The 71929-nt window shown below is 42.5% G+C and overlaps 2 protein-coding genes and 1 pseudogene across 2 annotated transcripts; 2 read left to right on the top strand and 1 right to left on the bottom strand.

The window, feature by feature from the left end:
* Nucleotides 1-25985: 25985 nt before the first annotated feature.
* Nucleotides 25986-27572, top strand: LOC122673879 (secretagogin-like). Its single transcript, XM_043871796.1, has 2 exons — nt 25986-26073; nt 27070-27572. Exons 1-2 carry the CDS (start codon nt 25986-25988, stop codon nt 27570-27572), a joined length of 591 nt encoding a protein of 196 aa, XP_043727731.1.
* Nucleotides 27573-32085: 4513 nt separating this feature from the next.
* On the top strand, nt 32086-71240 carry SLC35B4 (solute carrier family 35 member B4). The gene is made up of 10 exons (XM_043872557.1): nt 32086-32464; nt 49589-49702; nt 53688-53790; nt 55186-55235; nt 58153-58234; nt 58454-58514; nt 60113-60222; nt 61805-61880; nt 64884-64959; nt 65997-71240. Exons 1-10 carry the CDS (start codon nt 32388-32390, stop codon nt 66241-66243), a joined length of 996 nt encoding a protein of 331 aa, XP_043728492.1. The 5' UTR covers nt 32086-32387; the 3' UTR covers nt 66244-71240.
* LOC122674328 lies at nt 41688-43059 on the bottom strand (annotated as a pseudogene).
* Nucleotides 71241-71929: the final 689 nt, after the last annotated feature.

Raw genomic sequence — 71929 nt, 5'->3', positions numbered from 1 at the left:
TAGGCTGGTCATAACTTTCCTTCCGCCAAGTAAGCATCTTTCAATTTCATGGCTGCAATCACCATCTGCAGTGATTTTGGAGCCCCCCAAAAATAAAGTCTGACCTGCTACCACTGTTTCCCCATCTATTTGCCATGAAGTAATGGGACCAGATGCCATGATCTTAGTTTTCTGAATGTTGAGCTTTAAGCCAACTTTTTCACTCTCCTCTTTCACTTTCATCAAGAGGCTTTTTAGTTCCTCTTCACGTTTTGCCATAAGGGTGGTGTCATCTGCATATCTGAGGTTATTGATATTTCTCCCTACAATCTTGATTCCAGGTTGTGCTTCATCCAGCCCAGCGTTTCTCATGATGTACTCTGCATAGAAGTTAAATAAGCAGGGTGACAATATACAGCCTTGACGTACTCCTTTTCCTACTTGGTATTAGTCTGTTGGTCCACGTCCAGTTCTTAGGTAGAGGAAAATCAGCTAGGAGGTCTGAGGGGCAATGGCCAAAGAGGAATGAGGAAAAACCAGGCAAACAGGGTGTCACAGAGCAAGAAAGGGCGGGAATTGAAATCTGGAATAATGGCTGCTGATACAGTCACCTAGGTCAACAGCAATTCAAGGACGGTGCATGGGGATGGTGCAGCCAGTGCTCCAGAAGCTGTCTGTCATCCATGACTAGTGACGTGTGCGCATGCTAAGTTGCTTCAGTCGGGCCCAATTCTGTGCGACCCTATGGACTATAGCCTGCCAGGCTCCTGTCCATGGGATTCCCCAGACAAAGTTACTGAAATGGGTTGCCATTTTCTCCTCCAGAGGATCTTCCCAATCCAGGGATCAAACCCGCATTTCTTACATCTCTTGCATTTGCAGGCGGGTTCTTTACCACTAGTGCCACCTGGGAAGCCCCATAACCAGTGATGCTAATCCCTGTTTTCCTCCCAGCCCCGTTCTTTTTACAGCTATTCTGGGTAAACTTTTAACTGTAAACATCCAGTCATCTATGTGCCTACCTACCCGTCCATCCACCTATTCATCTACTCATCCATCCATCCATCCACCTATCCATCCATCCATCCATCTATCCATTCATCCATCTACCTACCCAGCCAACTATCCATCCATCCACCCACCCACCTATCTGTCCATCCACCCACCCATCCATCCACTTTTCCCTCCATCCTCCTATTCATCCATTTATTTATCCACCTAACCCTCCATCCATCCATTCATCCACTTATCCACCCATCTATCCCTCAGCCCCTCGTTCCATCCAAGTCCTAGACTTCCCACTAAGGTGCAGGGCACACAAGGGCCCCTCAGTCCTCTTCCTTTTATTTATTTATGTATTTGTTTGTTTGTATATTTTTACTAGTTTTTGTTTTCTACCTCTGAAGGCATTGTGCAAGATTTGCCTCACATACACACCATGATACCCATTCTGATGTTTGGTCTTGATAAAGCACCTCGGATCCCAGCTTAATTTCTGTGTTGAGTCCACAGTAGTAACCAGAGCAATAAGAGGAACACCATAATTGAACAATCTTCCTCTTAATGAAGAGATGGAGCATTTCTAGCTTCCGCATTACGCACACTGTGTTTTCACACAGCTGAGATTGCTTCTAGCCCATTTAAGCCTCCTCACCCTCAGTTCACTCAGTTTCTCTCAACATTTGCATTTTCTTTCAGCCTGTCAGCATGAAAAGCTCTTCTGTAGCGATGCCTTAAAGGTCAGCACAGTACCTTCACAGAGGCCGTTGAGACTCCTTCCTGTTGTGCTTCACTTGATAGCGAGCCTCATTCTCGCCTTGCACAGTCCTGGCTTAGCCAGCATCCTTGCCCACAGCCAACATCTCCCCCAACTGCTACCTCCAGAACCACAGCTTCTCCTTCCCTCCTGCTACCACCTGGACTTCCCTTTTTATAGGTCACTTACCCATCCAGCTTTGGAACGATGGCAGGACTCATCTGAACTCCCCCACATGTTCCTTGGTAAAGAATGTGTCTCCAACACAGGAGACTCAAGAAATTTGAGTTCGAACCCTGGGTCGGGAAGATCCTCTGAAGGAGGAAATGGCAACCCACTCCAGTATTCCTGCCTGGAGAGTCCCATGGACAGAGGAGCCTGGTGGGCTACAGTCCATGGGGTTGCAAAGAGTCAGACACGACTGAGCAGACACAGAGCATAGCACATGTTCCTTAAGGATCCTCTGTGACACAGGGTATAAACTGAGACATAGGATTTGAGGATCACCTCCTCTAATCTTCTACTGTGTCCAAATTTACCTGTTGCCACTGTCTTCTTTCCCTAGAGAGTTTCAAAGCAACTTACACACAGCTTTTTCACGCTGCACCCGCTGTAGCCCTGGGACTCTCTCTGCCCCTCAGTCCATTCCAGTTATGCTATGTCCAGCCCAGATGCTCACACACCGAGGCCATCCTTTGTCCTTCTTTAGGGCAACACAGCATGTAGCCCTCAGCTTCTTTATATTCTCTTTTTCCCTAAGCTCTGAGCCAACTCCATCAGCGGGTTGCCTCACACACCTTTTGGAAGCGGTAGGATTGTAAATCCTTAGAAAAATAGATAGACTTCATAAGCTTGTGTTTGCTGTGACAGGTGATGAATTAGAGGGATTCAATTTCCAGCAAGCGAGAGTTGTTAACACTGCAATGGCTCTACCAAAAAAAAAAAAAGTTTTCTGGGGGTCTTTCAAAATAAAACTACCTCCAGTGATTTAGGGGAGACGGATTAGATAACTTTTCAAAATGCCTTCCAGTTCTGAGTTGCTACTATTCATTTCTCCCCAACTCTCCCCTCTGATTTCAGAGGTTATGCCCTGATGAACTTACCTATCCCTCCATCGGTGTTATCTGTTGCCCCAATTTTATAGATGGAATGAGTTGTACACCCCATCAAAAGCATATCAAGCATACTCTGGGGTCCACATTACACCTGGGAACCCTATACCCTTTTATTTCTGTCTCTGAATAACAATTAAGCATCTGGGAACATACTTGACCGTGTCTTGGATCTGCCGATTTTGCTGATTTTCTCTGCCTGTTCATCATTCCAAATTTCAAGTGAATGGGCACTTCTGTGAGGCACCGAAAGTCTCATGAGAAATAATTAAGCCATGAAATGTTTTGCTTGAGAGGGTAACTGTGAACTCAGAAGTGTACTCCTAGGAAGCCTTCTGAGTTTAAAAGCTGAAGAGGACTGACTCACGCCATCTTGCTCAGCACAGGTGTGTTGTGTGGATTAACTGAGTTCGTGCTACTCCAGGATTCGCTTGTGTGATGTCCAGAAATATAGCCCAGTGTTGGTGATTCAGTGGTGAGCACAGATGCCTTCCCAAGACATAGCATCTTCTGTAACAGGAAGAAAGTGCAGGGGGCAGGGAGAGCTTGTGGGCTCTGGAGTCAGACACACCTGGGCTTCTAACCCAACCCTGCCTTTGCCACATCACAACTTCACAGTGTCTTTCCTGAATCTGCTGGCCCCTTACTTTCAGACTTCCCAGCCTCCAGGATGGTGAGAAATAAATACATGTTGTAGAATTTTTTTTAACTTAAAACCTGCTGAGCCTTGGTTTTGCCCTCTGTGAAACGGGGATAAATGTAAAGATTGCTGTAAAGGTTAGGTGTGCAAATGAATGTGAAGTGTTCAGCCGGTGTCACCAGCATCCTTTGTGCATTAAACATGTCACGACAACTCCTGGCCCCTGAATTAATCCAGGCATGTCTCACTGCAGGGTTGCATTCAAAACAAACACAAATTCCATCACAGAAAGTGGTGGAAGGTAATATGTGCCTTTTCTGAAAGTGTCTCAAGGAGGCAGGGAGAGAGCCAGGCCCCACAGCCAGTCTAGTTCTATCTCTTTGCCCCCAAATCTCGATTCTCACCCAGAGACCCTAACTCTCTATACCTGCCCCAGCCGCCTGGTTCTCACATTTCCTTTTTTACTCCCAAAGCACCTCCAGCTCATTCCAGCCCACTTCCCTGCAACCTCGTCTAGGGGTGTCCTTAAAACCTAACATGGTTCTAAGCCATGCTAGACACATAGTGAAAGTGTTAATCACTCGGTCATGTCCAGCTCTTTATGACCCCATGGACTGTAGCCTCACAAAGGAGAAGGGGGTGACAGAAGATGAGATGGTTAGATAGCATCACCAACTCAATAGACATGGATTTGAGCAAACTCTGGGAGATAGTGGAAGACAGGGGAGCCTTGTGTGCTATAGTCCATGGGGTCTCAAAGAGTAGGACACAACTTAGCGACTGAACAAGACATGTGGCAGCATTTCTAAAGATTTCGGAGGCTATTAACTTGAGGGAAGTTATTTTTTCCCATTTGTACTGAACAAGACTTGATTATAAGGAGAAAATTTATAGGAGACTCTGAAAGGATAGAGGAAAAAGCAGGACAGAGTGGAAGGCAAGGTTCTTCTCTGCTTCACAAGACAGAATGGCATCTGTCCTGCCAAAGCAGGGAGGGTATAACTGCCCAGGATTTTCCCCCAGGAGGAAGGAAGTGTCACTGATCACAGCAAGATGGAGTGGCTTTCGTTCCAATCCTCTGCAGAGCCTGTGATTACTGCCTACCATCACTTGCAAGAGCAGGGCTTCCTGCCAGAGTTCTGAGAATGCCCTGGAATGCCCCTCACCTCTCTTCTCTCAGACCCAAGGTGGAGTGCACATGCTGACTAGGCAGCAAACTCAATATATGTTTGGTCACTTCACTGCTCTTCCAGGCTCCTCACTCCCAGGTCAGGCTGACTCCTCCAACGTCATATTGCATCTCCGAAAAGGACTGAAGCATTCAAGGATCTGGACCCTAAACAAAGTTGGTATGCAGTAAGCAGCTGCCCAGAGCCCTCTGGGGCCCCAAAGCCTCCTGAGGCTGTGGGTTTGATCTGGCCACCGTGAGAACCGGTATCTGAAAGCACATTCAGCAACAGCTCTTGTATGCAGAACACAGAGCCTCCTCTGGTGACCTTGGCTGTGCATTTCATCTGCTGCATCTTAAGGTGGACAGAGGGTGGAAAGAGATTAAAGTTAATTGAGTGCATCCTGTGTGCTGGGAGCTTTACATATGTAATATCACTGAATTCTTGGGCTTATAATAGATAGATGTTATTATTCCCTTTCACAGACGAAGAAGTGGAAGCTGCAGGTTTTTAAACAACTTGCTCATAACACCTAGTAAGAAACAGAGTTTGGGTTTGAAGCCAGTATCTGATTCTAATGTGTATTTACTTTTCCCATAACTCCGCACTGTTTCTCTGAAACTGGTGTTTTACGTTAAAATCAGAGCCTGTTAACTCTTACAGGCCAACTTTACATTCCTAAATTAAAGCTTGATAGAGAAACCCTCAAAAACTCATTTGCACAGAAAAAAACAAAAACCACACACACCGAACTCAAAATCAACACTTTACCCAATGCTCAAACGTTGCCCATATCCTGCCACTTTCATCTCCAGATTTATTTACCTAGAGCTGACTCATTAGAAAAGACCCTGATGCTGGGAAAGATTGAGGGCAGGGAGAGAAGGGGATGACAGAGGACGATGGTTGGATGGCATCACCGACTCAACGGACATGAGTTTGAGCAAGCTCCGGGAGATAGTGAAGAACAGGGAGGTCTGCTGTGCTGCAGTCCATGGGGTCTCAAAGAGTTGGACACGACTGAGCAACTGAACATGTTCAGTATGGACACATGACCGTGACGCCTGACATATGAGTCAAATAGAATTTATTTGCAAATGGAGCAGGACACCCTTTTTTTGAGAACATTATGGTCCAGGTTTCACCCTGGTGCAGGCTCACAAAGGCAGCCACAATGCCTAAATCACACTGAGCATTCCACACTGTCATTTGCCATTTCGGGAGCCAAAATCTGTGCAATATTTTTTACAAAATGTAGAACCAAATGGCAAATGGCCCTAATTCCTTCCCTTCGAAATCACATTGCCCAGTGGACTCCCTTTTGTTACCTGGTTAATGAAATTTCCACACCACCAGGTGAAGAATGGAAAAGAAATATATATCTCTGATTAAAAAGAAAGAAGGGTCCCTTCATCATTACCCACCTAGTCTGGAAGGTCTGCACAGAGTGTCTGAGATGGCTCCATTAGCGCTTTTTTATAGAAAAGGTACTTCTTAACTGACACCTGGCTATCTTGGTCTTGTACTTCTAATTTGACCTTCTCAAATGACATTGGGGTCTATAAGGCGATATGGGGGAAGGGAAGGTCTGAAAGAGAAGGAATAATTGCAGATTGAGGAAGGTCATGGGCTCCAGGATCTTTTTTCTTTTATCTCTTCCTCTGTCCCTCGTAAATGGGACCAAGAGGTCTGTCCTTACTTGCCGAGCTTTGGGCAGAGAAAAGCCTCCTGCAAAAATGAAGCAAAGCAGGCATGAAAGAAGAAAAAGTGAAGCTGAGTATCATCTCCCCGACTATCCAAGGCAGTGTTTAGGAGACAGGAAGAGAAAGTCAAGCCCAAACGTCCTCTCCTGCATGGTGTCTCACTGCATGTCCCTGGAGGTTTTGTGTGTGTGGCTGCTCCACCCGTAATTAAACAAAGTGGTTTCAGAGGCTCCCCGCATGGTGAGTAACATGTGGTGGCCTCACCTCCCAAGACAAGTCACTTGCTGTGAGGTCAACTCTCCTGTGAGGTCCCAGCCAAGGACAGGGTCCACTTTCTCCAGGCCCCCACATTGCTACCTGGTGTACCATTGACTCTGCATTAATGACAAAAGTAAAAAGGATGCTGACACCTGCCAATAAAGGAACCAGAGAAACTTCTGATCCTCTTGACCCATCAGCAACTTACAATTTGAAGACAATCACTGAAAACTTAGGTTGGAAAAGACATTACCAGTTGAGTGAAAGTGAAGTCGCTCAGTCATGTCTGACTCTTTGCAACCCCAGTCCTCTGTCCATGGGATTTTCCAGGCAAGAATACTTTAGTGGGTTGCCATTTCCTTCTCCAGGGGATCTTCCCAACCCAGGGATCGAACTCAGGTCTCCGTCATTGCAGGCAGACATTTTACTGTCTGAGGCACCAGGGAAGCCCTACGTGGCCATTAAGATTCTTAACCAGATGGAAGGCAGGAGAAGCACAATACCAAAGTGCCTCTTCTGCTCTCCCAGCTACTTGGAGCAGCGAGGCCTTACAGCCAGCTGAAGTAGACACTGTGCAAACAGCCTGTGCCAGAGACCTCAGGTACCTGTGATCAGCAGCAGGGGAGAGTTGGTTTGGATTTATAGATTCTCTAGCATGAGATCATTATATACATATCCAATTCTGCAGAAAGAGTTTCCTTATAATCCCCTGACAACTTTCTACAAGTTTATGCAAAGTGGGAGGCAAGGAGCTTATTGACATAAAACTTGGACTCCAGTAGGAGATGCCCATGGGTCCCAAGAAAGTTCTAAAATTTGAGGAGCTCTGGCTATAAACCTGGTTCCTGTAATGTGAAATCCCCTCGCATTGTAATTTTGTGCCTCAGTGTTCCTATCTGTAAATTGGAAAGAAGATCACTAGTGCATCCCAGAGGACTACCAAAATGATAAGAATTTAAAAGGTTAAATGCATACTGCAGGTATAAATTACACATGCAGTATATAAGGTTCCTTTATTCTGAGACATCAAAAGGATATATCACTTTGCTAATATTTACTGAGCATATGCTGTGAGTGGCCAGGAGGTGATGGGATGGACCAGGAGGTGATGGGATGCTGTGAGTGGCCAGGAGGTGAGGGGATGGACCACACAAAACCTCCAGGGACATGCTATGAGATTGTGTGCCCAAGAGGACATTTGGGCTTGGCTTTTTCTCCTCATCTCCAAACACTGCCTCAGATAGTCAGTGAGTTCATGCTGTGCTTCATCTTTTTCTTTTTTTAATTTATCATTTAATTTGGCTGTGCTGGATCTTTGTTGCTGCGCAAGGTCTGGTTGTGGCAAGTGGGGGCTTCATTATGGTGTGTGGGCTTCTCATTGTGGCCTCTTCTCTTACTGTGGAGCATGGGCTCTAGGGCTCAAGGGCTCAATAGGGATCTTCTCAGACCAGGGGTCGAACCTGTGTCTCCTGTATTGCCAGGCAAATTCTTGACCACCAGACCACCAGAGAAGTCCTCTGCTTCATTTTTGCAGAAGGCTTTTCTCTGCCCAACAGCTCAGCAAGTAAGGGCAGATCTCTTCATTTCACTTAGGAGGGACAGAAGTGATAAAAGAACAGTTTCTGGATCCCATAACCTCTCTCAGTTTGCAGTTATTCCTTCTCTTTGAGACCCTTCATCCTCACATCTCTTTACAGAGCCCGATGTCATTTGGTAAGGTCAGATCACTTTGGCAAGGTCAAATGTGACATCCAATGACATCATCAGCTGCTGGTGATGCCACAGTGGACAGAACAGCAAAGTCCCTGTCCTGTAGCAACTTACATTCTCGTCATGAGAGGCAGAAAGTGTGTGATCTATGGTATATTTTGGGTGTTGATAATAACACCTTAAAAATAAAGAAGGTGAGGGAGGAGCTGGAGGGTAATGAAGTTGGGAGAATATTGCTATGGCAGATGAGTGGCCAGATACAGTCTGCCTACAATTTGGAATTTAAGCAGAGAGCTGAACACTGGAGGAGGTGAACCATGTGAATATTGGAGGAAGGAGCATTCTAAGCAGAGGGAACAGCAAAAGGCAAAGTCTCACCACTCCTTAGTAACACATTCAGAAAAGGGACGAAGATTGGCCTCCTCCAGTGGAGACTGAGAGCTGAGGTCCAGAGAGAGACAGAAACCCTGTGCAGTCGCTGAAGGGCCAGGGTCTGGAGGAGAGCAGTGTAGTGACCCGGAGGCCTGGCTGTGGTCCCCGGTCCCTGCCACTCAAGCAAGTAGCTGGCAACCTCAGAGCTGAGCTATAGTAGCCTCTGTGGTTTTCTGAGACCCATATTTCTCAGACTATGTAGGTCTTCTGTTTTTCTGTAAAACAGTTGAATCCTGTGCGCCTCTGAAAATGGCAGTGGGAAACTTGGTTAGTGGTCTTATTTATACAAAGTATAAGTACACTTATACAACCATCTCATCCACCTCTAGTCTGGCCATGAGTAGGCAGAAAGCAAAGCGCCACCAGGGCCCCACACTTCCTACTCAAAGTGCCCATTACCCTCTCGCTAAATATTATTATTTTTGCAAAAGCCTTAGCTAAATTACAAGCTGCTTTATAGTCTGAATATACCCCACTGTAGCATGTATATTACACTGAACTATAAAATGTTTTGAGGTTTCTTGGGATGGGAATAGGTGTAAAATTACAGTCCGTTATTATTATATATTTCTTTTCATTACTCTTTGTTATATTTCTTAGATCTAAGCAAAATAATTCTTATTCTGCTGACTGTTTACAACCTTCAGATATGAGTAGATGGTCCCTGAGTTTCCCCAGATCATCATTTACAAAGTTCCACCATTCAGCTCTTTTAATCGTTCTCCATAAATCCAGTTTCCCTCCTCCATCACTCTTGTATCTTTCCTCCCAACACTCATCCCATTTGTCGGTACCCGGCTGGTAACTAGATGCTCAGAGCCAAGCACAGCCTTCCAGGTGGAGTCTCAGCAGGGTCGTCTGTTACTCCAGGCATTGCTTTGCAAATTCATTTCTTTCTTTTCCCTGGGTCCCACATTTCACTCCAGACAGGGTAAGCCAAAGAGAGCACAAAGGAGAAAAGCACAGATATTACCCCGACCCACAGAATGGGTCCTGGGAGGGAGAATGACAAAGCTGGGCTGTATTCCACTTAGAGCCTAGAAACTGTCACAGGAAGATGATGTAAGGAGAGCAGGGATCCATTTTCTCCTCCATCCTCAGCGGCTGAGACATTTTCTCGTAAATGTTATGAAACTCTGCCTGGGGCTGAGCTGTCTGGGGTCTCTCTCCTTCCAGAAGTCACCAGAAGCTGCCACTACAGTGTGATAAGATGCAGAGGAGAAGGTCCCAATCACAGGCGTGCTGAGGGCACCAGCCAGCCCCTTGTCCACACCCCTCGCCTCTGCACCTGCTCCTTCCTCTCCCAAGCCACCTCCAGGGCACTTTCTGCTCACCTTAGTCTGGGATCCCTTCATTTTTCTCATCAGCAGGTTTACGGAAGGAGTGGAAACCACATCACTAGACAGCCTGGATGAGTTTCTATGAATCAGCCACACCTTCTTGGCAATTTTGTTAGCTCAGTTTTTCCTCATCTTGGGTGCCGACCCCAGCCCTGTATATAACATTTATCACAGAGTAGGGATCTGACAGACACTGGGGAGATGACCTGTAACGGTGTATCTGGATGTGTGTTTAAACCAGGCAGCTCTGGGGTTTTTATGTTATTCTCCCATCAGCCGTGTGATTCGGGGCAGGTGACTTCACCATCCAGGCCTCAGTTTCCTCACAGATAAGACAGAAACAAGCATCTCACTGGGGTTGTATGAGTCGCAAGAAGTCATAAGTAAAACCTCTGATATATAATCGGCATTTATACAATGTTTGTTTCTCTCCCCTAGAGGGAAACCCGATCATGGTGACTGGCTCTGGTAGACCTCACAATCTCTCACACTTGTAAACTTCCTGTAATCATCTCTACTTAAGGAAAGTTAGTATTTGGAGAGGGAAAAAAAATTCAAAGAACACAGTCTAATCCATTAGCAAGACAGCACAGAAGTTCATAACCTAGCTTTGATCAACAATTTGGAGGAAGGAGTTTCCAAATACTTGAGGGATCATTTCTCCCCCTTGATGTGATGTTGGAATTTAACTCCCATTAACCATTACAGGCTTAATGAGTCGCATCCTGGGGAAACATACCTTCTAGTGCTTAATGAACACAAAATAAAATATTTCCTTTTATCTTCAACATCTACCAAAGGCATTTCAATAATGATATTCATATTCATGATGCATAAGACCCTTCCATCAGCTCAGCATTGTCACCGAGGCTCCTACAGAATGCCAATAAGGACGCTGAGATCCTTTCAACGAGACTGTGATATGGAAGCTGCTCCTGCAGAGGAATCACAGGGTCCCAGGTCAACAGAAGGTAAGGAACATTCTATAGTGTCTTTCCACTCGAACCAATGGAATTTGGTGGCCTTGAAATGATTACCTTCAGATAGAGCACAAATCACCTTTACTCCAGAAGGGATGTTCTACCACCTGGTAAGATAAAAACAAGGGAGTGGCAATAGTGAAGGTCATTATTCCCCAAGCATGAGGTTCTGCAGTTTTCCCAGCCGGGACTTGAAGGGGGCAGACTAGGGGGTTTAAAAAGGACTGGGAAAGGACCAGGACAAGTGAAGACATAGAGGTGGTACAGGAAGTGGGGGTAGATGGTTCTAGAAGAGTGCTGTCCAATAGAACTTTCTGTTCCCCTCTGAGGTTCTGCTGATGGAATGTTCTCTAAATCTATCCAAAATGATAGCTGCAAGCCACACATTTCTATTGAGTACTTAGGATGTGCCTAATGTGACTAAGAACTGAGTTTTCCATTTTATTTACTTTTAAATTCTTTAAGTTTATATAGCCACACAGGAATAGCAGCTACCATGAAGATCAGCGTGGTTCTAGAAGAAAAGGTTAGGGGAAGGTTCACAATAAAGAGGGTCACACATCCGATGCCATGCTTTGAACCTTATCCTGTGGGCGAGGGGAAGCTACTGAGAAGTATTAGACTGGAAAACACTAGTGGCCAGATTTTTGAAGCACTGTGCAGGATACCCAAAGCACAGAAACTTTTTTTTAATATTTAATTTTTAGTTGTAAGATAATTACAATATTGTGATGGCTTTTGCCATACATCAACATGAATCGACCATAGATACACATATGTCCCCTCCCTCTTGCACTTCCGTCCTACCTTCTTCCCCATCCCAGCCCTCTAGATTGTCACAGAGCACCAGCTTTAGGTTTCGTGGGTCATACAGCAAACTCCCACTGGGTGTTTATTTTACGTATGGTAATGTGTATATTTCACCTCCCAGGTGAAGCTGGTGGTAAAGAAAATCTGCCTGCCAATGCAGGAGACATAAGAGACACGGATTTGATCCCTGGGTCAGGAAGATCCCCTGGAGGAGGGCATGGCAATTCACTCCAGTATTCTCATCTGGAGAATGCCCGTGGAGAGAGGAGCCTGGTGGGCTACAGTCTATGGGGTCGCAAAGAGTCAGACACAACTTAGCACATGTGCATTATGTATGTTTCAATGCTGTTTTCACAAAATATCCCACTCTCTCCTTCCCCCACTGTGTCCAAAAGCCTGTTTTTATGTCTGTGTCTCCCTTGCTGCCCTGCGCATAGAATCTTCAGCACTATCTTTCTAGATTCTGTATATATGTGTTCATATACGATATTTATCTTTCTTTTTCTGACTTACTTCGCTCCATATAATAGGCAGCACAGGACTTTTTAAGATGGAGTCCCAACTCAGGATGAGGTCAAGGGAACTACCTGAAAGAGGAGGTCGCAACTGAGCAGAACTGAAGAAATGAGCAGACATTTGTCAGGTGGCTCTAAAGGGAGGGCTTTGGAAGTGGAAATAACAGCTGCAAAGCTGCAAGGCCGGACAAAGATGGTCAGCATGCTCAGGAGGCCCAGATACTTCTCAGGACCCAGGGCCCAGAGCATGGGCTGGAGAGTGTCAGATGGAGCTGGGAAGATGGGATGAGAAGACGCTCATCATACAGCAAACTCCCACTGGGCATCTATTTTACGTATGGTAATGTGTATGTTTCACCTGCCAGGTGGAGCTGGTGGTAAAGAATCTGCCTTCCAAGGCAGGAGACATAAGATACCTGGGTTCGATCCCTGGGTCAGGAAGATCCCCTGGAGGAGGGCATGGCAATTCACTCCAGGAAGCAAACTCCGGGTGATAGTGAAGGACAGGGAAGCCTGGTGTGCTGCAGTCCATGGGATTGCATAGAGCCGGGCTAGACTTAGCGACTGAACAACAACAAAACTTCTAGCAAAAACTCAGACTACCATATTGGTGCCTCAGGGGAAACAGTTGATACTAATTATGAGTTGTTTTGATTTTGTATGATAGAACCGCCTTCCCTCACCCTCCCCCTCAAGACCAAGCCAAAGCAGGTGGGGTAGGTTTGTGAAAGACGGAATCTTCCAGGTCCACATTCAGAGAATGATTATCCTCCAGCAGGAGATCAGGGACTGAGGCTCCACTTTCCCAGGGCATGGTGCAACTTCCAGCAATCAGAGCAGCTCAAGGAAAGCAGGATGCGAAAACCACGCTCGGGGGAAAAAAAAAACAAACAAACGTGTGACACATCATCAAAAGCTTCGGAAAATATTCTGCATAGGAACAAGCTTTCCTTGTATTAAAGAGGTGGGCAGGAACACAAAATCTCTGCCTAGGAGGTCCTCTGACCACTCCTCATTACCGCTCACTCATTACCGCTCACTTTATAAGCCATCTGTCGTGGCTGGAATAAAAAGCAGAGAATGGAAAGCATCCTGGAGGAAGTTGGTCCTGGACAAGCAGGCTCCTTGTGTGTGACCCTGGTGGGGCTATGCTGTGGATGCTGAGGCTGGAGAAGCTCATCTTCCAGTTATCTTCTCTGTCTGTGAGAACTTGTTGACATCAGTGCCACATGGAAGAGAAACTACTCTCTGCTGCAAGTTTTAGAGAGATTGACTGTATAGCTCTGCCGAAAAATAAGCCCAGAGAAAATGAACTCTCAGGATATGATGCATAAATATTGTGGTTGTTATTTATTCACTCAGTTGTGTCTGACTCTTTTGCAATCTCATGGACTGTAGCTTGCCAGGCTCCTCTGTCCATGGGATTTTCCAGGCAAGAATATTGGAGTAGGTTACCATTTCCTTTTCCAGAGGATCTTCTCGACCCAGGGATAGAACCCACGTCTCCTTCTTGGCAGGTGGATTCTTTACCATCTGAGCCACCTGGGAAGCCCATGATGAATTATAGGAAAGGGCATTTTCACATCCCAGCTCAGCTACTAACTGCCCTGGAACAGGTTATCCAACCTCTCTAAACTCTGGTTACTTTGTGCCTGTAAAATGAGAAGAAAATACAGCTCTCTCATAGAGATGTGGCAAAGTAACATATGAGAGGCTGTAACATAAAACATCTGGCAAAATGCCTGGCACAGAACTGCTGTTCAATACTTGCCAATTATCTTAAAGAACGATTATCTTAATGATCTTAATTTGTTCATTCGACAGGTATATTGAGTGCTACTATGTACAAGGCACTGTTCTCTTTGCTGAAGGTACACATAGAGTCCCTGGCTTCCTGGAGTCAAATCTCTAGTGGAAGACACAGAAAATTTAAAAAAAAAATCCATTAAAATATAATAATGACCATCATGTTAGGTAATGGTAAAGAAAATAAAGCGGGGTGGGTCACATGGAATGTCAAGGGATGCTATTTTAGATATGGTGGTCAAAAATGGTATCTCTGAGGAAGTAACAATTAAGCACAAAATTGAAAGAAATGAGGAAGAAAGCCATGGATATACCTGGGGGAAGAGTGTTCCAGGCAGAATGAATAGCAAGTACAAAGGTCCTGGAGCAGGAATGGGCTCAACATCCTGCGGGGGTGGGGGGGGCCCGGGAGAGGGGGGGATGCGGGTACAGCAAGAAGCCCAGAGCAGTTGGAGAGTAGTGGCCCAGGGAAGAGTGGAAGAGAAGTCCAGCGGCTGGGTTATAGCTGGAGTGTCCCGGGACACCTTGGTGGTTTCATGGGAGTTTATCTTGCATCTCTGACAAAGCTGAAAACCTCAGGGGTCAGTGGAACAGAGCAGTTAAGACTCCAGACTCTAGTATCAGACAGATCTGGGTTTTAGCCACGCTCACAACTTTGCATCACCTTGGAAAGATCTCTTAATCTCACTAAGCTTCAATTTCCTCCTCTAAAAATGGAGCTCATAATAGTGCCCACGCCTATCTCACTGGGTTTTTATGAAGATTAGATGAGAGAAGTTGGGAAAGGTGCCGGACATTGGATAAGTGTCCATATGTTGTTGATCAGTCACTAAGTCAGGTCTGACGCTTTGAGATCCCATGGACTGCAGCACGCATGCCAGGCTCCTCTGTCCTCCACTATCTCCCAGAGTTTGCTGCAAGTCATGTCCATTTAGTCAGTGATGCCATCCAACCATCTTATCCTCTGTTGCCCCCTTCTCCTCCTGCCCTCAGTCTTTCCCAGCATCAGTTTCTTTAGCTATTACCATTAAGGACAGCAGACCCATGCTCTGCTCTTTTATCCATCAGGACATCCATATGAAGCTCTTACCATGGGCATGCCTTGTGAGGTATAATCCCATACTCCCTAGCATTGTGTTGATCACATAACCCAATGCCTAATGAACTTCTTAGATTTACAAAAGAGCAATAACTTTCTAACCCAGCAATCAGTTTACTGACAACTCTATTTGGAACCCAAGAACCAGAAGGAAAACAAAACATGTCTTTAAATTCCCCAAACACCTGCCAGAAAGATTGCACGCTAAAGCTCCTCCTTCCAACTCTCTGTAACCTAAGAAACCAACTGATGGAGCACATGATTGGGTTTGAAAACGTTAGGAATAGAGAGCTCCTCAGCCTAACATTTTCAAACCCAATTACGTGCTCCATCAGTTGGTTTCTTAGGTTACAGAGAGTTGAAAGAGATAGTGGCCAAAGGCCAACACACTTAATGTAGCTTAATGTATAGATGGCAACAGTGCAAAAAAACATCAAATGAAAACCATAGGGAGCAAGGAGGAGAACTCAAAAAAGGAAAATAGGAATCTACTCACTCACCCGTTTATTCATGTATTCATTAATTCAGTTACTCAACACATATTTATGGGTGGCTATTGTTAGCTAGGTACTATTGTTAAGAGCTGGGTACACAAAAGTGGCAAGACCCTCATCCTTGCGCTGGCAGAGCGTGTGGTGTGGTGGGGGAAGACAGGCAAGGAAACAATTTCAATTCAGCGTTAAGTTATAGGCCAGAGTGAGCACAGAACACTAGAGGGCGCTGGAAGAGCGTCGATCAGCCTTCATCCCGCAGCGTTCGTTTCCTGGAGAAAATTGGAGGCCATTTAGCATCAGGGCACTCAGAGGCCGCGGTCCATCCAGTGACTCAGTAAGAATCACCACACTGCAATAATGGATGCTCAAAACCACAGTGTTCAGTGCACAAGATAAGGATCGTCAATGTTCCCTGTATTTTATTTCATAAAGCAGGGAATAACATGAAGATTTCCATTAAAAAAATTATTTCAGTACAATTTTCAGTTCTTAAATTGATGCATTATCTGGAAATTTTTGCTTCATTGCAATCTTGCCCTTGTGGCACTAACATTTATTTCCTAGTGATACAAGATCTATGAGAGATTATTGTTAGGCTGTAGTTTTTCAGATGATGTATGAGGCTTACGATATAATATTTTGTTTTGTATATAAATATTAGATAAAGTGCCTACTTTTTTAAAAAAAACTGGCTATGGGGAAAGGTTTAGAAAGAACTATCCTTTGCTATGGGAGTCCTGTGAAAGTTTGGCACTTTTTTTTTTAAATTTTCTTTATTGTGGTAAAAAGACAATATTTTAATGCGATATTTTAAAACATCAAAATCAGTGCAGAAAAAGCCACAATGAATGAAATAACAGTTTTCAATACAGTGAGGTGGGTGAGGTGACTATGCAAATTGAGGGTTGGATCCTGGTTTTTTTGTTTTGCTTTTATTTATTTTTATTTTTTGGCTGTACTGAGGCTTCATTGATGTGCACAGGCTTTCTCTAGTTGCAGAGAGTGGGGGCACAGCTCTCTAGTTGTGGTGCATGGGCTTCTCATTGCAGTTGCTTCTCTTGTTGTGGAGCACAGGCTCTAAATGCATGGGCTTCTGTAGTTGTGGCGTGTGGGCCCTAGATCGTGCAAGCTTCAGTCGTTGTGGTACATGGGCTTAGTTGCTCCAAGGCATGTGGAATCTTCCTGGACTAGAGACTGAACCCATGTCCTCTGCATTGGCAGATAGATTCTTATCCATTGTACCACCAGGGAAGTTTCTATTTTGTTTTTATTGATGTGCAATTGACATACAATATTATATTAATTTCAGGTGTGCAACATAGTGATTCATTTGTATATAATGATCACCACAATAAGACTAGCTGCCCTATGTCATCATACAAAGTTAGTACAATATTGTTGACTATATCCCCCATGCTGTACTGTACATCCCTATGACATTTATTTTATAACTAGAAGCTTGTACTTTCTGGTCCCCTTCACCCATTTTGCATGCCTCCCCCCACTTCCTCCCCCCTAGAAACCACCAATCTGTTCTCTGTACCTATGAGTCTGGGTTTGGTTTGGTTTTGTATGTTTGTTTGCTTTATTTTTTTTTTTAGATTCCACATATAAGTGAAATTGGGTGGTATTTGTCTTTCTCTGTATGACTTGTTTCACTTAGCATGATACCCTCAAGGTCTATCTCTGTTGTTTGAAAATGGCAAGATCTCATTCTTTTCTCAGGTTGAGTAGTGTTCCGTTGTGTATGTACATGTGGATATGTGACAATCTGCATGCATGCTAAAGTCCCTTCAGTTGTGTCCGACTCTTTGCAATCCCGTGGACTGCAGCCCGCCAGGCTCCTCTGTCCATGGGATTCTCCGGGCAAGAATACTGGAGTGGGTTGCCATGCCCCTCCTCCAGGGGATCTTCCCAACCCAAGGATTGAATCCACGTCTCCCATGGCTCCTGCATTGCAGGTGGATTCTTTACTGCTGAGCTACTGGGAAAGTGCCTACATATGGGTGTGTATGTGATATATATGCACCATATATACGCATCTTCTTCCATCCATCTTTAGTTTGTTTCTGTATCTTGACTATTGTAAATAATGCTGCATTGAAAAAGCTTGGTAGTATTAATGCTGTCAATCTAAAACATGAATCTAAAACCTGAGTCAGTCAGTTAACTGGGTTATGTTTCATGGCTAAGTCATGTCCAGTTGTCCACTTATTCAGTTTACTGAAAAATACGTACCATTGACAATTCAATGCAGTGTTGATTGTTAGAGCAAAATACTGTCAACAACCTAAAGATCCAACAACAGGGAACAAAATGTTATAATGGAACATTCTTCAAGATGTATTGTTAAAGAAAAAAATGAGTGAAAAAACCTACATATTTGATAGTAAGTGGAAGGATGCCCAAAACATTAGTGACAATGTTAGCCTCAAAGTAAGGGTGGTGGGTGACTGAGGTTCAGGAAAGGGAAGGAAATTATTTAACACTGGTATCCTTTGTACCTTTTGAATTTTGTATCATGCGCATGTGTTACAAATTCAAAAATCTAGAAAAAAAATTTTAATGAGGAAAAAGTAAGAAATGTCATCAATTGAAAAGGCAACCTGGTGAAATGGTGGAGCAGATTGATCAGGTGCCAAATAAGGGCTGAACAAGGACCCACTCCTCCTGGTTGTGTTGCTTAGAGCATGATCCAGGGTCAGAAGCCACCAGCCTGCAGAAAGAACCTGGCTCAAAAATCCATGCTTTAAAAATGTGAATTAGATGGACTCCAAAGCAGATATGCAAATGACTGGTGAGCACATGAAAAGATGCTCAATGTCCATAATCACTAAAGAAATACAAATCAAAACCACCATGAGATACCACCTTACACCCATTAGGATGGCTACTATTAAAAAAAAAACAACAGAAAATAAGTGTTGGTAAAGAGACAGAAAAAAGGGAATCTTTGTGCATTGTTTAGAAACAGAAAATGGTGTGATTGCTGTGGAAAATAGTATGATTGTTTCTCAAAAAATTAAAGATAGAATTACCATCAGATCCAGCACTTCTGAGTATATTCCCAGAAAAATTGAAAGCAGGGTCTCAATGGGATATTTGTACACCCATATTCATGACAGCATTACTGACAACAGCCAAAAGATGCAACTCAAGTGTCCATCACTGAATGAATGGGTAAACAAAATGTGGTGTGAACAGACAGTAGAATATTATTCACCCTTAAAATGGAAAGAAATTCTGACACCTGTGACAACACGGTTGAAACTTGAGGACATTATGCTAAGTGAAATAAGCCACTTAGGTCATCTCAGGAGGCAGATCTTCAGAAAAGTAAGATCACGGCATCCAGACCCATCACTTCATGCAAATAGATGGGGAATCAATGGAAATAGTGGCTGACTTTATTTTGGGGGGCTCCAATATCACTGCGGATGGTGACTGCAGCCATGAAATTAAAAGATGCTTACTCATTGTAAGAAAAGCTATGACCAACTTAGACAGCATATTAAAAAGCAGAGACATTACTTTGCCATCAAAAGTCCGTCTAGTCAAAGCTATGGTTTTTCCAGTAGTCATGAATAGATGTGAGAGGTGGACTATAAAGAAATCTGATTGCCGAAGAATTGATGCTGTTGAACTGTGGTATTGGAGAAGACTCTTGAGAGTCCCTTGGTCTGCAAGGAGATCCAACCAATCCATCCTAAAGGAAATCAGTCCTGAGTATTCATTGGAAGGACTGATGCTGAAGCTGAAACTCCAATGCTTTGGCCACCTGATGTGAAGAACTGATTCATTGAAAAAGACCCTGATGCTGGAAAAGATTGAAGGTGGGAGGAGAGGGGACGACAGAGGATGAGATGGTTGGATGGCATCACCATCTTGATGGACATGAGTTTGAGCAAGCTCTGGGAGTTGGTGATGGACAGGGAATCCTGGCGTGCTGCCGTCCATGGGGTCGCAAAGAGTCAGACATGACTAAGTGACTGAACTGAATTGAAATAAGCCAATCACAAAAAGACAAATACTGCATGCTTCTATTTCCATGAAGTATTTAGAGTAGTCAAATTCACAGAAGCAGAAACTAGAATGGTGGTTTCCAGGGGCTGGGGGAGGTGGAGGAAGGAAGGCTGAATGGTTGTTTAATGGGTACAGAGTTTCAGTTTTGCAAGATGAAAAAGGTTCTGAGAATGGATGGTGGTGATGTAAACATATTTAATACCACAGAACTGTGCACTTAAAAAGTGTTAAGATGGTAAATTGTGTGTAAAATACATGTTACCACAATTTAAAATAAAATTTTAAAAATTTGAATTTGAATGTACCCAGAAACAGTTTACACCTTCCGATTCCCCTCAAAACTCAATACATTTAGCAGTTTCACACATTTACCTTGAAAATCAGTTTCATATTGACCTCACCTGTCTGGCCCCACATGCACTGAAATTTGTGAGCCTTGGCAAATGTATTTAAACTTTTTGACCCTCAGATTTTCTTGTAGGAATAATAATCCCTATCTCCATCACATAACTGATGGAGGGGTAGGTGGGCATTTAGAAACTGAAATGGTCACTGTGATGTGCTATGTTCATCTCAGGGAAGAGCTTATCAAAGTGTTCCACCAGGTGGGTTAGTAACATAGCTTAATGCCAGAGCCAGGGGAAAGGTCACAGAATCAGAGTAGGAAAATCAAAATGAAATGACTCAGTGGGTTTATTTTATTCCCTTAAAATAGTATCAGTTATCATCTAAGGGTGAGAGAAGGTGGAAGATTAGTAAGCAACTTAGAGACACATTACATTTGATGCAAACAAGCATGATTGATTCTCTGACATCATTCTTTTCCTAAAAGTGGTTTAAGAGTATCTTTTCCTCTACAGTCAGTCTCTCCCATCAGGAAGCTTCCATAAGCTTCTTATCCTTATCTATCAGAGGGCGGACAGAATTTAAAGCACAGTCACAGAAAACTAATCAAACTGATCACATGGACCACAGCCTTGTCTAACTCAATGAAACTATGACCCATGCCCTAATGGGTCATGGTGGAGAGTTCTGACAAAACGTGGTCCACTGGAGAAGGGAATGGCAAACTACTTTAGTATTCTTGCCTTGAGAAGCCTATGAACAGTATGAAAAGGCAAACAGATATGACACTGAAATATGAACTCCCCAGGTCAATATGTGCCCGATATGCTAATGGAGAAGAGTGGAGAAATAACTCCAGAAAGAATGAAGAGACAGAGCCAAAGCAAAAACAATGCCCAGCTGTGGATGTGACTGGTGATGGAAGTAAAGTCCAATGCTATAAAGAGCAACATTGCATAGGAACCTGGAATGTTAGGTCCATGAATCAAGGAAAATTAGAAGTGGTCAAACAGGAGATGGCAAGAGTGAACATTGACATTTTAGGAATCAGTGAACTAAAATGGAATTTAATTCAGATAACTGTTATATCTACTACTGTGGGCAAGAATCCAGAAGAAGAAAAGGAGTAGCCGTCAATAAAAGAGTAGCCGTCAACAAAAGAATCTGAAATGCAGCACTTGGGTCCAATCTCAAAAATGACAGAATGATCTCTGTTTGTTTCCAAGGCAAACGATTCAATGTCACAGTAATTCAAGTCTATGCCCCAACCAGTAATGCTGAAGAAGTTGAAATTGAATGGTTCTATGAAGACCTATAAGATGTTCTAGAACTAACATCCAAAAAAGATGTCTTTTTCATCAGAGGGGACTGGAATGCAAAAGTAGGAAATCAAGAGATACCAGGAGTAACAGGCAAGTTTTCCTTGGAGTACAAAATGAAGCATGGAAAAGGCTAACAAAGTTTTGCCAAGAGAACGTGCTGGTCACAGCAAACACCCTCTTCCAACACCACAAGAGAAGACTCTACACATGGACACCACCAGATGGTCAATACCAAAACCAGATTGATTATATTCCTTGCAGCCAAAGGTAGAGAAGCTCTATACAGCCAGCAAAAACAAGACCAGGAGCTGACTGTTGCTCAGATGATGAACTCCTTATTGCCAAATTCAGACTTAAATTGAAGAAAGTAGGGAAAACCACTAGACCATTCAGTTCAGTTCAGTTTAGTTGCTCAGTCGTGTCCGACTCTTTGCAACTCCATGAACCGCAGCACACCAGGCCTCCCTGCCCATCACCAACTCCCAGAGTCCACCCAAACCCATGTCCATCAAGTCAGTGATGCCATCCAACCATATCATCCTCCATCGTCCCCTTCTCCTCCTGCCCTCAACCTTTCCCAGCATCAGGGTCTTTTCAAATGAGTCAGCTCTTTGCATCAGGTGACCAAAGTATTGGAGTTTCAGCTTCAGCATCAGTCCTTCCAATGAACACCCAGGAACTGATCTCCTTTAGGATGGACTGGTTGGATCTCCTTGCAGTCCAAGGGACTCTCAACAGTCTTCTCCAACACCACAGTTCAGAAGCATCAATTCTTTGGTGCTCAGCTTTCTTTATAGTCCAACTCTCACATCCATACATGACCACTGGAAAAACCATGGCCTTGACTAGACGGACCTTTGTTGGCAAAGTAATGTCTCTGCTTTTAAATATGCTATCTACGTTGGTCATAACTTTCCTTCCAAGGAGTAAGCATCTTTTAATTTCATGGCTGCAATCACCATATGCAGTGATTTTGGAGCCCAGAAAAATAAAGTCAGTCACTGTTTCCACTGTTTCCCCATCTACTTGCCATGAAATGATGGGACTGGTTCAGGTATGACCTAAATCAAATCCCTTACAATCAAATCCCTTACTGTATAAGTGGCAGTGACAAATAGATTCAAGGGATTAGATCTGATAGAGCGCCTGAAGACCTATGGACGGAGGTTCATTGTACAGGAGGCAGTGATCAAGACCAGCCCCCCAAAAAAGAAATGCAAAAAGGCAAAATGGTTGTCTGAGGAGGTCTTACAAATAGCTGAGAAAAGAAGAGAAGTGAAAGGCAAAGGAGAAAAGGAAAGATATATCCATCTGAATGCAGAGTACCAAAGAATAGCAAGGAAAGATAAAGCCTTCCTCAGTGATCAGTGCAAAGAAATGGAGGAAAACAATAGAATGGGGAAGACTAGAGGTCTCTTCAGGAAAATTAGAGATATCAAGGGAACATTTCACACAAAGATGGGCACAATAAAGCACAGAAATGGTATGGACATAACAGAAGCAGAATATATTAAGAAGAGATGGCAAGAATACACAGAAGAACTGTATAGAAAAGATCTTCATGACCCAGATAACCATGAGGGTGTGGTCACTCACCTAGAACCAGACATCCTGGAATGTGAAGTCAAGTGGGCCTTAGGAAGCATCACCAAGAACAAAGCTAGTGGAGGTGATGGAATTCCAGTTGAGCTATTTCAAATCCTAAAAGATGATGCTGTGAAAGTGCTGCACTCAATATGACAGCAAATTTGGAAAACTCAGCAGTGGCCACAGGACTGGAAAAGGTCAGTTTTCACTCCAATTCCAAAGAGAGGCAGTGCCAAAGAATGCTCAAACTACTGCACAATTGCACTCATCTCACACGCTAGCAAAGTAATGCTCAAAATTCTCAAAGCCAGGCTTCAACAGTATGTGAACCATGAAATTGCCAGATGTCCAAGCTGGATTTAGAAAAGGCAGAGTAATGAGAGATCAAATTGCCAACATCCGCTGGCTTATCGAAAAAGCAAGAGAGTTCCAGAAAAACATTTACTTCTGCTTTATTGATTACACCAAAGCCTTTGACTGTTTAGATAACAATAAAATATGGAAAATTCTGAAAGAGATGGGGATACCAGACCACCTGACCTGCCTCCTGAGAAATCTGTATGCAGGTCAAGAAGCAACAGCTAGAACCAGACATGGAACAACAGATTGGTTCTTTTGGGAAAGGAGTACGGTCAAGGCTGTGTACAGTCACCCTGCTTATTTGACTTCTATGCAGAGTACATCATGCGAAATGCCAGGCTGGAGGAAGCACAAGCTGGAATCAAGATTGCCGGGAGAAATATCAATAACCTCAGATATGCAGATGACACCTCCCTTATGGCAGAAAGTGAAGAGGAACTAAAAAGCCTCTTGATGAAAGTGAAAGAGGAGTGAAAAAGTTGGCTTAAAACTCAACATTCAGAAAACTAAGATCATGGCATCTGGTCCCATCATTTCATGCAAATAGATGGGGAAACAATGGAAACATTGAGAGACTTTATTTTCTTGGGCTCCACAATCACTGCAGATGCTGACTACAGCCATGAAATTAAAAGGCGCTTGCTCCTTGGAAGAAAAGCTATGACCAACCTAGACAGCATATTAAAAAGCAGAGACATTACTTTGCTGACAAAGGTCCGTCTAGTCAAAGCTATGGTTTTTCCAGTGGTCACGTATGGATGTGAGAGTTGGTCTATAAAGAAAGCTGAGCATTGAAGAATTGATGCTTCTGAACTGTGGTGTTGAAGAACACTGTTGAGAGTCCCTTGGACTGCAAGGAGATCCAAACCAGTCCATCCTAAAGGAAATCAGTCCTGATTATTCATTGGAAGGACTGATGCCGAAGCTGAACTCTGATACTTTGGCCACCTGATGTGAAGAACTGACTCATTTGAAAAGACCCTGATGCTGGGAAAGATTGAAGCCAGGAGGAGAAGGGGATGACAGAGGATGAGGTGGTTGGATGGCATCACCGACTCGATGGACATGAGTTTGAGCAAGCTCTGAGAGTTGGTGATGGACAGGGAAGCCTGGCATGCTGCAGTCCATGGGGTCACAAAGAGTCAGACACAACTGAGCCACTGAACTGAACTTTCCTGGTACTGAGATTTACCATCTCAATGCAATAACACAATTTAACAAACATCAGTTCAGTAACAATAAAGAGGATTACTGGGAGGCACACAGATCAAAGAGACATAGTTTTTGCCATCAGGAGCTTGCCCCTAGCCCCGAGCATGCAGGACTGTTTCTTCAGGTGTTTAGCCTGATTTGTAGTTTCTACTATAGCCAGTACCATTTTCAACCCTTCATCTGTTTTGTATCTAAGAGTTTTGTAAATAGGAGCTGGTTTTTCTAAAGGTCCTTCATTACTTCCTCCCTCCATCTCTCCCTTCACTCTGTTCCTCCATTCCTTCCTTCCTTTCTATACTTATTGAGCATCTGCTATGAGCCAAATGCCATTGAGGTATGGAAGGTACCATGGCTAATAAGACAAAATCCTTAACCTTATGCCACTAACACTCTGATTGAGAAAGTTTCCTTCCTCGCCAAAACTCTGTAGTACTCTGAAAAAGGTCATCCGTCTTTGAATAATGTCCTTGAAGAAGCTAGATGACATCAATGTATCAACACACCAGGGCACTACTTAACTCTGACCTATAAAACAAGTAACAAAAATATTTGACTTTATAAATAATACTGTACGTATATTTATAATGTGCCATGCACAGCTCCAAGTGTCTCAGGATTTATGTAGTGGAAGAGAAAATCATCCTCATGTGAAAGATACGAAAACAGGTTTAAAAAAAAAAACTCAAGTGACAAATCTCTGTAGGGTTGTCAACTTGAGGACACTTGTCGAGGAATATCCCACAGGAGTCATCTTACTTAATTTTTTGTCAACAAGTTGGTTAAGTGGATTTAATAAGTGATTCAAAATATGTCTGAGTGGCTGGAGCTAGAAGCACACATGGCTTTTAAGACAACCTTGACAGCCATTTCCTGCTGACAACCCAGGGGCAAAGATGATGAACATTCCCAAAACAATAGGTTCTCCTTGTAGGGGAAGTGGTTGGCATGAAGGTTTGAACACATTGAGCCCAGCTGCTGCCTAAGATGTTGCTTATTGATTCAAAGAGGCTAGAATTTGGAATGGAGTGTAAAGGAGCCTGGGAGATGAAGCCTTGTCTGCACTTCATAACTGTGGTTTTATGATGAAACCATTAAAATACTGAAGTTGACATGACACCTAACGAAGTCCCAGGTGTTGACTTAGAGCCTCCCAGCTGCAGGGACACCTCTCATGGTTCCTCTTGTGATGCTGGAGGTGGATCCTCTGGCCGTGTATCCTCTGCCAAGTGGCACATTGTGGACCTCAGTCACAGTGGTGCTGCAGGCACACCACAGGAGGTGCCTTGTCTTCCTGGATCCAGGGCTGTTCCCTCTCTCCTTGTTCCTACAGCACATGGGACATCCCGTGGCAGTGAATTCCATGGCTCCATTCCAGGTGGTCACCAGGAAGTTCTCCAGAGCCCCAGCCAGCTTCCTGGAAAGTACACTCCCCCAGCAACTTCCCATGACTTGGCCAGTGCCCCAGCCAAACCCTAGAGGGTGGTTCATAGCTAGTTTCACCAGGACCCTACAGAACTTCTCTGCTAGCCAGAGGGCTATATAGCCATGCCCTCTGCAGGAAAGCCCAAGTCTCAGTTTGCAGGAGAGAAGGCCCTCTCTCCTAGATTTGTTCCTTCCTTGGGTGGTCTGCTCCTGTCCTAGGTTGTAGCTGTTCTTCCTATAATCTTGGGAGTTTCTTAACCCCTTAAGGTAATGAATCATCTTTAACTAGTTAATACTTTTTTATATTAAACTTTTCTTGTTCGTTACAGTATGATTTCTGTTTCTTGACTAAAGACCTTGATTAATTCACTGATACCCAACAGAAATGTGTGTTTATGTTCACCAAAAGTTATATACAAGAGATTTCATAGTTGCACTTTTCATAGTGGCTAAAATGTCCATCACCAAGAAATTGTAGTACATTAATACAAGGGGATGCTATCCAGCAATGAGAGTAAATGAACCACAAGTACATGCAATGACACAGATGAACTGACAAGCAATGTTAGGTGAAAGAAGCAGAAACAGGAGAAAATATTCTGTATGATTCCACTTATGTCAAGTCCAAAACCAGGCAAAACTAATCTCCGGTGCTAGAAAGTAAGAAATGTGGTTATGCCTGGAGGGGGCTAATGATTCAAAGGAGGCACAGGGATCTTGGGGGTACTGGTAATGTTCTGTTTCCTGGCCAGGGTATTGGTTATATATCATTGTTTATGCAAATTCATTGAGCAGTGCATTTTTGAAGTTTATATTTTAGAAATGATTCAAGCTGAAAAGTATTATGTAGTTACTGAAATTATAAAGTGTGACTTATTTGACTCAAATAATGATAGCTCAGTTGGTAAAGAATCTGCCTGCAGAACAGAAAGACAACAGAAAGACACATGCGGCATGAGTCCCTCAAATCCGGATTCTGACTGAGGGCCGTGAAGGACTGAACATTTGGCGCAAATACGATGCTGACTGCAGTGGCTTTATATCAGCTGCTGAACTTTGTAACTTCCTCCGAGACCTCTTCCTCCACCACAAAAAGGCCATTTCAGAGGCTAAGCTGGAAGAATATACTGACACCATGATGAAGATCTTTGACAAAAATAAAGATGGCCGGTTGGATCTTAATGACTTGGCAAGGATTCTGGCTCTTCAGGAAAATTTCCTTCTCCAATTTAAAATGGATGCTTGCTCCACTGAAGAAAGAAAAAGGGACTTTGAGAAAATCTTTGCTCACTATGATGTTAGTAAAACTGGAGCCCTAGAAGGCCCAGAAGTGGATGGGTTTGTCAAAGACATGATGGAGCTTGTCCAGCCCAGCATCAGAGGGGTGGACCTTGATAAGTTTCGGGAGATTCTTTTGCGCCACTGCGACGTGAACAAGGATGGAAAAATTCAGAAGTCTGAGCTGGCTTTGTGTCTTGGGCTGAAAATCAACCCCTAATCCCCAGACCACTTCACTTCTTGCTCTTAGCATGTTTCTGAGCTCCTGCTGGTAAAATTCTATCTGTTCTTTGCTATTGGGGACAGTAGGCAAACTTTCTAATAAATGGTGTGGTGTTCTTAGACAAGGAGAGGGACTGGAGGGTCTTCGTTTGAATGGCATGGTGATTCCCTGCCTTTACTGGAAGCTCCCCATGCAGGGTTTGTGTTATTTTCCCCTTGACCCTGGGCTTTTCTGTCCCCCTAAGGACTCAGCTGACCTCCAGGGTCTGCCTGACTTGTCCTCCCCCTGTCTGAGGAGGTGGGGGCAGCTGAGTCCATCCGTCTGTCTTCTTCTTGTGGGCTTTCTACTCAATAGTGTGAGGCACCTGTGGCAATCTCGTGACTTCTACAAATAGATTTTGAATTGAAAATAAACCTGCAGCTGGAAACAAAAAAAAAAAAAGAATCTGCCTGCAATGCAGGAGACCCCAGTTTGATTCCTGGGTCGGGAAGATCCGCTGGAGAAGGGATAGGCTACCCACTCCAGTATTCTTGGGCTTCTCTTGTGACTCAGCTGATAAAGAATCCACCTGCAAAAAAAAAGAAAAAGAATCCACCTGCAATGTGGGAGACCTGGGTTTGATCCCTGGGTTGGGAAGATCCCCTGGAGAAGGGAAAGGCTACCCACACCAGTATTCTGGCCTGGAGAATTCCATGGACTGTATAGTCCATGGGATCACAAAGAGTCAGAAATAACTGAATGATTTTCACTTCCCAATGAGGTCAAACTCATTCATTCAACAAAAAATGTATGTACATATCATATACCAGTCACTGCCTATAATGCTAAGGATCTAGAAATGAATTAGTTATTGTGGTTCCTGTTCATAAAGGGGCATAGTTTAAAGGAGGAGACTGACATGAACATGGAAACTACAGGGTAACATGATTCATGGGTTGGTGCAGGGATGTATGGGGTACTAGAGACATAGAGGAGGAAGCTGTGAATGGTGCACTGAAAACTACACACAGGTGACGTTCCAGCAGCAGACTCCCCCCCCGCACACTGTAGAAGTATCTACTCACTCCTCCGTCCTCCATTGCCATAAAGGGATGAGCAGGAGTTGGCTAAAGTGAAAAGGGTGTTCTGAGCAGGCCAAACAGCATGTGGAGATGTGAATTTTGAGTCTCCATAAACTCAGAGAGCAGAGTGTTTAATGTGGCAGGAATCCAGGTAGTACTGGAAAGAATGGCAGGAGAGGAAATTCCAAATGTAAACAGGCTTGATGGTGACACGTCTGTATGCCTTCTACAGAGTGTGAATTTCACACAAGGAGCCAAGAAACAACGTATAATTAGTCTTCAAAGAAGCCTCTCTACCCACATGTAGCTGATGCTTTTGCTAGTCCCTTCTCAGAATGAATCTGAGAATCATTCTTGGCCAGTGGAACCAATAGAATTTGATGTAAGTGATATCTGAGGCCACTTCAGCTTCTGACTTGATTTCTTGGAATGCTTGTTCTAGGGGGAGCTAGTTGTCTTGTGGGAAGTCTGGCTATTCTGAGTTCACCTTATTGTGAGGAAGCATAGCCTAAAAGAGGCCATGAGGAGAGACCCTTCACCAGCCCAGTCAAGACTTCGGATGACTCCAGCCTTATCTGACATCTGGCCACAACTGCATCCAAAACCCCAGCGGAGAATGGACTAGCCATGTGTAGGACGTTGTCAACATACAGAACTGTGAGTGAGAGAAAATCTTTTTGTTCTATGCTATCTTTTCTAAATATTTATTTATTTTGGCTGCACTGGGTCTTCGTTGCTTTGCACACAGGCTTTCTGTAGTTTCTGGCAAGCGGGGGCTACTCTCTACTTCTGGCATGTGGGCTTATTGTGGCTTCTCGGCTTCTCTCATTGTGGAGCATGGGCTCTAGGCTGCTCAGGCTTCAGTAGTTGGGTTGCACAGGCTTAGTTGCTCCATGGCATGTGGGATCTTCCCAGACCAGGGATCGAACCCATGTCTCCTGTATTGGCAGGCGGATTCTTAACCACTGGACCACCAGGGAAGCCCTATACTCCGTTTTCAATTGCCATATTTTGGGGTGGTTTGTTATACAGTAGTAGCAATTGGAAGACTTGTTGGAATAGCACTGTGACATAAAGAGTCTGAGTTTATTTTTGGAAACAGTGTGGAGACAGCATGGAGGGTGGGCTGAAGCTACCAAGAATGTGTTAGGAGGGGAAGTGGGCATGGATGTAAACTGAAAGGAGAGGCTGGAATCTAGAGATACTTGTGAGGCAGAAGTATTGTGAAAAGAATACTGTGAATATCTTTCAGGTTTTTGCCCAAAGAGAACAGGTGGTGGATAATGTCCTTAATAGAAATAAGGGCCCTATTTGAGAGGGTAGATAATGAACTGTGTATATGTTGATGTTGAGGGGGTTACAAGGATTCATTGGTGAAAATGTCTGATAAGCAGTTGGAAACTTTAAGGCACACAGGAGATTGGGGCTGCAGGTGTACATTCATGTACTATCTCAGTTACAAACAATGATGGTTGAAGTTATGGAGGCGAGGTCATCAATAGAAAGTATACACAGCAACAGGAGGAGGGACAAATAGTGGAGGTTTGTTAGGAGAATTCAGTGGACAGAGCAGGAAAAAAACAAATAAAAACTGAAAAAAAATTAAGTCAGAGAAGTAGAAAATTCATGTCATATAGGCAGAAGGACAAGAGAATGTCAAGAGCATTGAGCTCTCATTATCAAAAGTCATTGCAAGATCGAGTAAGGTGAGTCTTGTGGTATTTGGTTTTTACAATTAAGCAGTCACTAGATTTCTTAATGGAGAAGGCAATGGCACTCCAGTACTCTTGCCTGGAAAATCCCATGGGCAGAGGAGCCTGACACGCTGCAGTCCATGGGGTCACGAAGAGTCAGACACAACTGAGCGACTTCACTTTCACTTTTAATTTTCATGCATTGGAGAAGGAAATGGCAGTCCACTCCAGTGTTCTTGCCTGGAGAATCCCAGGGATGGCAGAGCCTGGTGGGCTGCCGTCTATGGGGTTGCACAGAGTCAGACACGACTGATGCGACAGCAGCAGCAGCAGGTGTCTTAAATGAGACTGCTTTCAATAGGCTGGCTTTGGTCAGAGTAAAATGAAGAAACCATGAATGTAGATTACTCTTTAAAGATATTTGGTGTTAAAGTGAAGGAGAAAGACAAGGTAGTTTATTTGAGCCTGACTGTAGGCCATGGGGGAAAAAGGAGCCTGGCTGCCTGCCTGAAAGTGAAAGCCGCTCAGTCATGTCTGACTCTTTGCAACCCATGGCCTATACAGTCCATGGAACTCTCCAGGCCAGAATACTGGAGTGGGTAGCCTTTCCCTTCTCCAGGAGAAGGGATCTTCCCAATCCAGGGATCGAACCAGGTCTCCTGCATTGCAGGTGGATTCTTTACCAGCTGAGCCGCAAGGGGTACTAAATCCCTGAGCCAATGGGAGGGATGGAATAAAAAGGTCTTCAGAGTCAACTATTTAATAGGCATCTGGCCGGGGGAGGGGGGGCGCGGATCCCATAGACAGAGGAGCCTTGCAGGCCAGTCTGTGGGGTTGCAAAGAGTTGGACACGCCTGAACAACAGCACACACACTTCAAAGTGTGGTGGATGGATCTGTAGCATCACCAGCACCTGGGAACTTGCTGGAAATGCAGAACCTCAGGATCTGCACTTTCACAAGATCCCCAGGTGATCACAGCTTTTAATCCTCACAGCCACCAGGTAAGATGGGCATTGCTGTGTTCCGTGCTTAGTCGCGTTCAATTAGTCGCTTCAGTAGTGTTCAATTCTTGGTGACCTGGACAGTAGCCTGGACAGCAGCCCACCAGGCTCCTCCGTCCATGGGGATTCTCCAGGCAAGAATACTGGAGTGGTTTGTCATGCCTTCTTCCAGAGGATCTTCCCCATCCAGGAATCGAAGCCAGGTCTCCCGTATTGCAGGCGGAATCTTTACCATCTAAGTCACCAGGGAAGCAAGATGGGCATTACTGCTCCCATCTTCACCTATAATAAGAAACCGGTTGTCTTAGCTGAGCTGATTAGTGGCTGAGCCAAGACTGAGTACTAGAACTTCCCGAGTCCGAGTTCAGTTCAGTCGCTCAGTCGTGTCCGACTCTTAGCGACCCCATGGACAGCAGCACGCCAGGCCTCCCTTTCATCACCAACTCCCTGAGTCCAGAGTTCTTCTCAAAAGGTAGAGAAGGAAGTTCAGAAAATTTGCACTTTCTCCCAATTCAGGAGAATTGTCAGATCCTAGAACACTTCTATTTATCAATCACAGGTGTGTTGTTCTAGTGCCCTCAGCTGTGAGTTTGCCCTGAAAATGATGGACGAATCCCTTTCGTAGCCTTTGGCTGCCTCACGGGAAACAACATTGACAGCGTTGGAACTTCACTTCCCAGAAAGCTTCGCGGCTCGCTACTGCGCGAGGCATGACGGGTACTCGCCTCTCTCTCCGATTGAGCTGCCCGGCAGAAGTGGAGTACGTCGTAGCCTGACGTACGGGCGCGCGCCATTCTGGGAAGTGTAGTCTAGCCTGGACTCGGACGCCCCCTCGTATGAATGGGGCTCTGGTTGACGGCGAACTACAGCTCCTTGACCGGCAGCATTGGTGGCAGCCGCTTGGAAAAGGGAGACCGTCACGACCCTGGGAGAGCGGCGCTCCAGGACGGTGGTGATGTTCAGTGCCGCGACGAGGCGGTAGCCGGGCTTCCTGGGGTAGTGGTCTAGTTGGGCGCTTCCTCTGCGCTCTCGCTCCCCTTCCCCTGTCCTGGCCATGCGCCCGGCCTTCGCGGTGGGCCTGGTTTTCGCAGGCTGCTGCAGTAACGTGATCTTCCTAGAGCTCCTGGCACGGTGAGTGACCCCCGCCGGTCGCACAAAAGAAGCGGGAGAAGGGGCGCCCCCGAGCGCCGCAGCCCTGCCCCCCACCCCCACCTCCCGGCCCCGTCTTGTTGCCGTTCCCTCCCGGAGGCGCGCGCGGGCCGGGATGGAACCGCCTGCGCACGGGTCTGCTCTGGACTACCTGGGACCTCTCTGAATTGGCTGATCCGTCATCCTATGAACCGTCAGCTCTCCTGCCCAACAGTTTCTCAGCATCTCTCGAGGGGAACCCTCGGGGTGTTTGCTGTCGTCACCCCCCATTTCATACCCTGGAGGATTGAAGCCTGTAGAGTTTCCCACCCGCCAAGGTCGAAGGGAGCTCGTGGCAGAAGCCAAGATCCCCCCGAGTTCTTCTCGATTCCTGCTAGTGCCTCTTGTATGACTTGAGCAAAGCTTGGACTTAAAAAGCAGTCTGACTTGGTTTACGCTGCAAAGAAAGTTTCAGTTGTATTAAAGTAGGCTGCAAAACATTTGTTTTATTGGCCTTAGAGATGGTTATGATACTTCGCCCAGCATACCTCTTGGGGATGTAGTAGAACGAATTCTTAGACAGAAAGTGGTCGAATTGACCGGACACAGACTTTCCAGCATTAAGATACTATTAAATAAATTAGGAAGCTTGCAATTTGAGGCGTAAAACTTTATAAATTAAGAATGGTTATGACACTTTCCCAAAGGACACTGCTGCTGCTGCTAAGTCGCTCTAGTCGTGTCCGACTCTTAGAGACCCCATGGACTGCCGCCTACCAGGCTCCTCCTTCCATGGGATTTTCCAGGCAAGAGTACTGGAGTGGGTTGCCATTGCCTTCTCTGTCCAAAGGACACTAGGGTAGCTTTATTGAGGTGGCACACAAACAGTGTTAAGTAACAATGTGCAAAGGTCATTGAGCAGAAACTGTTACAGAAAAGGCGACAGGTGGACTGGAAAAGCTCAAGACTGAAAATCTCCTATGAGTTTCAGCCTTTGGCTCTGTCATTGCCCTGGCTGTGTGACGTTTTCAAGTTATTTAGCCTCTCTGGGCTTCCTTTTTCCACCTATAAAATAATATCTGTGCTGTTTAACACTTCGTTTTAAAATCTGCACAATTATCTCCGTTGCCCATCAGAACAATCTTATGTACAAGATACATCAACAATTATATTCTCTGTTTTACTGAAAGTGAAACACGTCCCAAGAAATTAGGTCCTCTTTTATCACTTGTAAGTGGCGGAACCAGAACTGGAACCCAAGAATCTAAACTCCTAGTCCAAGATCTTTTTCAGCCTTCCTGTTATTTTTAAACTGGAGCAGCCCATAGTTTTGGTCACCCAATTCCTCATGTGGTGCCTATGAGACTTGTATTTTATTTTCATGACACTATTGATTGATTAAGTTATTCTGAAGCAACCAGTTTACTTAAGGGAGTTCTGTGGGGTTAATTTTTGCAATTACAGAGCTTGAAATTTTATTATGCAAAAAGTGTTGATAAAGATCTGTCATTTGTCATTCTTGGGAGTAAGTGTTGAGGGATATGAAAATGAAAGGAAAAGATGCATCCAGCTGTCAGCTGGTACACTTCAAAGGAAGGTCACTTTGGAAATTGGTTTAAAAATATAAAAATGTGATGAAATCAGGTCAGCCATGGAAATGAAGGTCAGAGAATAATAGTGTGTTTATGTTGAATATGCCATTAAATTAAATCTTGCCAAAGGCTGTATGACATCAGAATATGCTAGCAACTGAGAGCCTTTTTTTTTTTTTTTTTTAACCAGTTGTGAGCCCTTAGCTTAATTATTTAGGCTTTCTGAGTCTGTTCTCTGAGCTGTGAAAGGATAGTGATAGCTCTGCCAGCCTCACAGGGTTTTGAAGGATTAAATGCCTGAAGCTCATATTCGGTTTGTTCCCCTTCTAACAACTTTTGTTTCAGTATTCGTATACCCGTTTTATTGGGCTTCCCAGGTGGCTCAGTGGTAAAGTATCCGGCTGCAATTTAGGAGATGAGGGTTCCATCCCTTGGTCAGGAAGATGCACTGGAGGAGTCCATGGCAACTTACTCCAGGATTCTTGCCTGGAGAATCCCATGGACAGAGGAGCCTGGTGGGCTACAGTCCATGGGGTTGCAGCGTCGGACATGACTTAGTGATAAACAACAACTCTGTTTTATTAACTGTTCCTGAAAAGTTGTGGGTAAATACAACTATACAGAATGTTTTTCTGCATTATTCATTTGAATGTTTGCATACAGTGGTAAGGGGTACATTTGCTAATTTAATGAGTGGGACCCCAGACTGAATAGCAGTTTTTTCCTAATTTGCTTGGGCAACTCCAACTTAATCATGTTTCAGATTGAGAAAATAAGAACTGGTTGGACTAGATAGTCTTCAAGGTTCTTTGTAGATTTGGCTTCCCATAATTCGTAACTCTTATCTTGGGACATCATAGTGGAAAGCTAATAAAATTTTGTAGAGCAGGCACTGTGCTTCCTCTATGGTTTTCTTGGAATCATTAGGTATGGAACACCAAGTATGAATGGAAATACTAAAGTAACTTGTAAAGTGAGCATTTTCAACCATTCTCTTCCAAATTGGAAAACAAATTTAGGTTTTTCTTTCTGATTTCATACCTATGATTGGGACCTATAATAAAATACAAAGCACCCATGCAGTGTATAGGGCAGGCATGAAGTAGTGAATGCGTGCCTTGACCTTCCTTCTGAGAGAGTTCACCTTCTACTTCGGAATCAAGATACACATCAGTTCCCTATCTAGGTGAAGTGTCTTAGATCAGGAAAACAATCTGAAACATTTTCTTTTTGTCATTTTATTTTTTAATCAAGTGCCTAATGTTAAATACAATAAGGACATTTTCTAAAAGTAAAAGTTTGGATTCTTGCCAAAGAGAATTCAAACAGAAATGATTTGCAGTTAGTGATTATAATTCCTGAGGAATAAAGTTCAAGAAAATAAGTGATTTAGGGGAAAAAGATCTAGTTTTGTACTCTGATGTTTTCAAATGAATTATTCAAGTTAAATTGTTCCATCGGTAGCTATACAGCATTGTGTTCTTGAAAAGTTCTGTAAATTGATTTCTTAAAAATTGAATTATGTGGGCACATTAGGGAGATATAAAAATCCTATGGAAATAGAGACAAAGATTAGATTGTCAACGGGAGGGGGAAATGGGGACTGATTCCTAATGGATATGGAATTTCTTTTGGAATGTCCTAAAATTAAATAATGGAAATGACTGCACTACTCTAAATATACTAAAAACCACTGAATAAAAAAAAAAAAAGTGAGGGGGAGGGACCTTCTTGGTGGTGCAGTGGCAAAGACTCAGCACTTCCAGTGCAGGGGCACGAGTCGATCCCTGGTGGGGGAACTAAGATCCCACATGCCACGTGGCAAAAAAGAAAAAAGTAATAACAATGATAATAATAAATAGAGTAATAATAAAATGCAAACACCATTTATTTGCCGGGTAGCCCTGAGAGACTTACCTAACTCAGTGTCATATGGCCCTCAGTCTCTTTAGCAATGAACTGGGCATAATAATACCTACTGTGGAGACAGGTATTATTATAAAATAACACCCATGAAGCCATCATAATCAAGGTAATAAACATATCTATCACCTCTAAAATTTCCTTGTGTTCTTTTTTATGATAAGAACACTGAACATAAGATGTACCCTCTTAACAAATCCCAAGGTGTACAATACGGAATTGTTAACCATATGTCCTACAATGCACAGGTATGTTTTGAACTTACTCACTTTGTATAACTGAAAACTTATAACCGTTAAACAACAGGTCCCCATTTTCCCTTCCCCCTTGACCTTGGCAGTCTCCATTCTATTGTCTGCTTCTGTAAGTTTGATTTTAGATGCTTCATGTGAGAGGAGTCATGCAGTATTTGCCCTTTTGTGACTGACTGACTTCATTTAGCATGTCTTCCACGTTGTTGCAAATGATATCATTTCCTTCTTTTTTAAGGTTGAATAATATTGTATATTTATACCACATTTTCTGTATCTATTCACCTGTCCATGGACATTTCAGTTGTTTCTGTATCATCATTGCAAATAGTGCTGCAGTGAATATGGGGGTATGGCTATGCTTTCAAGATCTTGATTTCAATCATTTATTTTTAACATTTAAAAAAATTGAAATATAGTTGATTTCTAACGTGCCGATCTCTGCTGTTCAGCAAAGTGACTCAGTTATACACATACATACATTTTTGTGGGGGTGGGGGAGCGCTTCCCTTGTAGCTCAGTACGTTAAGAATCTTAACTTACCTGCAATGCAGGAGACCTGGGTTTGATTCCTGGATTGGAAAGATCCCCTGGAGAAGGAAATAGCTACCCACTCCAATATTCTTGCCTGGAGAATCCCATTGACAGAGGAGCCTGGTAGGCTACAGTCCATGGGGTTGCAAGAGTCGGACATCACTTAGCGACTAAACCACCAACCACTACCACATACATGTTTTTAAATATTCTTTTCCATTATGGTATATCCCAGGAGACTGGATATAGTTCCCTGTGTTATACAGTAGGACCTTGTTATTCATCCATTCTATGTATAATAGTTTGCATCTGCTAACCCCAAACTCCTCAGTCCATCCCTCTTCTCCCCTCCCCGTTAGCAATCACAAATCTGATCTCTATGTCTGTGGTTCTATTTCTGTTTTATAGATGGGTTCATTTTTGCCATTTTTAGATTCCACATATAAATGATGTCATATGGTCTTTCTGACTTCACTTAGCATGATTTTCTCTAGTTGCATCCACATTGCTGCAAATGGCATTATTTTGGGTTTTTTTATGGCCGAATAATATTCCATTGTATGTGTGTACTATATTCTTCTTTATCCATTCATCTGTTGATGGACATTTAAGTTGTATCCCTGTCTTAGCTATTGTGAATAGTGCTGCTTTGAACATTGGCATATGTGTATCTTTTTGAATTAGAGTTATCTCTGGATGTATGCACAGGAGTGGGTTTGCTGGAACATAAGATAAGTCTGTGTTTAATTTTCTGAGGAACCTCCATACTGTTTTGCATAGTGGTTGCACCAACTTATATTCCCAGCAACAGTATAGGAGAGTTCCCTTTTCTCCACACCCTCTTCAGCATTTGTTTTTGTAGACTTAATGATGGGTCATTCTGACTGGTGTGAGGTGGTACCTCATTGTAGTTTTGATTTGCATTTCTCTAATAATTAGTGATGTTGAATATTTTTTTTATGGGCCATCTGTATGTCTTCTTTGGAGAATTGTCTACTAAGGTCTTCTGTCCATTTCTTGATTGGGTTGTTTTCTTTGTTGTTGGGTTATATGAGCTGTTTGCATGTTTTGCAGATTAAGCCCTTGTATGGCACATCATTTGCAAATGATGCTACGGTTTTCATTCTGTAGATTTTTTTTTTTTAACGGTTTCCTTTGCTCTGCCAAAGCTTGTCAGGTCACATTTATTTATTTTTATTTCTGTTGCCTTGGGATATTTACCTAAGAAAACATTGGTATGATTTATGTGAGAAAATGTTTTGCCTATGTTCTCTTGTTTTATGGTATCATGTCTTATGTTTAAGACTTTAAGACATTTTGAGTTTATTTTTGTGCGTGGTATGAGGTTGTGTTCTCACTTCATTGATTTATATGCAGCTATTCAACTTTCCCAGTACCACTTGCTGAAGAGACTGTCTTTTTCCCATTTTATATTCTTATCTCCCTTGTCAAAGATTAACTGACTGTAGGTGTGTGGGTTTATTTCTGGGTTCTTTGTTCTGGTCCATTGATCTGTATATATGTTTTTGTACCAACACCACACTGTTTTAATTACTCTGTGTTAGTCGCTCAGTTGTGTCTGACTCTTTGTGACCCCATGGACTGTAGCCCGCCAGGCTCCTCTGTCTGTGGAATTCTCCAGGCAAGAATACTGGAGTGGGTTGCCATGCCCTCCTGCAGGGTTTGATTACTGTAGCTTTTTATTAACAGTATTGTCTGAAGTCTGGAAGAGTTATATCTCTGGCTTCACCCTCCCCCCCCCCCCCCCACTTAGGATTGCTTTGGCAATTCTGGGTCTTTTATGGTTCCATATACATTTTGGTGTTATTTATTCTTGTTCTGTGAAAAATATCATGCGTAGTTTTATAGGGATCGCATGAAATCTGTAGATTGCTTTGGATAGTATTGCCATTTTAACAATATGAATTCTTCCAAATCAAGAGCATGGGATAGTCTCCAATTTCTTTGAATCCTCTTTGATTTCCTTTATTAGTGTTTTATAGTTCTCGGCATATAAGTCTTTTACCTCCTTGATCAGCTTTATTCCTATTTTTTTGTTTTGTTTTCTGGTGTGATTTTTTTTTTAAGTTTTTTTTTTCCCTTACGTTCTCTTTGTTATTTCATTGTTTGTATAAAGAAATGCAATTGATTTCTGAATGTTAATCTTGTATCCTACACTTTGCTGAATTCATTTATTAGATCTAGTAACTTTTGTGTGGAGATCTTAGAGTTTTGTATATATAGTTTCATGGCATCTGCATATAGTGACAGTTTTATGTTTCCTTCTGATTTGGATATTTTTTTATTTCTTGTTTGATTGCTGTGGCTATACAGCAATACAATGTTAAATAAAAGTGGTGAGAGTGGGCATCCTTGTCTTATTCCAGATTTTAGCAAGAAAGCTTTCTTGCTAAAAGTATTATAGTGAGTCCTGCTGCTGCTGCTGCTGCTGCTAAGTCGCATCAATCGTGTCCGACTCTGTGTGACCCCATAGATGGCAGCCCACCAGGCTCCTCCGTCCCTGGGATTCTCCAGGCAAGAACACTGGAGTGGGTTGCCATTTCCTTCTCCAACGCATGAAAGTGAAAAGTGAAAGTGAAGTTGCTCAGTCGTGTCCGGCTCTTAGCAACCCCATGGACTGCAGCCTACCAGGCTCCTCCATCCATGGGATTTTCCAGGCAGGAGTATTGGAGTGGGATGCCATTGCCTTCTCCGATTATATTGAGTATTGAGTATTAAAATGGCTGTGAGTTTGTCATTAATGACTTCTATTATGTTGAGATATGTTCCCTCTATACCCACTTTGGTAAGAGTTTTTCTTTTTTTTTTTTAATCACAAATGGATGTTGAATTTTGTCAAATGCTTTTTCTGTATCTATTGAGATGATCATGTACTTTTTTACTTTTCTTTTGTTAATGTGTATTACATTGATTTTGCATATGTTGAAACATCCTTGTGAATTTGGGGTTAATCCCACTTGGTCATGGTGTATGATCTTTTCTATGTGTTGTTGGATTTGATTTGCTAATATTTTGTTGAGGGTTTTTGCATCTATATTCCTCAGAGATATTGGCCTGCAATTTTCTTTTTTGGTGGTATCTTTTGTCTGATTTTGACATCAGGGTGATGGTGGCTTTGTAAAATGTCTTTGGGAGTGTTCCCTCCTCTTCGAGAAGAATCAGTATAAGTTCTTCTTTGTGTGTTTGGTAGAATTTGCCTGTGAAGCTGTCTGGTCCTGAAATTTTGTTTATAGGGTGTTTTATTTGTTTTTGTTTTTTTCATTACATATTCTATCTCACTTCTAGTGATTGGTCTCTTCAAATTATCTATTTCTTGATTCAGTTTTGGTGGGCTGTATGTTTGTAGAAAGTTGTCTGTTTCTTCTGGGCTTTTACCTGTGTTGGCGAGTAATTGTTTATAGTATTCTGTTAAGGTTTTTATGTGTTTCTGTGTTATCAGTTGTGATTTCTCCCTTTTCATTTCTTACTTGGTCTCTTCTCTCTTTAATTCTTGGTGATCCTGGCCAGAGGTTTGTCAGTTTTGTTCACCCTTTCAAAGAACCAGCTCTTGGTTTTATTGATTTATTTTTTCTGTTGCCCTTTTAATTTCTATTTTATTTATTCACTCACTAATCTTCCATGGTGGCTCAGATGGCAAAAAATCTGCCTGTAATGGGGAGACCTGGGTTCAGTGCCTGGGTTGGGAAGATACCCTGAGGAAGGGAATGGCTACTTACACCAGTAGAATTTCTTGGAGAATTCCATAGACAGAGAAGCCTGGCAGGCTACCATCATGGGGTCTCAACGAGTCAGACACAGCTGAGCAACTTTCACACACAGTCTTTATTATTTCCTTCTTCTGACTTTAGATTTTGTTTGTTCTTCTTTTTCTAATTACTTTAGGTGGTAGGTTATTATTTCAGATTTTTCCAATATTTTCAGTAAGGCCTGTATCACTGAATGTCCCTCTAGGAACTGCTTTTAGTACATTCTATAGATTTTTGTATGGTTTTATTTTCATTGTCATTTGTTTCAAGGTATTTTTTAATTTCCTTTTTGATTTCCTCACTGACCCATTGGTTTTTTTGTATGTTGTTTAGTCCCCATATAATTGTTTGTTTTTTTTTCTCATTTCTTTTCTTGTATTTGATCTATAGTTTCATGCTGTTGTGGTCAGACAAGATGCTTGAAGTAACTTTTTTTTTTCCAACAAAATTCTTTATTTCACTAGAAATCGCTTTATTGATGAAATCACCAGGAATTTTCAACACAAGATTTAACATCTTAATATCCACCAAGGCCTGGGCTCTGGGGCTTGCTCTGCCTCTCCCAGTCCTTAAAGGGGTTTAAAGAGAGATGTCATTAGCAGAGATCAAGTAAGGTGGTTGGAGGTCCTCTTTTCCCAGTCATTGGACAAGCTGCTCAATTCTTGTCCAGAGTAGGAAAGAGCCAGTATTTCAGAGTAGTCTAATAAGAATTTGACATTGCATTTTAATCTCTCATAGCAGTTTCAATTTATCAACAGTATTGGTCCAAACTTATTTGCTTCTGATCCAAGTGTTTTTCATTTTGCAATTTATTTTTGGTGTCCATGTAATTTTAATAAATAATCTCACTCCTTGTGAAGAAATCAATTAACCCTGTGCCAAGAAAAATATCTCAAACCTGAATAATCTCATCTTGCTCTTGGAAAGAGGAAACAGGGGGTTTCCTGCTCTTTTTCCACTCAAGAGATGAACAAATCTACCCCTTGGAAGTCCAAAATGTTACTTCTGGCCTTGGAACCTGCAGTTTTTGATGGGCTGATTCAAATTACCTAGGAAAAGCAGCTGGAAGTACTAAGCAGGCAGGCTTCTTTGGAAATTTCTTCCTAAAATCAACTCTAGAGAATGGTCCATGCTTGTGTACAACTTCTGCTGTTCCATCTCACAAGCCAGGCTCAGAGGAGGCACCGGAGTTCTCAGGAGCAAGAGCAGTAGCAGTGGCCTTGCAAGGTAGGGCCTCAATAAGCGAGGCTTGTCAATGATCCGGGCTGTTTGGTTTCCAACAATACTGACAATCCAGGCTTGACGACCTTCTCCATACTTTGAAGATTTGATTTCTGAACAAAAGTGAGCTGCCTCTTCTCTTGGCAGATAAATCAGTAGCCCTCCAGAAGTGTCTGCTGAGGTTCCTTGCAGGAAACCAGAGCACCTGCTGGCCTGGCTGATGGCAGCCATGTTGGCAATGATGGGCAGATTACAAATGACAAAAGACACTTCATTTCTCTTTTCTTTTACAAGGTTCTGAGAGTGACCTAGAATGCCAAAGCCGGTGATATCTGTGGCTGCGTGGGCATTAAAATGTGTGCATTTGTCTGGCAGCAATGCTATTGAGGGTAGCCATGTTGAACATAGCTTCCTGATAGCCCAGCTCTACCTCTTCTCTGGAGAATACCATCTTTTTCTTATTCCATCCTTCAGGATTACCCAGCCATTGGTGGGCATTGACAGGCAACTTGGGTTCCTAAGGGTTTAGTTAACACAAGCACATCCCCAACAGCCCCGCTGTCAGGCAGGATGAATTCATTTGGTTGACATACCCAGTGGCAACTCCACTAATGATAATACCACTGTTTGCCCATCAGTCACTGCAGTCCCTCCCTCCTCAGCAGCATCCTGAAAGCCTTTGATCATGAGTGGTGTGATCTTTTCTCACTCCTCCTCAGGCATTCTCTGACACTGAGTAGCAAAAACGTTGTCACATTCAGTAATGCCCGGTGTAGAGGTCACTCAGCACTTTGGCGCAGGCGATGGGCCCCATCACTGTAGGGATCTTCCACCAAGGGGTTAAAGAGGTCGGTGGTCTGCACCAGGGACAGCTTCCCCCCGCTCCCCCCCCCCCCCCCCCCCCCCCCCCCCCCCCCGTGCCTCAGGGGTATGACGCAGGAGTCCATCCCAATGCGGAGGGGTGGGGAAGGGCGGGCTGGGTTCTGCCCTCACCGGCAGATCTGCTTCCTGGGCCGTCTCTTCAAGGTCTCCGACCAGGCCCCGGCCTGGCGCCGGTCGCACTTCCGGTCGCGTCAGTCCCGCCAGGAGTTTGAGCAGCGTCTCCTGGGGGACCTTGCAGGCTCAGCCCTTCATGCCAAAGCCAGTGAGCCGCCAGCTCCTGCTGCGACTCAATGCCTGGGGCTTGAAGGGCCGGTAGTTAGAGAAGCCCCGGCCCAGAGGCAAGCCCGCCGGGCCTGAGGAGCCTTCTCCCCCATGGCCATCGCTGCCATAGCCTCTCCGCCGGTGCCCGTCGCTGCAGCTTCTGCCATCATGCCTGCCCGGCAGGGAGGGAAAAAGAAGATGGAGGAGGGGAGGTCCCTTTTACTTTCCACTCCAGTTAGCAAGGCGTAACAGATATTACCACAGAGAGTCTCTCTGACACGACTGGCGCAGCCCAGCTGCCGCCACACCACGCGCTCCAGGGCCCCTTCCATACTCTTAAATTTGTTGAGGTTAGTTTGTGCTCTAGTGTGTGGTCAATCCTAGAGAACGTTTCATGTGCACTTGAAAAGAATATGTTTTCTTTTTTGGGGAAGAAGGCGGTTATAATGTCCTGAAAAACGTCAATTCTATTGTATTGTTTAGGATCTCTGTTGCCTTACTGATTTTCTGTCTAGAAGATCTGTCCACTGATGTGAGTGAGAAGTTAAAGTCTCCTACTATTGTATGTTCATCAATTTCTCCTTTTATGTCAGTGTTTGTTTTATGTACTTGAGTGCTCCTGTATTAGGTGCATATATGTGGATGAATGTAAAATACTTTCCTTGTATTGATCCTTTTATCATTATATAGTGTTCCTCTTCATCTTTGTTTAGAGCCTTTGCTTTAAGGTCTATTTTATCTGATACGAGTATTGCAACTTCTTTCTTGTCATTTCCATTTGTATGAAATATGTTTTTTCCATCCCCTCACTTTCAGTCTATGTGTGTCCTTTGCCCTAAGGTGGGTCTCATACTGTAGGCAGAATATTGTAGGCTCTTGTTTTTTAATCCAGTCTGCCACTTTGTGTCTTTTGATTGGAGCATTCAGTTCATTGACATTTAAGGTAATTATTCATACATATGTATTTATTGTCATTTTAAACTTTGTTTTCCAGTTGATTCTTCTGTTTCTTTTTGTGGTTTGATGTATTTTATGCTTGTGTTCTCTTCTTTTTGGTTTTTGTGAATCTATGTTTTTGATTTGTGGTAGCCCCCCTTTTTTCCCCCAAATGTGTTAACCCCTTCATATTGCTTTAGATTGCTTTAGGTTATAGGCTCAAACACAGTTTTTAAAAAAATCTGTATTTTCTTATTCTCCTTGCCCACATTTTCTGATTTTGGTGTCTGTTTTTACATTTTCATGTTTATCTTTCTGCTGTTCCTTGTGTTGATCATCACTTTCACAATTAGGTTTTTTTTTTTTTTTAATCTGTACTGGCCAATTTAAATGATTTATTTTCCAACTGTGATTTCCTCCTTCCTATATCTTCTTGCTTTTTTTCTATTTGGAGAAGCCCTTTCAATATTTCTTTTGGGGTAGTTTTTAAAATTGCTGTATTTGTTTAGTTTTTGCTTGTCTTAGAAATTCTTTGTTTCTTCTAATGATGATCTTGCTGGGTAGAGTAATCTAGGCTACAGATTTTTCCCTTTCAAGACTTTGAATATGTTTTGCCACTCCCTTCTGACCTTCAGTGTTTCTGTGGAGAAATCAGCTCATAGCCTAATGGGGGGTTCCGTTACAATTAGCTTGTTTTAAAAAGTAATTTTATTTATTTGTTTTTGGCTTTGCTGGGTCTTTGTTGCTGTACAGGCTCTCTTTAGTTGCAGTGAGCAGGGGCTTCTCTCTAGTTGCAGTGCAAGGGCTTCTCATTGTGGTGGCTTCTCTTGTAGAGTGCAGGCCTTAAAGTGCAGGCTTCAGTAGTTGTGACCCTCAGGCTCTAGAGCACGGACTCAGTAGTTGTGGTACATGGGCTTAGTTGCTCTGCATCATATGGGATCTTCCTGGATCAATTCTTTATCACTGAGCCACCAGGGAAGCCCTATAGCTGACTGTTTCTCTCTTTCTGTCTTTAGAAATCTCTCTTTAGCTTTAGCCATTTTTATTAAAATATGTCTTGGTCTAGGTCTGTTTGGGTTTATCTTGTTTGGAACTCTCTGTGCTTCCTGTATCTGGATATCTGTTTCCTTCTTTAGGTTTGGAAAGTTTTCAGCCATAATTTCTCCAAATACATTTTCAATCCCCTTTTCTCTTCTCCTTCTAGAATCCCTATTATATATAGATTGGCGATTGGCATGCTTTAAATTATCTCACAAGTCTTTTATATTGCTTTCATTTTTTTCCCCCAGTTTGGCTTCCTGTCTGCTGTTTTGATTGGGTAATTTCCATTATTCTGTTTTCCAGGTCACTTATTCTTTCTTCTGCATTCTGCGTGTCCATTGCCTTTAGCTCCACTTTTGTCTTGGCAAGTGAATTTTAAATTTTTTTTGCTTCTTTATGTTTCTAGTTCCTTTTTACAGTAATTTGCATTTCTGTCAATAGCCTTTCTTAATTTCTCCAGTATTTTCATTACCTCCTTCTTGAACTTGGTGTCTTTTAGACTGAAGAGATCTATGTCATTGTTTGTTCTTTCAGGGGAATCTTCTTGGTCTTTTAATTGGGAGTGTTTCCTCTGCTTCTTCATTTTGCTTATATCCCTCTTACTCTGTGAGTTTTGAAAAAAAAAACAACTATCTACTGTAGTCTTGGAGGGCTATTTATATGTGGGAGCATCCCTGCATAGCTTGTGTGAGTTTAATATTTTCTGGCAGGAGGGCTCTTTTGGGTTTGGGTGGTGTCTCTTTCCTCAGGACTCCTAGAGTCCAAGTAGCCTGTGCCCTGCCTCCGAGTGTACTCGGAGAAAGAAGCTTCTCTGGTGGGCCCACCACCTCCTCACACACCTCCCAATAATGGCCTTGCTTCTCTGGTGGGCCCAGGCATCTTCCCACACTCCCTTGCTTGTGGCACACCACATCCTAGCCAGCCCCCTCAGGCTGTCTGCACGCAGCCAACCCCAGTCCTCTCCCCAGAGTCTGAGTTCTGGAACCCGAGCCTCACTCCCCAGCCCCCACCCACCCCAGTAGGGGAGCACCTCAGTCTGGGGAGGGCTGGGCAGCACTGCCCGTCTCTGCGGGTCTCTGTCTGCTTTGCCCTTCACAGACAGGTTGCTGTGCTCTCCTCCAGGACTCCGGAGCTCCCCCTCTGTCCTGGCTGATCTCCCTGCTAGAGAGGGCCCTTCCCAAGGGCAGGAACCTTTCCTCCTTCACAGCCTCCCTCTCAGGCAGTCAGGTTCGCATCTCGATTCCTTTCTTTTTTCTCTCTATGTCCCACCCAGTTACATGGAGATTTCCTTGCCCTTTTGAAAGTCTGAGGTCGTCTGCCAGTGTTCAGTAGGTGTTCCATGAGAATCGTTCCACACATAGATGTATTTTTGATGTATTTGTGGGAGAAAGTGAGCTCCACGTCCTACTCCTCTGCCATCTTGATCCAATCCTGTTATGATGCCCTTTAAAACATCCTGTGAAGAATAATACTTTTAAAGGGAATTTTTTTTTTTTTTGAAGTAGTTTCTTTTTAACTTTCATACAATCCTAATATTCTAGGTCATGTTTCCTTCAGTTGCTTGAGTGAAGGCCAGACTCAGTGCCCAGAGACTGGAGGCATGAAGATGAACCCTTTAACCCTTTAACCATCCAGGAAGAAGGATCAGGGCACTGGGTTCCTTCTGCCTCTTACTCCATCCATGCTTGGCAGGGATCATGTCTCATTAAGTTGGCAGCTCCCTCACAGCCAGCACTTAACTGCACATGCAGAATGTTCTCAATAATTATTCATTAGTTGAACTGGCCTAAGCTGGTGGTAAAGAGGAAATGCAAGGGAAAGCAAGAAGTATAATGAGCCCTTCTTGGACTGAGTCCTGTGATTGTTGATTTCTCATTGAATCCTCACTATGACATTAAAAAGACATCACTTCTGTTTTACAGGTGAGAAAACTTGGTCAATATAAATGTCTTTAGAAGAGTTACTATACCTAGGTTGAAGGTATCCTAGTGTTCTACTCTTTGCCTTTTCCCTCTGTCAAGTGCATTTCAGGGACTGGCTTATTTACTCAAGGAGATAGGCACTAGTGCTGTTCCCATTCTGAAGATAAGAAAACTAAACTTACGGTAATTAACTTCCGCTGTCATCAGGTAAGCGGCAGAGCTGGATCCTGCTTGTCGCTGTGTGCTTCTAAGCCGTAGGGTCACAAAGAGTCACATGTGACTGTAGCAACGTGGCATACACAGGCTCTGTGGAGCACATGGACCCTCAGCCCCATGGCAGCCCTTAAGACTTGTGCGTCTTATGCACACACACACTCCTACACCTCCCAGACCTACCCTAGTGGTTCTCAGCTCTGGGTGCACATTAGGATCTAGTGGGAACTTTCAAAAGTACAGATTCCAGGGCCCCAGCCCACAGGGGAGGGTGGGGCTTCTCAGGTTTATGGGTTTTTAAAGAGCAGCCTAGCCTGAGTCCCTTGTGGCCCAGCTGGTGAAGAATCTGCCTGCAGTGCAGGAGACCCCGCTTTGATTCCTGGGTCTGGAAGATCTGTTGAAGAAGGGATAGGGACTACCCACTCCAGTATTCTTGGGCTTCCCTTGTGGCTCAGCTGGTAAAGAATCTGCCTGCAGTGTAGGAGACCTGGGTTAGGAAGATCCCCTGGAGAAAGGAAAGGCTACCCACTCCAATATTGTGGCCTGGAGAATTCCATGGACTGTATAGTCCATGGGGTCGCAAAGAGTCGGACAGGACTGAGCGACTTTCACTTTCATTTCAGCCGGAGTTGAAGAGCACTGTGCTAAAGCTAAAGTTCCCTCTCCTGTCACTTATATTTAGGCTCATAGTATTGGTTAGTTCCTAGAATGAGGGGAATGACTTACATGATTATGTATGAATTCCTGCCATGTTTCGCCCTGTCCCTCGAACATAAGGAGTACCAAAAGAGATCGTTGAACACAGAGCAGTAGTTTTCAAGGAAACCTTCATAAGCAGTAGAGCCTAGAGGAGTAACAGTTCCGCTTCAGATGGAAAGCACAGTGCTATACAGGAATGGCTTATGCTTGGCATTGTTTATTTTTATTTAGTGAATTTAAGGATGAGTCCTTGGGATTGCTATTTTAATATTAATACCACCAATAGGGACTTCCCTGGTGGCTCAGCAGTAAAGAATGCACCTGCAATGCAGTAGGTGCAGGAGATGTGAATTCAGTCCCTGGGTCGGGAAGATCCGCTGGAGGAGGGCATGGCAACCCACTCCAGTATTCTTGACTGGAGAATCCCGTGGACAGAGGAGCCTGGCGGGCTGCAGTCCATAGCGGGTCACAAAGAGTAGGACACGACTGAGTAACTGAGCACCGACACCACCAGTAGAGAATGGAGTTGTTAATAAATAACGTTATTTTAATATATAATATTTGTTAAATCCCTCTACTCACTAGGCTTGAGTACATGTCTTTGGTGAAGATGCGGATACAGAATTGGGAGGCTCTATTTCATAATTTGGGAATAATGGTAACGTGAGGACTGTGGAGGACTCAGGAAAACAAAGACAACTGCTCACTGTTTCCTTCTTCCAGTGATGGGGCAGCACTACATGATGCTAAATGAAGCTGAAAACAAACCATACATATTAAGTAACTAACTTTCACAAAGTGCCTGAAGAGGGATGTCAGAGAATTTTACTACCTTGTAGATTTGTTCCTAAGCGTCACTGTGGAAGATTCCCCAACCCTGACATAGATGACTGAAGCGGTTCCAGTGAAGTCCAGGGATGTACATTGAGTGCCTAGTACATTTGTGTTAAGGATAGTGGAGACTGGTAGACTGTAACAGTGCTCCTCAGTCTTGTCTTCATCATTGCCCCTCCCCCAGTGCCCACAAAAGACCCTTTGTAGGCATTTCTTTCCCCCTAGTCATCCCTCTGCAGATACACTATAAATGGACTTACATGCTGTATGTTTATCCTGTGCTTTATACTTAGAAAAAGAGTAAGATTCCGAGTCCCTCTCCCCCCAGCCAGGTGTGGCCCCCATGGGGTCTCTGTCTAAGGGAGTGTTCTTGTGGCCAACACTGACAGGCGTCTTTGATTGACAGCAGTCTTGGACATTCCTGGTCGGGAGGATATGTAAACATTACAGGTTAAAGTGAAAGTGGCTCAGTTGTGTCACTTGGCGGCCCCATGGACTACACAGTCCATGGAATTCTCCAGGCCAGAATACTGGAGTGGGTAGCCTTTCCCTTCTCCAGGAGATCTTCCCAACCCAGGGATCGAACCCAGGTCTCCCGCATTACAGGCGGACTCTTTACCAGCTGAGCCACAAGGGAAACTAAATCATTACAGACCTGAGTGTATTTCTGTCTCTGGACTTTGTGCCCAAGCTGACAAGGATCTGGACTAAAGCCCTCTTGGTTAAGTGAGGATCCCGATGAGAACCTATGACCAACTTCCTACAGTTCACTGGGAAAGTTGTATCATAGTTCTCGGAATGAGCATTATCAGAGTGGTTCTTCCTCCTGGCCTGCTACACCCTCAGAAGAGTGAAGGAAGAAAATGGATGTTCTCTGTGGGTCTGTTGCTGTGTGTGTGAGATCCATGGGATATGAAAACTGAAATAAAGATGGACAGTGGGTAATAGAAATCCATCTTCCCTGTTATTCTGAACTATCAGTAAAACAAGTCTTAATGCCCTTTATCTCGGTTTTCTGTGCTTTTTTTTCTTTCTGTTATCCACTCCACAGGAAACATCCAGGATGTGGGAACATTGTGACATTTGCACAGTTTTTATTTATCGCTGTGGAAGGCTTCCTCTTTGAGGCTGATTTGGGAAGGAAGCGTCCAGCTATCCCAATAAGGTATGGCACGTTGAAGTCTTCTTTTAGCCCCTTTAAAAAACTTAACAGCTTTTCTTCTCGTAACCATATAAAAGGAATGTGAGGCATCCTTTTATAAGATTTATATCAAAGATAGCAGTAGAATAATTCATTTTCTGAATTTAATATGTGGTGAAACTCCAGGGAGCCTATTTTCAGAATACAGTTCCTGCCACAACACTTAAAATAACTCATTTGTGTATGTGTGTGTGTCTGTGTATCTTCTGTGTCTGGCATATGGTCAGTTAAAGGCCTAGTGTGATAACCAATTTTTAAGTACTTATGTGTGTTATCCTCCTGATGGTATCCAAATATGGTAAGAGTGGTATTGTCATTACTTTTAAAAAAACTAATGGCTTTTGGAGATGGAAGTGGTAGTTACACAATATTGTAATATATTGAGTTGGTTTTTCTGTAACCCAAACAAACTTTTTGGCCAACACAATACTAAACACCACTGAATTGTTCACTGTAAAATGGTTGGTTTTTTGTTATGTGAATTTCACCTCAATCAGAACAAAATGAATGGCAAACTAAGGTAAGATTCTTATTTCCAGACCTCCATCCATTAGTCCAAATTTGTGTAATTATATTCATGGGGCCAAATAGAAACAGGGCAGATCTTATAATAAACATTGTATTGAAAAACAGTGTTCTTGCTGTGAGATACTTGAAATCAAAGTGTATTTATTATGTTTTAAATTTGATTTTTATTTTATATTGGGGTAGCATTGATTAACAATATATTTGTTTCAGGTGTACAACAAAGTGATTCAGTTACAGATATGTATACGTATACATATATCCATTCTTCTTCAGATTCTTTTCCTGTATAGGCTATTACAGAATATTGAGTAGAGTTCTCTGTGTTATACATTGGGTCCTGTTGTTCAATTAAAAACAAAAGACACATGCACACAGAGACAGAGTGTGATCCATCCAGTTGTGAGTATTTAGTAGGATAAATACCCCCATCCCCCAGTGGCTTTGGTATCTGTATAAAACTTTCTCCTTCCAAGACCAGCATTTACATTAGAGCAGAAGCCCCAACCTTTTTTGATTCCTCTGGTTCTTCTCCTTCTCCTTCCATTATTTCTTTCTGCTCTGGCAGCCAGTAGCATAGCTCAAGAACATTTCCACTCTTGCCGTAACTTTTATACTAATAGCCTAGCAGGCTGATCTCCTGCCCATCACCTAGCTGTTCGTCCCTCCATGTCAGCTTCCTACCATTGTATTGTAGCACCCACTCTCACAAGCGCTTGGGGTTCACCCCTGGACTCAGAGTTAAGCCCAAACTCCCTAACCTGCCTTTGGAGGCTCCCCATGAACTTCCCTAACAACCATTCTCCCATGTGTGCAGTTTGTGCTGGCTATTTTATTTTCTGTCTGTGAAGGCATAATCAACATCTTGCTCATGTCATTCATCCCCACAAGCAATTTCTAGGCAGTGCAATATGTAGGCAGTGATGTGGAATAGTTGGAATTAATTATCCTGAAAGAACTTGATGAACTCTATCTCCAAATGGCATCTTTTCAAGACAGGACAAGGAAAATTGGACAAAAAAGCTTGTGAATCACTAAGTTTGTTATTCAGAAGCTGTGAAATTGCTCTTAGCAGTAACTCTGCATGTGTGTATTACTGGGTTCTGCGTTCATTGTAAAGCTCTTCAAACTTCCCAAACTGGGTTAATGTTGCCCTGGCATGGCTGCCTTGAGGGCAGAGAGCCCACTACCTCACCAGGAACACAAAACTGGTTCTTGTTAGGGAAGGTAACTTGAGACTCAATGTGTCACATTCTCTAGATGTGCAAAGGGGTAAAAGAATGGGATTCTGTGCTCAAAGACTTCCGACACTTCCTGAAGAATATGGAACCACTTGTTGACATTTGCCCTGAATTCTTTAGCTCTGCTTTGGGTTGATCATAAAGTTCATTCAGGTTTTTCTGTAACATCTTACAAAAAAAAAACCAAACAAACTTTTTGGCCAACCCAATACTTCAAATACGAACAAAGCTAGTGGATGTGATGGAATTCCAGTTGAGCTATTTCAAATCCTAAAAGATGATTTGTGAAAGTGCTACACTCAATATGACAGCAAATTTGGAAAACTCAGTAGTGGCCACAGGACTGGAAAAGGTCAGTTTTCATTCCAATCCCTAAGAAAGGCAATGCCAAAGAATGCTCAACTACCACACAATTGCAGTCATCTCATACACTAGCAAAGTAATGCTCAAAATTCTCCAAGTGAGGTTTCAACAGTATGTGAACCAAGAACGTCCAGATGTTCAAGCTGGATTTAGAAAAGGCAGAGGAAGCAGAGATCAAATTGCCAGCCTTCACTGGATCATCAAAAAAGCAAGAGAGTTCCAGAAAAACATCCATTTCTGCTTTATTGACTATGCCAAAGCCTTTGACTGTGTGGATCACAACAAACTGTGGAAAGTTCTTAAAGAGATGGGAATACCAGATCACCTTACCTTCCTCCTGAGAAGTCTGTATGCAGGTCAAGAAGCAACAGTTAGAACCAGGCATGGAACAACAGACTGGTTCCAAATTGGGAAAGGAATACATCAAGGCTGTATATTGTCACCCTGCTTATTAAGCTTATATGTGGAGTACATCATGCAAAATGTCAGGCTGGATGAAACACAAACTGGAATCAAGATTGCCGGGAAAAATATCAATAACTTCAGATAAGCAGATGACACCACCCTTAGGCAGAAAGTGAAGAAAAACTAAAGAGCCTGTTGATGAAAGTAAAAGAGGAGAGTGAAAAAGTTGGCTTAAAGCTCAACATTCAAAAAATTAAGATCATGGCATCCAGTCCCATCACTTCATGGCAAATAGATGGGGAAACAATAGAAACAATGACAGACCTTATTTTCTTGGACTCCAAAATCACTGCAGATGGTGATTGCAGCCATGAAATTAAAAGATGCTTGCTCCTTGCAAGAAAAGCTATGACCAAACTAGACAGCATATTAAAAAGCAGAGACATTACTTTGCCAACAAAGGTCCATCTAGTCAAAGCTATCGTTTTTCCAGTAGCCATGTACGGATGTGAGAGTTGGACTATAAAGAAAACTGAGCCCCAAAGAATTGATGCTTTTGAACCATGGTGTTGGAGAAGACTCTTGAGAGTCCCTTGGACTGCAGGGAGATTCAACCAGTCAATTAAAGGAAATCAGTCCTGAATATTCATTGGCAGGACTGATGCTGAAGCTGAAACTCCAATACTTTTGGTACCTGATGTGAAGAGCTGATTCATTGGAAAAGATCCTAATGCTAAGAAAGATCGAAGGCAGGAGGAAAAGGGGACGACCGAGGATGAGATGGTTGGAGGGCATCACCTACTCGATGGACATGAGTTTGAGCAAGCTCTGGGAGTTGGTGATGGACAGGGAAGCCTGGCGTGCTGCAGTTCTTGGGGTCGCAAAGAGTCAGACACAACTGAGTAACCGAATTGATACTTCAAATACAGTTTTTCTCATTTTGAATATATTAGGTTGAATTGTATGAAATTGCCGATGTTTAGCCTACCAAGAGAGAAAAGCATTTTAAATGGTTTAAGCTGATTTATATGAGAGTCATCTTAAATATTTTCTAGCTCAAAATGGGGGCATACAAATATAAAATTTTTTCTTTTGTATTTATCCCTTTATCTTTCTAAGTGATTAGAGTTCCTAAATTTTTTTAAGTTGTTGTTTTTTATCATTATGGAAGAATATTAAAATAGTGTTTCTTGAAACACATTCTATAGTTCAAACTTTTTCTGTGTTAGTCTAGCTTTGTGAAGTATTTTCATATATACTTGGTATTTGACTTCATGTGATAGTGATACAGTCTTTTAACACAGAGAAGATAAGCACAATACTTTTAAAATAAAAAATATGTATTTCCTAGTCTACTTGATTTTCTTGAAATTGTAGACCCTATGTGATGATGAACTGCTGTCTCTGCCTCTCAGGTACTACGCCGTAATGGTGACCATGTTCTTCACTGTCAGCGTGGTGAACAACTACGCCCTGAATCTTAACATCGCCATGCCCCTGCACATGATATTTAGATCTGTAAGTCTGCAGACTCACATGCATATGTTCCTCTGGAAAATGAAGTTAAGCGGGTCCATTAAATTCAAAGTTCCTATAGGAAGTAAAGTCTAGGGTGTAAGACTAGGTCTTATGGATGAATGAAAAGAGGCTGAATTTCATCTGAGATGGAAGGCATAAAGATAAAAATGTGAAGGTGGATGGTTTACTTTTCATTTATCAGAGGCTTATAGGCAGTTAATAAAAGCAAAGTTAAAATTTCCTCAGATAACAGATCTTGCCTTTAATTTTCTGGTCGGTTTTATATTCAGTCTTGCTAAGAATGTTATTTAACTTTTTTCTCATCACTTTTTGTTTCTTCTGTAAAATTATATTTACTTCTAGTATGTGGTATAGATTACTTCTTTTTTCTGCTGTTTTTTGAAAGCAGAGACTTGAAATAATTAGCCAAAGGGAAATTCTTGAGGAAGGTAGGGTTTCTCCCGGAGCAGCAGGGGTTTTCGTCTTTGCCTCAGGCATGGTGGGAGAGTTTCGTTTAGTTTGTGTATAAATAAGGACAGAGTGTTTCCTGAGAACAGGAGAGAAACTCAAAGGGGAATGTAGTTAGGCTTGTAGAGGAATGCAAAATGGGTGAAAATTGGAATAATAACTTTTTTGTGTGGCCTGAGATTTTTGTGAGATGAAATGTGAGATTCCCTAAAGGAACTTTCCAGAGCTGATTATAATAACTAAGATGACCTTCAGAGCATTGCGCACAGAGTAGACTTTCAGTAAACACTTGCTGACTGACTGATGCCTTTCGAGAGAAGAGAAGAGGTCCCTGCCCAACTTCATTCAGTCGAACAGCGGCTGAGGAGAAGCTTATTAAAGGCTCCTGTGAATTCTATGGGCTTCCCAGGTGGCTCGGTAGGAAGGAATCCTCCTGTCAAGCAGGAGGCCTGGGTTTAATCCCTGGGTGGGGAAGATACCCTGCAGGAGAGTGGCAACCCACTCCAGTATTCTTGCCTGGAGAATTCCATGGACAAAGGAGCCTGATGGGTTACAGTCCATGGGGTCGCAAAAGAGTCCGACATGACTTAGCAACTAAACAACAAACGACAACAATAATTAATTAGAAAACCTGCCAAAAATAAGTCTGTAATGTTCCTGCTAGCCCTGGCTTCAACTATGACCATATTGGGAATTGATCATTTTTATTCTTAATGTCATCTTTAAAAGGTGTTATTATTTTCTATGATAGATTTTTATAGTTTGTTTTTTTTTTTTTGCTGTCCTAAGAACAAGTGATTCTCACTAATTATTAATCCTAACCTCCATCTTTGTAGTTGTTTTTCCCTCTTGTCTTATGTTCATATTTGTCTTGAATTACATTATTTTCTTTCCTTCATGCACTAAAACTGTTGTCTCTTTTTACAGGGTTCTCTAATTGCCAACATGATTCTAGGAATTATCATTTTGAAAAAAAGGTAAGCAGTGCTCTTTTATTTTGTATATAGGAAGGGTCAGTTGAGCCCCAGCCACAGTTTTGTCTGGATTCCTTTTCTCAGAGTGGTGATAAGTTTGCTCTTGGCCATCTGCCTTGGTTCTTGGTTCTGTCTGTGAGAGTGAGGCCCATTCCTGAGGCAGTGGATCAGGGAGGAGGCCCCACCTGTATCTTTGGAGCAGCATTTTCTCTGTGTAGAATTAATAGACTCTTGTCATTAAATCTGGAGTACCATACTGACGTGTGAAGCCAGGCTTCCCTGGTGGCTCAGTGGTAAAGAAATCTGTCTGCCAATGCAAAAGCCCCAGGTTCGATCCCTGGGTTGGGAAGATCCCCTGAAGAAGGGAAGGGCAGCTCACTCCAGGCTTGTTGTCTGGGAAATCCCATGTACAGAGGAGCCTGGCAAGCTGTAGTCCACAGAGAGTCATACACAACTTCGCAACTACATAAAAACAATAACTTACGAAGCGAATTGATCTAGAACTTCACTGTCCCATGTGGTTATCACTGGCTACATGTGACTATTCACACTTAAATTTAAATATTAAAAAGTAAATAAAATTAAATATATAGTTTCTCCATCTCTCTAGTCACATTTTAAATGTTCAGTAGCCATGTGTGACTAGTGGTGACCATGTTGGAGAGCCCAGGTGTGGAACATTTCCAGATTTACCAAAGTTCTGTGGGACAGAGCTCTCCTAGGAAGCATACAACATAGCAAACTAAGGAATAATCATACGTATTACAAAGAAGATTCCTAACAAAGGCCCAAGTGGCCAAGAAGAGGCAAGGAAAAGTTTTAGGACTGGTCTTTGTGACTATCACGAGCAGCTCTCTCTGGGTACAGTTGGGAAGTATCAGAAGTACATGAGGGACTTTCCTGGAGGTCCAGTGTTAAGATTTCGCCATCTAATTTGGGCAGTGCGGGTTCCATCCCTGGTTGAGCTAAGATTACACATGATCCCAAAGCAAAAAACAGAAGCAATATTGTAACAAATGCAATAAACACTTTAAAAACGGTCTACATCAAAAAACAATCTTAAAAAAAAAAAAAGTAGCAGCACCTGGGATGCTGTTTCCAGGGATTTGTGTCTCACCTTCATTCAGAGCCTCCCCCTCACACCCAAGGAAGAGGGGCGCAAGGGGCAGAAACAGCACGTTTCTAAGGCTGGACCGTTTCTTAGGGAAAGTCCCTTCTCACTGTTAGGACCAAAAATATGAGTTGGTGCCAGGTTTTCAATGTAGTCCATACCCAACCCCAGTATTGGAACTCTGTGCCAGCTTGGAAAGTAGCTGTCAATTCAGCATGGGAACCTAGGGTTTTTTAAGTAAAAAGGACTGGGTCATAAAAAGGATAATTGTCCTGTCCTGCTGGCTCCTGGTGATGAGCTCTTTATCTCCCGAGGCTCATATATTCCCCAGATGAGAGCACCCTTGTAGTTGATTGCTTTTCTAGGCTCTTCTGTTCAAGCATACAGAGATAATGCTCAGGCTCATTACCTTTGAAGTGACCCCTGTGCTTCTTGGTAGTGTAAAATTCACATTGGGACAGACCTGTGGTCTTTATAACCTTTGATTTTGGTGCATAGCAGGGATATAGAAGAACTTACTATAAAAGGAATATATTAGTATTCTGACATACCCCAAATGTCAGGGGCCTTTATCAAACATCTAATTTTTCCTTAAGAATCTGTTCTGAGTCTGTCATCTTGAATCTCTCTCTCGCTCTTTTTGACTGTCTCCAGTGGGTCTTACCCACTGGAGCAGACATTTCTCTAAGCTAACTATCTATATCATGGATTAGTCATGTATCATCTCCTTTTGTTTATCTTCAGTAGTATCCCTTCAAGTTTATAGTGTTTTCCCCATTCCAGGATTTGAAGACCAAACCTCTCTTCACCTTAACTGTGTTCTTCATGATTGTTCAGACCTGAATTTTAGACCTCTCTCTCTGATCACTGCAGACTGAAGAGTTCCCGTCTGTTTATACATCTGCTGCAGCAATGGCTGTCTCCTCGCCCACCCCTCTTCTCTAGAGTAGTGCTTTTGGCTCCTTGCCCCTCCCCTTAGCCAGTTCTGTTGGCCTTTTTCTGACACACTGTGACCAGCACTATACAAAATATTTGAGTAGCAAAGTTCAGATGTAAGGTTTTAACGTCTTTACATTAAACGTCGCCTGAGGCTTTTTGCTTCATCACCAAGAGCCTGAGAGGGATGTTAATTGATACTATTTTAGTATTAGTATTACTAATACTAATACTATTAATACTAAACTAGTATTTAGTATTAGTAATAGTATTAACTAAAATACTATTTAGTATTTTAGTTAATGTGAAATGCCACCGTTATTCCTGCTAACAGTCCTATTGGTTTAGTATTACTCACTTTATCCAACTATGCCAACATTTAAAAACAATGTTTAAGTCATTCAGAGACATTAAGACATCCTCCCCCCGCCCCGAAAAGGGACAGTTGAATTCTTTTCTGAGTGTGGAATCCTGCTGCTTGTCCTGGCAGTCCTTCCGTCCTGTCCTTCCTCTGCATGCTGTGTCTCTTCACGCTATGTTTGGGCCCTAGAAACCAGGAAAAGCAACAGGAATTCCGTATTAAGATCTGTCAGGCTTTCATTTAGACACAAGAGCAGAATGGGTTGTTGTGCCTGATCTGCCTTTTTTTGTTTTCTGATGAAACAGTCTACTGGTGTACCAAGTCTTGGACAGTACCAGAAAGGGTGTGGTCTAGAAACAAGTCAGTATTCTGACTCTTTCACTCACGGACGTAGGTGGACTCTGCTGAGAAGTGATCCTCTTGATCATGTCTTGGTGATCTGTACTTTCGTGAACCATCCTACTGTCAGCATCATGCGGAAATTCATATCTGTGCTCTTTTTATTTTTGCAGATACAGTATCTTCAAATATACCTCCATTGCCCTGGTGTCTGTGGGGATATTTGTTTGCACTTTCATGTCAGCAAAGCAGGTGGTAAGAGTCTGTTCACAAATGATTTCTAGTCACTACTCACCAGGGGTGCCCAGGTACTTATTAATGATACAATAAATGTAAGTGCTCATGTCTTACAAGGATTTACTTCTTTGAAAGAGAATTACAGAGGGAAATAGGTAACATAAATATTTTCCTTGTATCAAGGCCCCTTGCCTGTAGTTCTGGTCTCTGTACCTTGTATGTTTTCTTATTTCCTAGACTTCCCAGTCCAGCTCAACTGAGAATGATGGATTCCAGGCATTTGCATGGTGGTTACTAGGCAAGTACAGTAATTACAGTAAAGCTAATTGCCTCTGCAGTTCTGTTTTCAGAGTTTTCTCCTAAGGGATATGTTTCTTGGCAAGAAGCTTCAGCTGAACAAATTATGCCATGGAAGAGAGAGGCACCTGGGACTATATATCTCTGAACCTTAGGGTTGAAGAAACTAATATGTCTGTGTTCATGGTAGCGTGTTCTACAACATGGATGTTTTTCCTGGTTGCCACTAGTATAGAAAGAAAAGTTTGTGTCTAGTTGCCCATCATACTCTCTGGGAACAATGGGAGTGTCATCCATTTCTTTATGATCGGTTTGCTGAGCAGAAGCTTCTACAAAAGGAGGGCACATTACAGCAGTTGACTCTTTAAATTTCCGTAGGACCCATTTCTAAATCTTAGATTTCTTTTCTGCATAAGCTCTTCCATATGGCAATGTTCCCAAACCTGACTGGTCATCAGAATCTCCTGGGTAATTTTGAAAAATACAGATATCTCTGTTGAATTAATTAAACAACTCCTATAGAGCTTTGCCCTCGCTATATCCTATACAGAGGGCAAAGTCAGTGATAGCAATAAGAGATGGAGACTGACCAAACGGAAGAAAAGTAGCAGTGGAAGAACTGGATTCTCCTTGCTTCTTGACTTTGCAACTTTATCCCTTTAGGTCGCTATTCTTAACATAGAAAGAGCTTTATAAACTATTAGGAAGATACTTCCTCCAATAAGAATAAAAGACTTTAACACACAATTCATGGGCATAGAATTAATATTCAATCAACTTAGGTTCAGTCTCACTGGTTACTAAACAAAGAAATGCAAACTGAAACCAAAATGTAGTATCTTTTTGTTTTGGTCTATTATATTGGCTAGATATTGATTATTCTCATTGCTGCTGAGGGTGCAGTAAGGTAGCCATATTCATATAAATTGTTTATGGTAAATTGACACAGATTCTCTGGGAAAAAAAATTATGTGTTGAGCTTTTAAATGTCCACAACCTTTGTCTCAGTAATCCCCCTTATAAGAATTTTTCCTAAGGGAATAATCAACATTTTGTTTAAAGATTTATGTACTAGGATGTACGTTGATTTTAATGATGAAATAATTAGAAGTAATCTAACCATTCTCCTCTTGTAAGACATTTAAGTATGATATAGTCTGCATGATAGACTAATATGCCACTATTAAATCATACTTTTGAAAACATTTTTAATGGAATGACTTGAAGGAAAATACAGGAAACAGATCATGAAGAAAAAGATATGAAATTACATACTAATTATGATCCCATTTCAGCATAAAGTATCTATTGGGTTGGCCAAAAATCTCCTTTGGGCTTTCTGTAAGATCTTAGAAAATCCCAAATGAACTTTTTATCCAACCCAATTTCTAAGCAACATATACAGAGAAAGACAGCAAACTATTTAGGACTGGATGGTAATATGGTGGTTGATTTTTATTTCTTTTTAAATTTCGTACATGGTCTGTGTTTAGTGTATAATATTTGTAGAACTGAATAAATGTTTTTTACGAAAAGAATAAATGTTTTTTCAGAAGTTAGCCAGTACGGGCATTCTGTAACTCCATGTTTGCTTTTCAGGCATTGGGGCACTGACTTTCGCTCTTCTGATGTCCGCAAGGATGGGTATTTTCCAAGAGACTCTGTACAAACAATTCGGGAAACACTCCAAGGAGGCTTTGTTTTATAATGTAAGCAATTTCTTGAACCTGGGGAAAAGGAAAATTACTGAGTTGTTTTTGTAGTATATTAGTTCAAGTATGATATACTATCTTTCTGATGTAGTTGAAGGATCAATTTATTATCCAGTAAACTGCTTTGGGGCCCACTAACTTTGGCACTTTTAATAGCCTGCCGTAGTTCTCTACAAGAAATGATTGCTATCAGTCAGTGTGAACAGAACAACCAGGAACAACCATTCCCTTCTCCAGAAGATAAGGAACCCAATGTTCCTAAAGATGAAATCAAGTTAAAACCAATATGGGAAACCTGGAAAGGGAACAGAAGTTTCAAAAGCCCTATGCCAAGGAAAATATGTGCAGGCAGGAATTGGGGAGAACTGGGGAGGATGGGGTTTGAAGAGTAAGCTGCTCAGACAGGCTTTATTCCTTTGATAGAGAACTTAATTAGCTAATTATATGCCCTTTCGCTTCTTATTTGAAATTGCTGATCTAGAGCCACCTTCTCTAGCTTTCTTCTTTCTCCCCACTCTTTCCTGTTGAGATAATGCCCAGGTCCTCAAGGTCTCAGGGATAGCATTGCCTCCAGGTTCAGCAACCTCAGGGAATCCTTCCCTGTAAACCTTTTGAACTGAAGTTGCAGACAAGCAATTTGAGATATTTAATTGTAGCTACAGTATGTAGCTGGGAGTTTAAAAAATAAAGGAGCATTCTGTTTGGTTCCCATGTTTTCTTAGCACTGTACCTGGCACATAGTTAACTGCTTGGTAAATGTTTACTGTGATTCCTTAGTAAATGTTTACTGTGGTGGTGGTGGGTGGGTGGTTGTCAGGCACGTTAATCTTTGCTTACCTATTGTTTCTGCTTCCTCTTCAATCTCTCTCTCTCTTCATTTTTTTCCCCTTACTTCATATTGTCCTCTAGTCTCTCTCCCATTAGTTTCATGAACTTCCTAAAATCTGCCTTCACATTCCATATAATTTTTAAATCTGTTATATTGTTTAACCATTCTCAAAAACAGTAAGATATAGGCAGATCCTTTGGGCAGAATGACTGTGTTTCAATTTCCCCTTCCCTTTTGTTGAGGAAAGGATGCGGGCTCTATTGTTTTGTAATGACCATCAGCTTCTATGGGGCAAGAACTGTAATTCGCAGGTTGATATCACGCCATACAGTGTCAGGACTTATTAAAAGTATACAGGGCTTATTAAAAGCACTGTGTATGTGCTCAGTCACTTAAGTCGTGTCTGACTCTGCGACCCTATGGACTGTAGCCTACCAGGCTCCTCAGTCCATGGATTCTGCAGGCAAGAATACTGGAGTAGGTTGCCATTCTCTTCTCCAATGTATCTTCCCAACCTAGGGATTGAACCCGTGTCTCTTACATCTTCTGCATTGACAGGCAGGTTCTTTACCACTGGTGCCACCTGGGAAGCTATTAAAAGCACTGGATACTTTTAACAAATCTGACTTGTTTTTCTTGACATCTCTTGTTACACAACTTGTAAAACTTCCAATCATTGTAAAAGATACTCTATATTATACTTCTGTAATTTTTGGCATTTAAATTTACATGAAATGTTTCTTTCCCTAGCATGCCCTTCCACTTCCTGGTTTCATCTTCTTGGCTTCTGACATTTATGACCATGCAGTTCTGTTCAATAATTCTGGTGAGTTTGGGGTTATCCAGTAGAATTACCTGACAGTTTCAGAGGCAACGTCTCAGTTTTACTCGTGACTTCACCTCTGCAGTTTTCATCATATCCAGATCACCCATCCCCATGCCACCTTCCTGAAATACAGTGCCATTAATCAGTGGTTGCAGCAACAAAAGCTTTTGCAGGCATTTCTCAATTATTTGCCAATGAAGTAAGACAATATCTTCAAATTTTGTTTTGCTTTGGAATTTGTGTGCTATTTGCATTTGAATAGGGAATGTATGATGATCTGAGAATGCAAACAAATAGTAATAATACTGCAGTGACTGGAGCCATGAGAAGTTGGACAGCAGTCCAGCTTCTTTCCTCCTGTTCCTCCCTCTCTGCTAGGAAAGGCACATCTGCTCACAGATACAGGCTGAGCTGCCTCCAAGCAAGGAGGAACAGAAACGACAACGGGGTAGATAGGCCGCAAGAATAAGAAAAATTAGTTCAGGTGTCTACAGTATGAGTTGGCTATTACTTTTTACAGTGGCTGTTTAATACATTAGCTAATAATTGTTAGTTAACTTAAAAGAAATTACCAATGTTAGGTTGGCCCCAAAATTCCTTCAGGTTTTCCCATAAGGTGTAATGAAAAATTTGAACAAACTTTTTGGTCAACCCAATATAATCTGATTATTTACTAAAAGACAGAGCATGTTATACAGGCAAATGAATACACAGGGAACAAATATTTTTAAAATTAAGGCTTTATGTTGCTCAGGCCTAAAATGGTAAGTGTGTTTTGTAGAATGACAGTAGGGACTCAGTAAACATTTGTTTGCTATCTGGTCACAAGTTGTGAAGTTGTAACTGTTCTCTGAGTCTACAAAGTTGTATCTCCCATTTGCCTGCAAAAAAGTGTGTGATGACAGCATGTAAGAAAGTTTTTAAGGCTCTGAATTACTCAGTTGGTTCTGACTTTAAAAAAAAATTGAGATATAATTGACATACAGCTGATTTTTGACGCAGTGTTTTCTAAGGTCTCTTAAGAGACCCCATATAGCACAGGGCTGTTGAAATAAATACATTATCAAGTTCCTTGAGATTAATACTGATTTAGTTACTTGAATGCTCCTTCTAGAAGTCACAGGGATGGGTATTTTTATTAAAAAAAATCTTTTAAGATCTGCCTTCAACTTCTTTAGAACCATTCCTAAGTATACATTTTTTTGTCTCAGATGAAGTTGTTATTTGCAAGGAAACTGAACATCCGTCTAAATACTGTACATCATATGGATTTTCTTTCCCCAGCAAACTGATACAGTGAATCTCTCAAGTTATTATACAGTAATAGCATTTGTTGACTTTCTTTTCATTTCAGTACTTGCCAAGTATTTCAAAGACAATAGAACACTAAATTATTGGGATTTCCCATTAGTCCAGACATAGAATTTTAGAAATTATTTATATGTATATATGTTTTTATTTTTTGCAAAAAAAAATTAATGTTCATTTACTAACCATATTTCAGCATCGCTTTGTTAGACTTTACTCAGTTATGCTGTATAATTCAAGTGAAAGTTTTAGTGGCTCAGTCATGTCTGACTCTTTGTGACCCCATGGACAGGCTCCTCTGTCCATGGAATTCTCCAGGCAAGAGTACTGGAGTGGGTAGCCTTTCCTTTCTCCAGAGGATCTTTCCTGACCCAGGGATTGAATCCAAGTCTCCCACATTGCAGGTAGATTCTTTACTGTCTGAGCTACCAGAGAAGCCCGTATAATTCAAGCCTCCCAAACAATTTAGCAATATAAAAAGACTGAGCCTTCAAGGATTACTATGTCCTTATTCTCTTTGATCTTGAATATTTTATTTCCTCCCATATATTTACTGTGCAAGCCTCATTATATAAAACTAAACATAAGAATGTATTTCAAGGAAGGAAAGTTACAGTTCTGTTGCCCTACACATGAGCTAATTTCATTTTACCAGTTTCCATCCTGACACTATTTACATATATTCTCACACAGTCATAATCCTTGTGTAAATATAATTTTACACTTTCTTTTTCACTTTCATTCTGCATTTTTTATGTGACTATATATAATCTTTGTGATTTTTGTTTTAAATCAAGTGTATAATGTCACATCTAGTTAAAGTACCTTTGCTTACACAGTCCTTGCTCTTATCACTGGGCGTTGTGACTGATTTCGTTTTTCCTTTATTATAAACATCACCACAATGTATGTTGAACTTGTTTCTTCTTTTGAATTAACTAGGACTAATCCACACCTTTCACTTGCATGCATTGGAGAGGGAAATGGCAACCCACTCCAGTGTTCTTGCCTGGAGAATTCCAGCGACGGGGGAGCCTGGTGGGCTGCCATCTATGGGGTCACAAAGAGTCGGAGATGACTGAGTGACTGAACTGAACTGACTGAATTCCTGAGAATAAGAATCAGTGCCTTTATGACCACTTAATACCTATTGTGAAATTGATTTTGAAAACACCAATTTATACTACCACCCACTGAATGGCTGCTAGTTCTGTTACCACCTTGCCAGATCAGGATATTATTTACTATAAGTGTTTAATTGCTAAGTTAATAGATATAGAATGATACAGCCTTGTAATAATTTAGAATTCTTTGATTACTGGTAGGATTGAGCATATTTCCAAATGGCATTTATTTAGGGCTTGTCTCTCAAGACAAGTATCTTAAGACAAGTATACTTAAGACCATATCATTTTGAACTTCTCTGTGTTGCAGAATCTTTCTCTGTAAAGTGGGGTCCTAGTCAGGTGAAAGGTAAAGAGTTTAAAGTTAAAATATAATTTGTTTTAAGAAACCAATGTAATGACTCTTAAGGACAATGTAGCCTGGAATCAAGGCAAGTAAAGTATATGACCAAGTCTATTTGCAAGAGAAAAAATGTTGCTATCTCTACTATGTTCATCTGTGTTACTGTGTTCAAAGGGATGAAAACATAAGCTGTCCAAAGTGATAACGACTGTCTCTCAATCTCTGCAGAACTGTATCAGGTTCCAGTCATTGGTGTGACAGTGCCCATCATGTGGTTCTACCTCCTCATGAATGTCATCACTCAGTATCCTTTGCACTCGTCTGCCATGTGCTACTTTGCCACAGAAATGTTTTTTCTTCTAACGGTGCAGTGACATGCATTTCGCTTTTGCTCTGATCTATTCTGCAGTAAGGAGGAGACAGGCCCATCCATTGAACTCCTTTGTTGCAGGGAGAGGGAGCAAAGAGATGGTGGCAGTGTGGAGGGTCAGTAAGTCATTAGACACCAGGAAGGAAAACCTTTGGGTGGAGGGAGAGAAGTCAGTGGGTAACTAAGAATTAGTATGTGACAGAAATACTCTATGATTTCTACATGGAGTTTTCCAGTATCCTAGGATATTTCACAAGCTGCCACAAAATTCTGCAAGAAATTTCAAATTAAATAAGACCTAATTTTTAAAATGGCTCTTTTGAACCACCTTGAATGTGATAGTTGCTCAGTCATGTCCGACTCTTTGTGACCCAGTGGACTATACGGTCCATGGAATTCTCTAGGCCAGAATACTGGAGTGGGTAGCCTTTCCCTTCTCCAGGGGATCTTCCTAACCCAGGGATCGAACCCAGGTCTCCCACATTGCAGGCGGATTCTTTACCAGCTGAGCCACAAGGAAAGCCCTTGAACCACCTTAGGCCCATTAGAAAAACCCTTGAGCCTTTGAAACAATGGAACAGATTGTGGTTGACCTCATTCCTCGATGTTACCTCATATGCTTGCCCTACAGAGTTCCTTTTTGGAGATGTGATCACCTTTACTGACAGTGTTACCTTCTGTCATTACTTGGGAGGTGACCTTCACTGTAAACTATGGGAAGAATCCAAAAAAAATCCCAAATGAGTATCATAGGAAGTTTTCAGGCAGCTTCAAGTTAGGATCCACAAATCGTGTGGCAGGATAGGAATTCTGCAGGGTGTTCTCCCAAGGAGGAGCCTCAGGGCAGCCGTGGCCGACGCCCTGTTTTCTGGTTCCTGGGATATGAACGTTGAAGCCATGCACCTGGCCAGAGGGTTCTCCCGCTAATCTCTGGCTGTTGACTGAAAACCGCCTTAACCCCGCCCCTCCAGGTACGTGTGCATCCGGGGCGTCTTCATCCTCACCACAGAATGCGCCTCCCTCACCGTCACCCTCGTCGTGACGCTGCGCAAGTTCGTCAGCCTCATCTTCTCCATCTTGTACTTCCAGAACCCTTTCACCCTGTGGCACTGGCTGGGCACCTTGTTTGTCTTCACTGGGACCCTCATGTACACAGAGGTGTGGAACAACCTGGGGGCCGCCAAAGGCCAGCCTCAGAAGGAGGAGAAGAAGAACTGAGGCCGGCCTGCAGTAGAGACATCAGAGGCTGATGGGCCGGGGCCTGGCCGCCATTTCACCTTGGTTAATGCTGAATTACCCGCCGTGTACCAGGGAACCCTCAGAGGGAGGGACTTCTCATTTCTCGTGGCTCTGCAGACGCACATTTGTGGACCCTGAGTAGAAAAGAGAACGGTTCTTCACTATCGGGTAGCCCTGTTCATTTGTTATTTCTGTTTTGTTTACCAAAATATTCTGCACTGTACTGGCTTACTGAATTCTGAGTCCCCAGAGCTACTCGTTTTATATCCGTGGTCTCAGACAAGATTCTCCGTGTTCTGGTGATTCTCTTCTGTAACAGCCATCCTCCTCCGGGGGCCTCGTCCCCTTGCTCCATCACCCTGCCACCCTCAGCTGCACTTTTAAGTCTGACGCTACAGGCACCCTCACCAGGAACAACTGAATGGCCGAGAGAACTGAGGCTCTGGGGATGGTGGGGCTGGGCTTTATCCCGAGAGTCGGGCAAGAAGCAGGTGTCCCTGTGTGCCCTGTGACACTGGGGCAAGACTGGTGCGAACCCTTTCCCACGTTTTTCCTTTTTTTCCCCTCTATGCAACAGTCATGTGCTTTCATATCTTTTGCTTTCTGTACTTAGAACAAACTGCAGCAGTTCTCTATGGCGCAGTGTTAAAGAAAAGTTGTGTGAATTGGGAGAGAGAGACTTTTGCTCTCTGTCTTCACTCAGTTGTCTGAGTCATTTAGCCTCAAGGTTAGATGGTGATGCCAGGAGGACCCAGGAGAAACTGGCAAAGAGGGCACTCGGAGAGCCACGGGCTCTCCCGCCTCTGCACCCAGCCAGGCACTCAGGGCGGGTTCCATGTGGGAGAGAGGTTAAGTCTTTGAAACGCTCCTTAATCAGAAAGGTTCATCTCTGCCTGGCAGCTCTTTTCAGAGTTACGACCAGTCAGGCTAATGGGTAAACCAATATATTCAGTACGTGTGGGTGTGGTTTGTCAGGCCAAACCACAACTGAAATAGAAGGTTTTTCTTTTTTTAAACAAGGCATCTGAATGTTCTTGCTGGGTTTGGGGGTGAGTGTGTTTTTTATATGTAGAAACCTGCCTCCCACCCTTTTGCTAATCATTTCAAAGGTCTGGTTTTCCTCCCATGGGATAATTTTGAGAAAGAAGAACAGCGTTAGGGTGGCATGTGTAGGGGTATGTATGCTCTTGTATAGTTTGTGATCACTTGCGTGGAGAGGAGAACATTAAAGTCAGTGTTTTATTTCCTCATCCTTCAACAGCCCCAACCTGCATCTCATCAGGTATGTGCTTTGGGGTCCATCAGACTTACCAGCCTGTCTCTTTTTGCACATAGAAGCCTCTCCTTCTGTGCTGGGCACAGATTGTGTTCTTAAATCAAGAGAGGTGGCTCTCCAGGTCTCCTGGGCTCACCCAGGGTATGATATGTTTATTCCACTATCAGGAGCTGTTCTCTGATGGGGTCTGAGATGAGTGTCCTAGAAACCCTGGGTCACTTTGGGGGAGGTCAGTTAAGCTGCCTCGGGTTTTTTGTTACATACGTTATGGATACTCTTTCTCCACCTAAGCCCCAGGGTTTTCAGATCGATTTGTTGTTCTGGACATTGAGAGCTGTGCTGTGCCGGTGAGAGTTTGTACTAAAAGATGCTGAATTAAGTGTGAGTTTGTTCATGGACTCAAAAGGTATTTAATTTCTTTGAACTATGTAGAGTTTCTCAGACTGGTGGTGCTATAAATACCATGTGTTAAATAGCCTCTTAAGAACAAAAGCTACTTTTCTTACTGTATAATAAAAGAACCTGTCCCCAGGGACTGTTTGATTGCTACGCGTCTGGAGTCTTGACAGGATAACTATACAGCTTTACATGAAATAGTATCACTTTTTTTTTTTAATGTGGATAGGAGATATTACAATTTTTAGTAATTGAAACAGTGTTGATGTACACAGACAGCATTTAACTGGGTTCCTGAGGTTTTAGGTTCTGGCGTACGGAGTATGTGTTTCTCTCAGTCTAAACACTTCTGCTGGTCTTATTCATAGGAGGATGGGTATGGATAGCTTAGGGCACTCATATAATGAAATGAGTGCATGTAAGAACACAATGCCCTGGGAATTGGTTTTTCTTTCCAGTAGTTGCATATAAGGAAATATAGCTAACAGATCCTAATTAATACATTTTAAAAACAGTTTATTCCCCTTGGTTAACTGTTTTTTCAATCCTGGTTGAATTTGATTTCAATCCCTGTTAAAAGGGCAAATAAACCATTTTATAGAGGATCCACCTCATCTGTAACTGGAGAAGAAATGTCTGTTAAATGCCTCTCCTCTTTCTCTGGATCAAAACCGTGCAATTTTGTGCCCCAGAGAGAGAGGGTATGGTTTGTTTACAAAAGAGATTGATCTTTAAGGCATCCCAAACTCTACCCTTAGAGCAAAGATCAAATAGCAAATGACTAGCCAGAAAACACAAGTTTTGTGTGTGTAAATGTACCTGTGAACTCACTTCATAGCTTGACCAGGGTCATAAATTAGGCAAAAGGAGCAAATTGGGGATATTTGAGTTATTTCATTTAATGTCTGCATATCCTTTACCACAGTTCCATTGTTGTATTATAAGTGCTTTTTCATTTTTTATTAGGAATTTATTTTTGATCTTTTATTTTCTTTTTCATCCAGCTGAAACCATTAATCCATTTAATAAGTTTCTGTCAAGTTCTGAAGTATTTGGACACAATCTGGATAGTCTTTTCCTTCTTTCTGCACAGTTACCCAAAATGAATCTGGTCCCTGAAATTTGGTCATTGCGTCCAGTGAAGAAAAACACAGAAGCTGAGTTGATCTCTGCCAACCTCACCAAACCCCTTCCATTCTTCTGGGAAGATTACCTGGTGTTTTGTAAGGATTATAATAGCTTGTGTCATTTCCTGAGCACCTTTCCTCCCTTCTGCATATTTTTTTTTCACATCCTAACCCCTACCTCCAATTTCTTCAGCAGCCTCTGGCTACTCGCATAGTTTTCTACTGAGCGACACCTATAATCTTGTATTTATGCCTCTATTCTTTGGGGCCTCTAGGTGTCTTTTGTGGATTTTTATAGGATATACATATCTGTGTAGCATGTATTTTGTTACACATTGTTTTAAGCACTGATACTAGGGGTGTGTCTATATACAGATGCAAATATCGGGCAGAGAGAATGTATGTGTAGATGAGTAAGAACAAGAAGGGTTAATGTACAAATGTTTATATACTGTTAAAGCTCAAAGTGGGGTGGAGAATCCTACCAATCCTACCACATTCTTGTCTATATTTGGGAAGCAGTAGTTTTCATCTTTTGCTCTTTTTACCCTACCTCTAGCTGACTTCATTCGCAGTGCCAAATGTCTATGGTGAGGGGAGGTGGGCCACATTAGGTCAGGAGTAATTGTAAACCAATAAATTCCTTCTGGGCTGGGGGACACGCTTATTGGTGGGCTAGCACATAAGCCAATGTAGCAAAGATCTGAGCATCTCCATAAATGCACAGTGAAAGACACCCTAACATGGAGATAGGAAATCAAGATCCTACATTTGCTGTAGTTTGTTTCTCTTTGGCTAGAACTATGAGCATTTTGGTCTCAATAGCTTTATTCTGAAAAATGTGCATGGAAGTTACCTATGAGAGTTCAGTCTTAGGGTGGAAGAACTGTTAATATAGATAAAATCCATTTTTATTACAGATGTGTGACCTCTGGAAATGAGTATAAACAGTCAGTAAAATTAATAATAAGCATTAGCATACATGTGGTGTGTACCAGGCAGGGCTGGGAGACACTATAGTTGTGTGTGCTCTTTCTAGCGCCTTCCTTACAGTCGGCACTGCAGAGAAGGGAGGGACCAGGATCTGACTTGCATCTCATGAATAAATAAATCCTCGCCAAGATCTCTTACTCCCTCAGGTTTCTGAGAAAGCTTCTAATGGTTCTTGATACCTGTTCCCACCCTTCATCAGTAGGTCAGCAAGAAAGCAAATAAGACAACATTCCTGCGATTCTAGGCCAGAGAAGGAAGGGAGGATGCACACCAGGAGTTGTGCGTATGCTGCCTTCTGCTCTCCTGTTGCCAGTGGGAGGAGGGCAGAGCATTACATATTTAGCACCTTGCATCACTCGATGCTCAGCGCAAGCAGAGGCCCTCAGGGTACCATTAAAGATGCTTAAAAGTTTTTGGGGTAGGCTGCTTGGGGTGTCCCCTTACATCTCCAAAGCTGGTATAGTGGATTTGCATCGGCTGATGCCTTAAGCTCATTGTCTCTTTGTCTCCTCAGAATCACACGGAGATTTACCTACTTAAAATCACTCAGCATTCTAACAAATGCCCTCAATTTCAATCAAGTAAGGCAAGCTGCAGGGGTACCAGCCATAGGTGGGTTGGGGGGAGGAAAGCTTAGTCTCCATTTAGAAGAAATAAGACTCATACTTTTTAAAGTAAACGTTGTAATGATTCTTTGGCACACTGGATTATTTATAGCTTTTGAGATGTAAAGAAGACTCCGTGAACCAGGAGCAGCAGTAATTATTCCCCAACGTGATGAAAATGTTCTTTGTGTGTTGCTTGCAATCACAAGTCATTTCTGTGCTAGTTGCTTTCATTCCAGAGAATGGCATCATCCTCCCCCAAAAGAGGATGATTTTTAAAGTAGGATTTTGTAACAGATTATGTGGCATGGGGCTGGGGAAAGAGGATGGGGATTTGATTTTTCCAGCCTCTGAGCTCTTCATTCATATTGTGATTTAAGAACAAAGATGGGGGGGGGGGGTGGCGGGGCGCGGTGGCTAGACAGTAGTAGAGTATGTAGAACAGCTAAGACATTAGTGAGTATTCAGATTTTGAGCTGTGTAAATATCAAATGTCAGCTTCCAGCCTTCTGAGTTATTTGAGCAGAGAGTTATGGAGAAAAGGGAGATTTTGTGAATAAAATGTTTTTGCCAAACAAATTGAATGAGTCTTTTTACCATGATTTCTTATAAAGAGCAAATTTCTGCCTTCTGAAACAACTCATCAGACACCTGGTTTTTAATCTTGAATTGTACAATCATTGTTTCTTAATAAAAGTGATAAATATCTTGCAGGTGTTTCCAATCACCATTACCTTTCAAGTGCTTGGGTGCTGTTTCAAAAGCTCCACAGTTTTTGCTTTGTACAGTGGTGGGACATTTTACCACAATCGTAAGCAACCTATCTTCTGCTGCCTGGCAGCTGGGTCAATTACAAACCACTTCCCCGGCTACAGGTCAGTTTCTACTTCAGAAATTTAAAGAGGATTGGCTTACTTTGGGAGGTTTTAGAGGTTCCTGGCAGTAAGTTTCCGTAGCAAATCTCTCAAAACCTCTTTGCCTTAATAGAAACACATTGATTTTTGTAACGTTGCAATGGCCAGCTCTCTTCTTCCATCTGTTGCTTTTAAATGAATCTTAATGTGGAAGCAACTTTCAAAGCAGTTTACTATATACTCAGTCTTTTTTTCTTTTTTATTGCAGTATAGTTGATTTACAATAATACTAGTTTCAGGTGTACAACCTAGTGACTCAAATTTTATAGATTATACTCCATTTATAGTTATTATAAAATACTGGCTATATTCCCTGTGCTGTAAAAAATATCCTTGTAGCTTATTTATTTTATA

The sequence above is a fragment of the Cervus elaphus genome, chromosome 18 (genome assembly GCF_910594005.1).
Source record: "Cervus elaphus chromosome 18, mCerEla1.1, whole genome shotgun sequence".
In the NCBI taxonomy this organism is placed as follows: domain Eukaryota; kingdom Metazoa; phylum Chordata; class Mammalia; order Artiodactyla; family Cervidae; genus Cervus; species Cervus elaphus.
The sequence above is the reverse complement of the archived record's forward strand: the minus strand, read 5'-3'. Positions and strand labels throughout refer to the sequence as shown.

Coding starts and splice junctions, on each gene's coding strand:
- LOC122673879 (XM_043871796.1), top strand. CDS start 25,986: ATGGGACATCCCGTGGCAGTGAATTCCATGGCTCCATTCCAGGTGGTC. Junction 26,074..27,069: donor CCCAGCCAGCTTCCTGGAAA/GTACACTCCCCC, acceptor AGGGCCGTGAAG/GACTGAACATTTGGCGCAAA.
- SLC35B4 (XM_043872557.1), top strand. CDS start 32,388: ATGCGCCCGGCCTTCGCGGTGGGCCTGGTTTTCGCAGGCTGCTGCAGT. Junction 32,465..49,588: donor TTCCTAGAGCTCCTGGCACG/GTGAGTGACCCC, acceptor TCCACTCCACAG/GAAACATCCAGGATGTGGGA. Junction 53,791..55,185: donor TGCACATGATATTTAGATCT/GTAAGTCTGCAG, acceptor CTCTTTTTACAG/GGTTCTCTAATTGCCAACAT.